The following is a 71,612-nucleotide window of genomic DNA, read 5'->3' on the forward strand; positions in this document are numbered from 1 at the left end:
GAGAGGGACTCTTTATCAGGGCACGTGGTGACAGGACAAGGAAGTAATGGTTCTTAAACAGGAGGGCAGAGTTACATTAGGTATTATGAAGAAATCATTAACTGTGAGGGCGGTGAGGCCGTGGCACAGGCTGCCCAGAGAAGCTGTGGCTGCCCCCTCCCTGGCAGTGTTCAAGGCCACGTTGGAAGGGACTTCGGGCAGCCTAGAGAGTAGTGGAGAATGTCCCTGCCCATGGCAGGGGGTTGGGGCTAGATGGGCTTTGAGGTCCCATCCAACCCAAACCAGTCTGCGATTCTGCGATTCCACCTTCTATTCCAAAGCAGTGAGGCACTGAATCTATATTTAAATTCATATAATAAAGCAGCTGTGAATTTTTATTTTCCATACATGGACAGACCCTGTCTTTTATTAGATATCCTTGATAGACGCTACAGCTGCAAATCTTGCCTGCACTCGCAAAATTTTGCTCCCTGCTCATTCTGCCTCAGACTTTCCTTCCCTTTGCTGCTTGGAACTTTTTATATCAATTCTCTCCCATCCAACTGACACAACAAAACCTGAGTATTTTCCTTCTGCAACAGCTCTGCATTTCTGCAGCTAGCGTCCTTCTTCCTAACCTCCTTACCAACTTCTCTGTTTCTTCCTCCCCTGCTGATTCATTACTAATTTCAGGACAGCTTACCCACTCTTCCTACCAGCTTTCAGCTGTTCTTGGGTTGGCTTTTCCTCCTCTTTACATAAAGCCAACTTGAGTTGGGTGTATAAAACAAATCTCATTGTTATGGGGGTGTAGGAACTATATATGTATTCGGGGGCATCTCATTTGTAGCATCAGTGAACAGATTGCTTATTATTAAATATAATCAGAATGTGAAGGCATTTTTCCCCCCAAATTGTATTTTCTGGCATCAATTTGTTTGTATACATTTAAAATTTTGTTTCCAGTAAAATTTACCTATGCAACTCAGCAATTTCTCAGAAGATAGCTGTCAGTCTCACTCAAAATTATGGCTGTTCACAGAATAGATGCTTTTTAAGGGGAGTGAATGTGACCGAAGAGAATCAGTATAGTATGTTCTGCCATGCATTTACAACACACTCCATTGTATATAGCTTGGATACTCAGCTACTACAGTTTTTGACATTATTCTTACATTTCCTATAAGTTCTCTAGCAGACTTCTATTTCTGCTGATAGACTTAGATGTCTTATTCCATGCTTCTTTCTAGCTAGGTGCTTGACATATATTTCAGTTACTGTCTAACAGTAAACTGAAATCAGCAAGACGAATCCAGTCCTCCTCAATGAGTTCTACATTGCCATTAACCTAGACATGCTCTAAGTGATGTCCAGAGGATGAATGTCGATGTGAGCACACTTCACTGTTTTGAGGCCTTTGTCCTGCCTAGTTCTGCCTGCAAATGAGTTGTACAAATAAGGAAATGCAGCATTTTGGAAAGATGATATTCTGATTCTTATGTGGCAGTGCAGGAATTGCACGTGGGATTGATGTGCTGCTCGTGCACATTTGTTGGGCTCAACCGTGTTCCTTGGTAACCTAAAAATCAGAGTTAATGTGCCTCTATTCTGAAGGTACACATACAGAAAGATTTTTCAGAATAAAATGCACTGATTACACATTTGGAAAGCCTGATTTTTGTAAATTAGGTCTATGGAGAATTGCACCAACAGCTCTTGCTAACGTAGACAAATGAGGCACACTGGTCTTGTAGGGGAGTTTTGCTCTTTGAGTTCCTGTGCGATGCTTAGATGCAGCCTCTCCTACACTAGGTTAGCAATTAGAAAATGGATTACTATTTGATTTTCTACTTCAGCCAGAATTTCTACCAACAGTGCTTGTGGATCCTGAAACTAAGGCAACACGACAAAGAACGACTGGAAGGGACAAGACCAGGAGTCATAACAGGTGACAGAAGTCACCTTTAAATTGCAGACCCAAACTTCCCATTAAACTAAAGAGGCCAAAAGCCCTTTGCAACCAAAAGACCACCAGCTCTCAGGCATGCTTCTGTTTGTCATGATTCAGGCTTGGGTCTGGCTCACTGGCTTTTCAAAGTAGATTGATTTTTATCTCATCACTGCAACCATGTGTGATGAAGCAGCAGTTATCTGTCACCCTTGTCACTCACTGAGGTGGTTGGCTTCTCCATCAAAACAGTTGGTCCAGGTGGGCATATAGGGGTGCTGGACCCCTTCCTCAAAACATTGGGAAAAGGAGTAAATGAGTCATCTACCCAGGTGTGGGAAGAGGATGATGGATCACAGTCACTGGAAGATCCTGGGGCAGCAGCTACTGGGGAGGAGAGGTGGGTCCCTACATGATGATGGGGCTTCCTAACTTTCGTGGATGCTAAGGTGTTGGTAAAAAAATGTTAATAGTAATAATATTGTTCAGTAGTAATACTTCAGGCCAACCTACCAGATCTCAGTAGTTACAGTTCTTGTCTGAGCAGTTAGCACTAGTTTTTGGTTGAATCAATTCGAGAGTTGATGTTGAACAGCTGTTGCTTTGCCTGTTCAGGCTGGGGTTCTGCTGCTGAATTAACCAGGAACATCCCAGAAAAAAAAGACCTGGGTGTCAACAGCATGGAAGGGAATAGATGTGACGTGAATGCAGAGCCCCCTTTGTCTTTGGGACATCACTGGCTCTGTGCCGCAGCAGGTGCCCCTGCACTGCTCCACCACTCCTCTCTGGTGAGAGCCACAGAGGACAGCCAGCCTGGTTATTTGAGTTAGGCCAGGTAAAAATCGGTTCGGTTGGTGATGGCACGGGACTTCTGTAGCAGTTTGGGAGCACAGGAAGCAAAGAGAGAGACAGCCATTTTATTTTAGGCTTATGCTGTACATTGAGATTCATTATACAATTTTTTTTTCCCTAAATTAATACAAAAATAGTAAAAATAGGTTAAAAAAAGCCCAAACGAAAACCCCTGACATCTTGCAAGCCATTTATTTGACACACAGATTAAGACTTCTTGGAGCTTAAATAACCTAGAATTATTTATGCTGAATTTTTCCTTTTCCCAAACTAAAAAAAGATGACGACTTGCAGAACACCAACAACATCAGACCAATTCAAGCCTGAGAAGCAGCTGCCCCAGGCAGCTGCAAATGATGCTGAGGTTCCCTCTTTCCAGGCAGGAAGCTGTGCTGGGACGATGACGGGGCGAGTGGTGACACATTGGGGCATGCCGCTCTACCCCAACTTGTGTGCCATGGGCAGGAATATGCCTTTGAATCCCCTCCTAGGACCATGCCTTTGCCATGTCTTCCCCCCCCAAAAAAAACAAAAGCCCCAGAAATTTCTCCCTTGTGCTTTCCCGGCAGCAGATATTTCACAAGGGCTCTCTGGGGGCCCAACCCTGCCACAATTTGGAACTCAAACTCTCTGCTTGCTCTCTAATGAGCTTGGGGAGGGGGTGAGGGTGGATTAGGATTTCCCTGTCCCTACCGTGGGCTGGGGCTCCTGGGGGTGCCTTGTGGTGATGGTGTGGTGCCTGACTGCAAGTAGATGCTGCCCACCTTTGGGGAGGGGAAGGGACCTTCTCGCCTCCACGTCCCCTTCCCATCAGAGCTGTATGTACCCCAGGAAGGCTTACTTATTCCAAAATATTTATAAGAAACTAAATGACAAGTAGTTTTAGTGTTAAATGTAGGGGTACAGACATGAGAGAAATACTTTGTCCCTATGCAGCTAATTGTCCAACTTTATTTGCCTAAATATGGGTTTTAACACCTGCGTAGGTAGGGGGAGAACGAGCTCTGGGTAACCCTTCCTCACCGAGGTCTTCCAAAAAGTGGCTTCCCCAAGGCCTCATGCCTTACCCCCTGAGCCCTGCTTCAGCAGACACCAGCAGTGCTGATGTAACGCAGAGCTCACCCCCAGGAGCCACAGCGCAGGGCTGTGGGGCAGGAGCATGGGGAATGACCGCCCCCCCAGCACCTGGTCTGGACCCTGCAGCAGAGAACCCCCTGCTTCTCCTGTGCTCCTGTCCTGCCACCAGCTCCTGGCCACCCTAGAGTAGGTTGGAGGGTCCACTGCAAATCAAGGCTGACTCCTCTCGACTCCGCTTCCCTTTCCCATGCCTCCCTGGACACCCTATGCACTCCCAAAGTTAAGCAAACAGGTGGAGCAGCGGTTTGCCAAGTTTTGAAACCACTGGGTCTCCTTCCACAAAAAAACCCCACTTGCTAAGGAGTTCTTTCTGGCTGATTCAGAGAAGCCACCGTCTTCATTCTGACTCTCTCAAACTCTGCCCAGTCATGGCACCACTCTGTTTTTTACTTTGAATGAACAAGGTGTTGGTTGAGGTGGGATTTGGTGGCTCACAGAAGCCATTTAGCCAAAGTACACCTTTCAATCTACAGTACACGTTTTACCTGAATTCAGTGCTGGCTCAGAAAGCTTCTGAGAGCAGATGTGAATCCTCACGTGGCACAACGTAACCTCAGGCCACTCTGGTACTGTTTTCCCCCCTGGGTCCATGCAGTTGACCATGGTTAAGTGTGTTTCCTTGTCTTTGGAAAAGAAGCTCCTTCTTTTTGCCAGACAGGTTTTTTTTTCCTCAGCTTTCACAGCTCTAATTCTAACTAGAACATTTCACTTAGAGCTTTGGGCAGAAAATTCTGGCCTCATCAATTAATTTTTACAGTGAAGTTATTCCAGCTCTATCTTCCCTTTAATTTTCCTCTGATTGGAGTATGCGTAGATTGAAAATGAACTTGTGTTAAGCCAACAGTAGGAATTATGTTACAGGAAAACCGGAGTGATCTTGATGGTCATACGCACTTAGGTTGGCTCTTTTCCCCCATGCTTTGCCCCATAGTAAAAATATACTGTACACCATACCTTACTGTATGGAAATTTTAATGTCTGTAGAAGATATATGTGCTCAGTGAGCCACAGTCCTATATATTCTCATTAGCCTTAGTTAAAATCTTTGCTGTTAAATTTTAAGTCAGTGCCTGACAGTGTATAATACTCTGTTACTCACTGAATTTATACAAAAATCGGGTCATCTATATTGCAAACAAAACCACAGTGATACCTGGGCTAGAAAGCCACTTGAGAGTATGACAAAAAACTGCTGAAGCCTAGGTAGTCTTCCAAAATGGAGGTTCACCAGTAAGGGTAAAATCTTCTGCACAGTTAGCCACTGGGAGTGCTTTGGACTGAGAACAGAGCACAGCATCCGCACCGGTTAATCAACTGGTGTGGTGAGGACAAGTTGACTTTGGTGAAGATAATTGCTCTGGAGGAAGAAGTCAAAGGGGAGGAAGGCCAAAGTGGGTTAGCATAGTCTGAGACCTTGAGAACTTGCCGCTTCTGGTTCATGTTGAGGTATTCAAGCTACCTGCAGCGAAGGAGTATCGGGTGCATCTCTGACACCTCAGGGTTCAGGCAGAAATCTCAGGGACCTGGGCTGAGGGCGCCTTGGACATTCTCATGCCTTTGTCTCACCAAGTCTAGAAGTGGGGAGAGGAATGGTGGCTTGAGGTGAAACACTGCGAGAAACGTACATTAAGTTACTTTTGGATCTGTTTTGCATTTCTGATGGGGTGGGGAGGCTTCAGAGACTGCCTGAAGCTGGCCTGTGCTGTCCTTCCCCTTGCAGAGAGGGGCTCAGCTCCTCTTCCCCCTCCCAGTCCGACGCAGCTAGCAGGAGTTGTGAGTTACTGGTGGGGTAACTCTACACCAGGGGAAACTGCCAGGGGAGGAATCTGCCCATGAAAAGACTCAGGAATGGGCTGGACAAACACCCTTCAGAAACAATTTAAATGTTGCTGGCTCTGCCTTGGGGGGTGGGGGGGGGTGAGCTGCAGGACTTCTCACCCTGTCTTGTGCGGACACCCAAGCACATCCTGTGGCACTTTGCCATAGGAGTGCCTCTACATCCTTTTTCTGACAGGTCTGGAGATAGAGGAGTAATTTTGTCACTGGTTTTATCACCTTCCTTGAAGATCTCTGAAGGCCGCACATGCCGAGATTTAATGAGATCAGTGAAACTACAAGCTTGTCTTTGGACATCTCTTTAAAGGCGCTCCTACCCATGCATTTCAATTAGACCTGAAGAGGTTTATGGTAACCACCCTTGCGCCTGGTGTCTGCAAGTGACAGCATCAGGGACAGCAGTGGTGTAAAACCAGCCTTCGCTGCGTATCCCTCTCCACAGTGTACAAACCGCCTCTTTCACACATCCCCCATTTCCAGGTGTCCCACAAGCCAGTAGGCCGCTGCTGCCAAAAATGGTCTGCAGTCCTTCTGCAGCTCTCAACTAATTTGCTAATGCCCTCCCAAGTTTAAAAAGCCACTTGCAGCTGCCTGCTGAACCCCCAGGAGATTATTTAAATGACAGAACGACCCTCACAGAAAATCTACAGTGAAAGTGTATTTTAAGGAACAATTTTTAACTGGAAAACCCCAAGCCTGAGTCTAAAGGAAACAGGGGAAACAGATCCTTCCCCTCACCTCACATTCATTTGGCTGTCTTCAAGGTGTCTGCCTGATTTCTGCCAAGGCTGAAGTTGTCGTTACAGATCCCAGCTGCAACCACAGCGAACGTTGTTTGGTCAAGCAAAGAGCCTGTGCGCTCCTGGCCACAGCTTCCTTTCCTTCTGGTCTGAGAAGGGACTGATCCAGGGGAAAGTCAACGTTGCCAGTTGCACTGCTGACTCCTTTTGCTAGTCAGTATGCAACGTTGTCCTCTGGGAAAAAAAATAAATCTGGCTTTTTTTCTGCTAGGGAGGAAGCTTGAGAAGTGCCTCTTTGCTCAAAAAGGAATATTAAGTGGCATTTGTGGGGTTTGCACAAGGCATTTGGGGATCACTGGGATTGGACACTGAAGAGAAGTTCCATGCAACAAAGCATACCCTGGGTTTGTGACCACAGACCTGCTCCTGCCCATCGTATGGGCAGCACAGGCAGCCTCCCAAGCCATGATGCTCCCAGTGGTCCAAGCCCCACGGCTCCTGCAATCTCTCTTTGCCCTCCAGATACTGTCAACCGGAGCAAACACCGCACCAACTGCTGAAAGCTTTTCAGGTACTCTGACTTTCTGGAGGAGGTGTAGAAAGGAGTCCGGTTGCAATACATTCATCTTGTGCCTCAAAGCAACAGTCCATATATTCACGAGACCACCCAACACACCAGCCAGCATCCCACACCTGGGGCCTTTTGCAGGCAACTTACAGTCAGAATGCGCTCAGCAAAACCTCAGAATTGGCTTACCCATCCCCACTGGGGTTCAACAGCATAAAACCTTACAGTAATGAGCCTGTTGCTCTTAAGGGTGGAGGGGGTAGAGGAGGAAAGAGATGCTGCTTTATCGGTATTACTCCACATCACAGATGCTGACAGAATTATCGATTTAGAACTCACGGCTCCAAAAAGACTCGTTAATGTAATCTTTTTAAAGTTTGTGGGTTTTTTTTTTTCTTTTTCTTCCCTCAGATGCAACGTTTTCAATAGGCCCCTTAGACATGGGCTCTTTGGGGACGCTGTTAAACTCGCTGCTGCTAAACCGCTGTCCCAACCTTCGGCTTGTTCTGAACAACTCTCAGGGTCGTGCTGCCTGTCGGAAGAGCCCATAGCTGCAAGGTCTATTGCTTTACAGGTTCTCTAGGAAGATCGAGGGATTAAGTTATACATTACGTAAAACTACCCACTAATCCTCTTAGTGTGCATTACCAGTGAATGGCCTGAAATAGGCTCTCACTAAAAGAGCCCTAACATTCACTTTCTTGATGACAGTTTAGTATTTGAGGTTTGTGTCATGGATTTCGGTGCTGAAATATTCAGTACACCATCTTCTGTCTGCTGCTAGATCCACTCGCACGTGTTAGTAGAGTGCTAACAAAATTACAGTTGGTAAAGCAGATTACGTGTTTAACTAGTAGCGAGACATGTATAAAATAGAATTATATATTTTCTAGAGTGACAGAGTCACTGGGATTTTTTTGTTCTTTTTTTGTTTTTATAAGAAAAAGAAACAGCTATAAAATCATGATTAAAAATGTAACAAGGGATGATTTACATTTTAAAATAATGGCATTTTTTAGGAAAAAAAAAAAAGAGAAGTGATTTATAACATAAAAGTGTTTGGAAAGCGTTTGGTTGCTGTGTACTGCCTTCTTTCCCAGTACAGTTTGCTGTCTGTTATACAGTCTTGCATAAATGTTTAGATTAGGGGAGAAAAGAAAAATTAAATGTGATGGCTAAGACCTATAAGAGCTGACTCACTGACTTGAGTTATTGCTGTGCAGAAAGTTTGTAAAGCCTTTACATCCAGCGAACATTTAGTGCTACTTCAGCCTTGACAGTTGACCTTTCAATGTGATTGGGTTTAGCCACAATAATTGCAGCATCTGCAGCACAGGCGATGCAGACGGCTGCTTAGGAACCCAACTTCTCTCATTAGCTCTTACTTCGTGCGTCTAAAATTCAACCCCTCTCTGCATGTGCGTGCAAATTCTCTCGTAATAGCTGTTACAGGGGCTGAGCAAGGTACAAGTCACCCAGCTCTTTCTTTTTTTTTTTTTAGATTTATTTTTAATTTCTCCCATAACTTTGAATATTCCTAGATTTAGGGTGGGGAGGGAAAACTTCCAAACCCCTTCCTCTCCCCAGACATTTAGCCAGTACTGGTTTCTTTTTTTCTTTTTCTTTTTTTTTTTTCTTTCCCCTCAGTAAGACTTGGTGTAAAAAAGCAACAAACAAACAAGTTAGACTGTTGTAATTTGGTCAACCACTCGGGTGCTATCCATATCCACCATTTCAACACACTCTATTTCCTCACGGTTTTCAGGGTTCTTCTTCTCTTTCCTCTTCTTCTTGGACGGTGGCAGGAAAGTCAGTATCACAGGTAAAATGGCAAAGCAGTGAAAGAAGGTGACTAATGCTATTAAAAACAAGCACCTGAACAGTGTACGGGTCAGATTTGAAGGCACAGCTGCAAGAGGAATCAGACCAACAATATAGCAGAGGTAGCTCTGCAAAATAGCTACCCCATGCACTTCCAGGGCATTTTTCACCCATTTAGTTCTTGTGAACTCTTTGCCCAGGACAAAGGTTGATAACAGTGGAGCACAGTTGTCAATTGTATAATTAATTCCATAAATTAAGCACAACACAGAAATACAATCTAGTTCCACTTTCCACAAGGTCATAAAACCTATTACTCCAAACTCAACCGAGGCAACAGTTAGAGTGAGCCAGACGTTGATCAGAGAGTCTGCCACCAGGAATGCAGAGAAGAAGAGCAGAAATAAAGCACTGATGCAGGAGTTTTGTAAGGGGGCTCCCACTGAAGAGGCATAACGATCCATGTACACAAACGATGGATTGAAAACGATGAATTTCACCTTGGAGGTGAGAGAGAGCTTCCTCAGGGTCTCCAGGAGGTCGTAAAGTTCTTCCCTCTTGGTTTCCATTGTCTTGGCCACCAAGAACATCCTGGAGGCCACGACATCGACTTCATTGTTGTATTTCTTGGAAAAGATGATATCCTCTGAAAAATGGGCAAACTGAGGGGCCTTCAGGAAGGAGTTCCTCAACATATCAGTGAAGTTCTTCTTGGGCAACCCGGTAGATATGTTGAGTTTCCTAAGGTAATTTAAGTAGCTTTCAAACCAAGATATCCTCACAAAGCCCTTGGTATACTCCAGCACATCCTCCTGGACACTGGTGTTCCAGTACTCGATCGACTCATAGATGTAGAACCCAATCACTGGGCTGTAGTTACTGAAATACTTCTGCTGGGCAGTCGTATACTCAATGGTCCGTGTTGCGGTCGCTACGATGTTGCTCAGGTCTGACCCTTCACTGACCTGCAGGTAGCCCATTAAGGCAAAGGAAATATAAACAAGGTAAAAGAGAACTACAAAAGGCTTGACATAAGTGTTTGTTATCCAGTCACAATAATAGCGTTTCAGGAACCACACCAAAAGATGACTCTCGTAAGTGTTCGTTTCCTCTGAGTCCGCTGTGTCCTCGCTGAATTTGGCTGTCAGAAGAAACCTATACCATGCAGGCTTCTCTTGCAATACCTCTGGCTTTGGTACCTTTCTGCAGAAGATACTATGCTGGTAGTTGTTTTCTATGTAGCCAGTAAACACCAGGCTGGAACCATAAAAGGAGAGTACATAGAGGTAGTTGAAGAAAATTGCAATACAGGAATTGCAGCAGAAAATCCTGGCTGCTTCAATGTTAGTGAAGGGACTGGCACCTATCCCAAAAGTGACCAGGTACATGGCAGTGGTGAGAGAAAACGAGAGCATGGAGTCTGCAAATACAGCTGCAGTCCTCTCTTTTACGTGTTGGTCTTCTCTAGTTTTTCTCCAGGAGGACAACATTTCAAAAGTCCCATATAACCCATGACCTACAACAGAGAACAAAGCCAGTGTTTAAAGTACTCGAATCAACATGGGGAAAAACCCTATAGTGGACATGCTAAAAGTCTCAGGGGAGACACTGCCAGCTGCTACCGATGCCTGGCGTAAGCATCCTGCAGAAGAGAGAAATTATTATGGTGGTCTGTGCCCCAGGAGCACATTCGCTCCCCGACTAGCAAACCTTACTGCCAGGGCTTGAGAGTTTCTGCATCACTGGCACAGGCTTGATGGGTTAAAGAAAAAGGATTTATTTTTTCTTTTTTTCTCCTTTTTTCTGGTGGGTTGTTTCGTTTCATTATTTCGGAGAGCCTGTGATGGAAGACGTTTTGAAATTAGTTTTTCCTGGTGATGGGATCTGACCTGTGGTGAAAACAAAGGAATACGACCTTGAAGTGCCGATGCTGGAAGCAGAGCATGAGTTGGCTGCTTTGTAGGAAGTCTGTAAAAAAATGAAACTATCATATCAGCTGAAAATTGTCAATTAAATCAGCCACTGATTTCTCCATTTCCTATACAAATTTTCTGTTGGGAAAAAGAAATCCTAGAAATGGAACAAACAGAAAAAGCACAAGTGAATTTTAGAGACGCAGAATGGTAAAACTGATAGGGAACGCTTAAGTCTTCTTTCTTTAATGCACCTAAGGCCTTGTAAAACCAAATTCAGCTCTGTTTTTCTTGGCAGTTCCTACCTTTAATAACGTATTTAATTGACTCTTAAAATGGATACAGCATTCATGAAGCAGACCTAAAATCCTGTGTTTAACCCCCAAGTGCAGGTACATAGGGAAAACTATATGGTTTTATCTTAATCCCTGGTTGGCCACCTTCCTCTTACGGTTTCTGTTTTGTCTGATAACCAAGGCGCATTTGGAGGACACAGACCTCTGCTCCCTCACAGTGGGCCTGAGCCGGAAAGGCCGCCATCAACCAGCTATGGGGTGAGAGTGGCTGAGGTAAAAGTAGGTTCATGTTTTACATGGAGATGAATAGAAAAAATAAGTCTTTGCATCACACCTAAAATGTAAGACTGTCATATTTTCTCATAATAATTCACTTAATAGATCCTTTCCACCTAATTTCACCCTCTTAACTGCCTTTTAATTACTCTTCCTCTTTATCGTCTTGCTGTTTCTGCTGCCCCCTGTCTACCTCTCTGGTCTGCTCTTGCACTATCTCCAGAAATTCTCAATAAGCCAGTCCATGGTGTTTTGCTCTTTCCCATTCCCTGATAATGTTAGATAAAAAGATCAGTGCGGAGTTGGTTGCTGATGACGCTGAAGTGCAGTCACCGGACTTTTCCAGCTGATGCTCCAGTCAGGCAGGTCAAGGTAAATCACATGACCTCTGTGAGACTTTCAGGCTGTCTGCAGAGTACCCGAATTGCTGTATCGGCCCTGTTCTCTCCACCTGTAGATGGTAATCACTTTTGCCACAAGGGCTATGAATACTGGTCAAGAAACCCCCAAATGAGGTATTCTGAAGAACAAGAAAAACAGAAAATATATGAGGGGGGTTGGAATTAGATGATACTTTAAGGTCCCTTCCAACCCAAACCATTCAATGATTCTATGACCATGTTTATTATTAAATGCTTTATTTGGGCTACGTATTTCATTAACTTGACCAAATAAACCCTTTTGGGGTCAATAACTTTTGCTGTAGGGGCAGCTGTAGCCGATTCACTCCACTGTTCCTGCAAGGAATATTCTACCTATGTTTTCACAGATGGCAGAGTTGATCGCTCTTAATGCTGAAAAAAACAGGTGTGGGAATTCAAAATACAGAGCTCAAAAGCTGAGATAACCGGACAGCTGATGTACCTCCTTATCATGGTCACCTGGCATTTAGAGTACCAAAATCCATATATCGCTTCTCTTACCTACATTGTTATTCAGAGTCACGGCACGGACCGCGACTGTCCAATCGGCAGCAGTATTACGCTCCTGGTTCTGGTATGGCATCTGGCGTTTGTCTTAATTTTCCCAAACAATGTTTCAGAGCCGCTTTCAGAGGCCAGGTCAAGACTGTCAATTTGATAACTAGCCACTGTGCCCCCTCTTAAAGCTAATGGGGAACACTGGAACTCCCCAGACGTAACGAGAAGCAAAAAGCACAATCAGTGACTGGCACCCCGTCGCTAATTATGCTTCAAACAGCTACGTTCTAGGCTCAGTAGGGAAAGCTATCAAGCTCATTTTCAGAGTGCTCTTTGTAAAGACAGACTGACCTTTATTTAAATGTAACTGATCACTTGCCAAAGCAGGGAGGGAGAGGTTTAATCCATTTATGGCTCCCATAAGTCCTGCAGACAGGCTCGTCTGAGAATTTCACATGGCATCATATGCATTAGCTTCAAGTGAGCAAAACAGTATAAAATGAGGTCACTGAATATTACAAATTACTTCCATTGTGAGCTTTAGCTATGGCATGTTTTGGAAAAAATAAAAAAAAAAAATCAGTGTTAATAGGCTCTTGCCTAAAACCACTCAAACAGCTGCATTAATTTGGCAAGTCTTTGGCTTCGCAACGAATAAAAGAATTTAGATCTAATTAAGTATGACGCTGAGCGTGGCTTTTTAACAGGTATAAGTTTTCGGATAATGCCTGATAACACCACTCCTGATACCCTGTATTTTCTTTAAGTAGGAAACACAAAAGCATGATTTGTTCTTACATAATCTTTGAGACTACCCTAAAATGGAATCTGATTTAGAGAACTGCTTGAGTAAATGCATGAAGAGGCGTCACTGCATGCACTCCACAACGCCAACAGAACAAAAAAGCATGTAGATGCTCTTCTATTTTAGGATAAGTTCCTTTTGTTGTTTGCTAAACAACCTGCGTGCTAGGAAATGGTGTTTTCCTTCAACTGCACAATTTGTGATTCCTCTGCCCATTTGTACTACAGCTACAAAATTCTCATTTACCTTGGCAAAGACAAGCCTGGATGACAAAGATGCAGAGTTTTTGCATCAGTGGCACTACTGACCTCATCCAGTATCCTCTGAGACAAAGATTAAACCCAAATTTGTGCACGAATTAGGCACAGTGGTCTGGAGATTAGCTTTATTTAGCTAGAATGGGCTGTACCTAACATCATTTACTACCCTAAATACTGACTGCAAGCACAACTTGGCATGCCAGTCTCCAGTGTTTCCTAACTTGCTGACGCTTGTGTAAATCTAACCCACAGAGATTAGGGCAGACAGCTCCATGGAAGCATTTTGTGGGAGCTTTTTTCACTATCCTGTGATTCCAGAATTTCCATTGTTGGTGTCCCTGATTTGCCCCTATTCCCTCTATTTCTCTTGCTGGTGCTGTGTCTTTCTTATTTAATATTAACGAGAAGGTGGCAATTTTCCCCTTGCAAATAAATTCGGTAACTCTTTTAACTGATTTCCCCTTCTTACTAGACAGAGACCCAGCCACAAATCCATCATGATTTAGAGCAATTTGCTCATTATTCACAGTCATTCAGCAAATAATAAATATGAACTCAAACAGCTAATGGGCTACGGGAGCTCTTTTCCTGTTGACATTTGCTATTATGATTCACTGGTTGTGCCCTACAGACAGGACGTGTAACCATGAGCTAAGAAGGAGTAAATGGAACGACGGGATTTTGTTTTTAAGGAGAAGAAGTTCTGAAAGGGCAAGGAGAAAGGTATCAAAGAAAATGGGGATGGAAATAGTTTTTTCCTTATTCTCTTTTTCTACTACTTTGCACTGTAGGACATGCTTCTACCACGTGTCTTCGATGACCAAAGACAAAAACCTCTGGCTTTTGTAGCCAAAGAAAACGAAGACGACAGTCACTGTTATTCCTGATGAGCCTAAATTTTTTACAGGCTGAGGTGGGCTATCTTATATTTCAGCAATAAAACCCTGTAAATTATATCTAGCTTAAATACAGCACTTTCATGGGTAGCTCAAGAATGCTATAAAAAGTTTCATTTGCCTCCTTCAGGATCAAGTCTTGCAATTACACACGCTCTGCACAATCAATAAGTATCTAAAGTGTAGGAGACAGAGGAAAATGGCCAACTTCTCAGTGGTCTGTGGGGACAGGACGAGGGGCAATGGCCTCAAGTTGGAGCACAGGAAGTTCTGGACCAATATGCAGAAGAAGTTTTTCACAGTGAGGGTGACAGAGCTCCGGCACAGGCTGCCCTGCGGGATGTGAAGTCTCCTTCTCTGTAGATATTCAAGACCTGTCTGGATGCCCCCCTGTGCAACCTGCCCTAGGGAACCTGCTCTGGCAGGAGGCTTGGATCCAATGATCTCTCAAGGTCCCTTCCAGTCCCTATGATTCTGTGATTCTGTGAATGCAGAGCATGCATGCAAGAGAAAGAACACTTGTAAGAATTTGTGAAAACAAATGCAGTATCTTCTGTTGCTTAAAATTATAAAATAATTTACCTCATTTTAAACACTACTGATGTGCAGGCACTTAGGCTGTCCTTTTTAGGACCACTTGAAACCCTCAGAAAAGAAATGTGTCCTTTCTCCCACTAAGTGGTTGCACAAGCAAGGGGGCCTTTACGAATGGGCAGCAGCAGCCTCGGATTAAGGTTGGCTCCAGCTCCTGCCTGGTAAATGGCAGGATGGCAGCACAGCGCAGTGACGGGGTTTAAAGCAGCCCCAGAGCCTGTGGCAGGGCAGTGAAGTGACTTCCCGGTCACTGGAGTCACAGACCAGCTCTCTCTTCACTTGGCTTAATTGCTTTCTTAAGATAAAGGCTGCCGCCTGCTTATATTGTTTAAAGGTTAAGGGATATGCTCAGTTTTCCACTAAAATCATGTGAGGTTTCAATCTTACGTGGTAAGATGAGGTTCGGGTGTTCCAACAGACTTCTTCTGTAAGAGAACGCCAGGGGAACGACTGAGGACAAGGTTTTGCTTCCTCCTGCAGTTTTACCCACCCACGGATGTAGAGAATCGACAGCGCACTGTGGCGCTCGGCTTCCTGTCCTTACCGGTTTGAAGGCCGCACGCGTGTGTGTGTGTTTGATACTCAAGCAGCCTCTCTGAATTAAGTCCCTCTGGCAGGTTGTGAAGCTCCAGCCTTCTGCACAGAAGGTCATGTCTCAGGAGAAGCGAATCTTACTCATCCCATTGTGATACAGCGGCACACAAAACTATAACGATGATTGATGCCCACCTTGGTGAGGTTGAACGCTACAGCAGTATGTGTGTTGCCCGTTAACCGCCACAACTGAAGCACCAAACTGTCTTCCTAAGGGGGCAGACACCTCCAGAAGCAAAGCTGGGATAAGAGGTGTGTTCCCTTTCTCAGGCACTGGCTTCCCCTTCCCTACCAGAGCTTGCTGCTCCCTCACTGCCAATAATTCACCTGTCGCTAGTCTAAATTGGAGTGAAGGAATGGTCTGGATTAGAAACATTGGGCAACCCTTTTTTTTGTTTTTTGAGGGTTGCTGGAATCTTTTCCCGACACTGACAGTACAAAAAACTAGCTGAAATTGGGAATGAGTCACGGTAGGAGCAATGGGAGCCTTGCAAACCGGGTAGGCAAAAAAACCGAAGTGGAAGCGTGCTCTGACAGAGTTACTGAGGTTAAGCCTCAGACTTTGATTTAAGGTTTTTGCCCATATTGCATTGGCTGCATCCCTGTAACGCTATCTGTTCAGCTGGACAAACGCCGTCTCACTTAGGTTGATTTAAGCCTGAAATCATCCCGCTGAATAGGAGCACTTGTCTGCAGGAGGAATTTAGTGTGCCGTGAAAGTGTGTGAATTTACAGAGGACTGGCTGTGTTACACCAGCTTGCTTTGTGGAAATCTGCGGGGCACAGCTTGATTCACATTCAAAGTGGAGTGAAATATCATCCGCAGAGACAAACACTGGATGAACTAACATGAAATAGCTGGGATGCTATAAATTCATATCCCGGCTTGCTGCCAACACAGGCAAGGTCTCAAGAACGGCACCGGTGCAAAATTAGTACATGGGAGATCAGAATTGCCCTTTCCCAAATGATACCTGTAATAACACATGATACAATGAAGGTGCAATGAATTTTCCTAGCTGACAGTATTAAAAATAACAATGTACACCGCTCAACTCTGGGACTGCTTTCCACAGTAATGTCAACAAAGAGGCTGAGATAATTTCCCCCCGCTGACTTATTTTTTCCAGCTAGATGGGTGAGCTCATCGGCTCCCATCTTCTGAAAAGCCAAGTGAAACTGCTAATCCAGGCTCCCTTTGTCACAGGAGTTGCCATCAACCAGTTGGTGACTAAACAACGCGACCTGCCTCACGCGGCCTCTCCCAGCAGGCACATACAGCAGAACATACAGCAGGTTCTAAGTGCTACTGAATACACATGCAGAGCCTGAGAAATCGCATCCAGATGAAGAAACACCTGGCTTCATACTCTGCTCTTACTAATGAAATGCTGCAGCTGACTGAGATCATTCCGTGTGCAGACAGACTTAGAGCTCAAGCCTAACTTACAGACAGTTCTCACCGAGTTTATCACAATTCAGCAGCATGGGTTGAGACGGAGATTTAACTCATTGCTGGCGGGCTGTTAGCTGCTAGTTTGTTAGCTAACAAACCATGTGTGTTACTCTACCCTTGTCCATAAATGGCACTGCCATGCTACAGTGTTGGGGTGTGAATGTCAGACCTCAGAGGGTGCGTAACGTCGGGCATCCCACCGTGTGCAGACTTGTCCGTCCTGGACATTTCTGCTGAGGGAGGAGAACGCATTGCAAATCCTACTTGTTTCTCTTATGCTTCCCTGAGTATTTTTGGGGTGCCAGCTCACAGTGCAAAGTAAAATCCTAGAGGATACTAGCACCCTATATGGTGCTCATCTGATCAGCTGTGTTTTCAGGCAGCAGTGTTCATCTCGGGACAACTGTGGCAAGGGCACCGACAGCTGTAGGTAGATGACTAGCCTTAAATGTGTCCTCATTTGCAAAGCCAATGCAGTCCCAGCCACCCAAGCACAGCCTGACTTCATTTTGTACCTCCAAGCATAGGTTCAAAAGGCAAGCAAGCATGAAGGCTGCGTGCAGGCATGGTAGCTGGATTAAGAAGAATGCATGAAGAGTGATACAGGATGTCTTGGTATCAGTGTAGGCTGCATGTAATGGAATGCATTCTTTATCTCCTGTCATGCAGACCCGACATATCTGTATTGTAATTGGATTACAGGTATCAAAACATACCTCAAAAATATGATGACAGTGCTGTTGGGTTCAGTATACACAGTTATTGCCTTAAAAGACTCAAAATTTCACATGTGTCATAGGTGTACTATGCCTTGCAGATGTTGACATCTGACTTGGGATCTACCCAAAAGAGAAACATTGTGAAACCAGGTATGTCAGTCTGTTAGGCATCTAGGTGTGATACCAGTGGATCAATCTGTGGGATTGCTTTATGCTGAGTGTGAGCCATTTGCTCTCAACTGTCAAGCTGATCTCTCCAGATGCACTTAAAACAGCACCGCCCACCACAGTCAGAAAGGTATGCCCAGGTGTTCCTCAACTTACTATCAGGATCAAAACCACGGGCATCTCAGCCCATTCACACCAGATGAAAATCTGCCTCGGTCTCCGGGAAGCCTTGTGTTTTGTGCTGTATCTACTTGGCAACAAAATAAGAGACACCAAAGTGTTTAATAATACGCTCCTGGTATCTGCTGTGCTTCACAGCTGTGGGCGGCTGTGCCCACAGAAGCACACTGCTGAAGAGAAAGTGTCCCCATACAACACACCGTATTGGTTGGAGCACGCAGAGAAGAAGTCTTCAACTGGTGCTGAGCGCTTCACGCTATGAGACCATGATGTTATTTTTAGTCGTAGATCCTGCAAAAAGGCTGTCCGGGCTCAATCAGCCCACAGGCAGGAAAACAGGGTGCGCCTGGAAATCCAGCACAAGGTCTGGTGTAGCACAGGTTCAAAGAGGGGTAGGGTCCTCATGAGACTCACCCTGATCTGCTGCTGCACTGGAGTCATTTTGGTCCCAGTGTGCTGGCAATGAATGTCTGCCATAATATCCTACCTTGCATATGCTTTTCAGCTTAAGATCTGGAAATGTGGCATAAGATGAGCTCTCTGTTCTCCCGTGAAACAGTCTGCTGTGGTCAGGCGTAGCCCTGCCTGAGTTACACTGAGAAGTACACAACTGCACCAGGAATGCGGTGATAAAAGCACCCTCACGCTATCGGTCTCACCCTAAACAGTCAGTGATGCTCAGGGTACAGATCCATCCCCATTATAAACTCCCAAATACTATCTTTTACTGGGGCAAACAACTGACAACAAAGCAATGTTTTAGAAAGCTGATTTTAAGAGCACGATCTATGCGCTGCTACTGAAATCACAGAATCACAAAGTTGGAAAAGACCTTTAAGATCATCAAGCCCAACCATTCCCATCCTATGCTAAACCATATCCCTAAGTACCTCATCTACCCATCTTTTAAACACACCCAGGGATGGTGACTCAGCCCCCTCCCTGGGCAGCCTCTTCCACATCCTGACAACTCTTGCAGTGAAAATTTTTTTCCTAACATCCAATCTGACCCTGCCCTGGCACAGCTTTGTGCCATTTCCCCTTGTCTTATCTCCTGTCACCTGGCTGAAGAGACCATTGCCCACCTCTCTACAACTTCCCTTCAGGTAGTTGTAGGTGGTGATAAGGTTTCCCCTCAGCCTCCTCTTCTCCAGACTAAACATCCCCAGCTCCCTCAGCCACTCCTCATAGGATTTGCCCTCCAGCCCCTTCACCAGTCTGGTTGCCCTTCTCTGGACTCGTTCAAGGACCTCAATGTCCTTCTCATGGTGAGGAGCCCAGAACTGGACACAGCACTCGAGATGTGGTCTCACCAATGCCGAGTACAGGGGCACAGTCACCTCCCAGACCTACTGGCCACACTGTGTTTGAATACAAGCCAGGATGCCATTGGCATTCCCGGCCACCTGGGCACACTGCTGACTCATAGTCAGTTGGTAAATAAAAATCATCCTGAAGAAACAGACATACACAAGACACATGTAGACATTCCTATAATTTTTCTACCTATATAAGGGGAAAAGAATAAAAAAGAAGCATTTTAAATAAGCAGAATTAAACAATGTCTCAGTATTCATAGTCCTCATCCTCACCACAATCCCTAATCAGCAATGGCAGTAACATGGTTTGCCACTTCTTTTATTTTCAGAGTATGTGTATTTGAAAGCCATTCATTACAAAAAAGCCACCTCACTCAATACTGCATTTCAAAATTGTTTTTTTAAAACCATACCAAATTCAATTCAAATCAATAGCCTCTTATTATAATGTTTATACGAGTAATTCAGCAAGGACGTGGTTAATCTTGAATAGTCCCATTGATTTCAATAGAGGAAAAATTACTGATTTAGGCTTTGGGAAAATGCTGGGTTTTTGCTTGGATCACCCATTTTAGTATTGAACCAATGTAATATTTGAGGTTTTGTTGTTATAGAGATAGCAAGAACGTCGGATAAGCACATTTTAAAAACAGAAACACATCTGAGGGAAAACTTGAGCGGCTCTTTTATTTTGAGGACAGCTAAGCAAAGCCAAGTTCTGGTTCGAAATCTACTTTTATACATAAAGTGAATATTTAATTTCACTTGAGAATCGGTAAAGTCTTGTTTTGGCATTTAAATAGCAGGCTGTCAGCTCCGTTTAAACGTGTGACTTGTTTTCCTCTCTTTTTGTGAAAGACCTGGCAAAAGTTAAAAAGTCCAACTTCATTCAGTGCAACAGAAGGAGCAGAGCATTAGTGAAATCGGGTTTTAGCTGCTGGAATATTTATGTCTGTGTGGTGCTCCCATCTCCTGACTACCCTGGCCTTGTGCAGATCTGAACCAAAAGCAGCTCTGGGGAGAACTGCATCTAACTCCTGCAGGCCTCCAAAAAGGTGTTTGTCCCCGCTTCTTCCATGGCTTTAACATGGAAACGGCAGAAAATTCCTCCCTGCCCTCTCCCCACCCCTCAGGAAGCACAGCGCCCTGCCCAAGCTGTTGTGTGACAAGACAGGGTTCTCCCTGTAGTTCTGCAGCACGGAGGATGACAAGAGGGCAGAGGATGCAGGGCTGCAGCTGCCCTCCACTGATTCAAATCAGCAGACACAAATGCAAATGGATTTTCCCTGCAAAGTGAGTTTTTGATGGATTTTATGCATGCTGTGTAAAAAAAAGAGAAAGATTAGAGGTAAATGAGGAGAGCTACCTGGATTCCCCTGTGCCAGATAAACCTTTACCATGCTACAGAACAGCCAAGTGACAGCATGTGATGGTTCCTGAAGACAGAGTAAGACACAGCAATTATATCTGGGGCAAACCCATTTTTAAATCTGTTTTAAATTTCTAAGCCCAGAAGCCAAAGTCTCAATTGCTTCTAGGAGTGTTTTTCTAGTGAAATACGGGCCAGTGGAATACGGATTAGTTTACCACACTTTAGGTCTCCCTTTTCTGGTTGGAAAGCTCCCACCAAAATACCTCAAGCATGCCCTGTTTAAGCAATGTTTGTCATTACTTTTAATCATAATATATAAACCAACCATATGCTAAACAAAGCATTTAAAAAAGTTGCAAAACTTCAGTTAAAGCACTGCCAAAAAAAGAAAGAAGGAACAAATAAAGAAAAAGCATTGCAAGTTTTGACCTCAGCTTGGGCTTTCCACCAAGTACCCAGACTTAACTTACTCCAATTGAATTTAATCCAGCTCTGCCAGAAGGCAGAGGTCTCATGACCTGAAGCTGGCATCCCCCCTGCCTACAACACGGCTATTGCCAGTTTGGGGGATGTAATTTATCAGATGCACAAAACATGCACCATCTCTCTCACAGCAAGACCTAACATGGAAAGTCACATCAGTTCCAGCTGAGCTTCCCTGGGTCTTCATTGACCCTCTGAGTCCAGTATGCAAAGTATACCACAAGCATATACATATATTTTCCTACATATATATAAATATAATAAAAGCTTTATTTTCTCTAACCTGTAAAATTTCAATACACTTCCATCTATGTGGAATTTTCTCTTGAGGCACTTCACTACTTGAAGAAAATCAGGATGTCTGAGCCAAAGTCCTGGTACCTTTGACTGTTTGGGACTTCTCCTGACGAGCCCTTCCATTAAGCCATCGCACACACTGACTTCTCTGCAGTTAGAAGAATGCAGACAGTAAAAGTATAACGTTTGCATAAATGGATGCTCATTAAATGCACTGCATCACTTGTAACACACTTTTCATACGAAATAAGTGCATACTGGAGCACCACCAGTCAAGAGGCAATGTCTGATCTCAGTGATTGTACAGTACTTGCTTTCAATACTAAAACTGTTCTCTGGACTGACTTCCTCTTTTCCAAAAAGCATTACATTTACTGAGTCATCGACACTTTTCTGAAGCCAAGATGCAAGTATGCATACAAGATTTCACTGGGGTTTGTGGTGGTGAGGGGGGAACAGACACATACTGCCCAGGTCACTGTCACATAGGGCCAACTGCTTGCTCTACCAGCCACTTCTGCAGTTCATGGGAAAGGGATGGTAGAAATATCTAAAATGCTCTGCCACCTTTAGTATTTTGGGCCTATTTCCTTCCCATGCATTAGTGGCTTCTTGGTGTCCAGGTTCTTCAAGCGGCTTGGGACAGCATCCTTCAGGAGAAGAACTGGAGAGAGGGAGGCCAGCAGCTGGAGGAGGTGGTTAACCACCTAGCCTTTGAGTGGAAAACACTGACTGGTGAGAGGACTCCCTGCTACATTGAGAGAGAAAGGGGCTACTACTACTGTTCTTCCCTCTGAGGAACAGAAATGCTGGGCGATGCCTGAGGGACTGCAGAATCACAGAATCTCAGAATGACTAGGTTGGAAAAGACCTTTAAGATCATTGAGTCCAACAGCAACTGTCCTATGCTAAACCATATCCCTAAGTACCTCATCCACCCGTCTTTTAAACACATCCAGGGATGGTGACTCAACCCCCTCACTGGGCAGCCTGTTCCACATCCTGACAACTCTTTCAGTGAAGAACTTTTTCCTAACATCTGATCTGACCCTGCCCTGGTGCAGCTTTGTGCCATTCCCCCTTGTCCTATCACCTGTCACCTGGCTGCAGGGACCATCACCCACCTCTTTACAACCTCCCTTCACATAGGTGTGGGTGGTGATAAGGTCTCCCCTCAGCCTCCTCTTCTCCAGGCTAAGCAACCTCAGCTCCCTCAGCTGCTCCTCATAAGATTTGCCCTCCAGCCCCTTCACCAGCCTGGTTGCAGGGCTGCTTACAGAGCTCATGAAGAGACTGGGTGACTGAGGAGAGAAAAAGAAGAAAACAGAATGACTAGGAAAATGGTATGTTCAGGGTAAATAAAACCAGATAACTATTTATTTCTCATAAGGGGAGTGAAAGGAACAAACCACAAAATGTTTTAGGAGTATAACTGAGCTGCACAGGGTGGAACTGGGAAAGCTGAGCAGATGGAGTGACAAAATAACCAAGTGTACTTCCAGGGCACTCTTGGAGTCCTTTGGCAGTGTGAAAAAAGGAAAGGATGAATGGTGGAAATCACTGGGAAATCTGAAGCAGCTGAGATGTGACTGCAGGGTATGGAAGGGACCTGTCTGGGAGCCAAGGAAGTTACTCAAGAATACAGGGAAAGGCATAGGAGCAATGGGCCCAGCTGTGGTTGAGGAGCAGGGAGGGTGGGTGAGGAAAGAAATTAAAAAAAACAATAAAAAGGCAGCGGGGGCATGCTGGCAGGAGCAGGGAAAACAGGAGAAAAGGTGAAGGAAGCTCAGGGAAACCAAAAGGAGATGCTGCAGCCTGGAGCTGATGGACAGGTGAGACCTACTGAAGGAGGCTGCCCAAGACTTGCCAAGGAGACGGATGAGATGGGAGAAAGGTGCAGCAGGGCAGTAGGCTGGGGCAGCCAGCTGAGGGAGGACATGCTTCTTCCCAGCACGACAAGGTGGCAGAGGAGCAGCCTGACAGGGAGAGTGAGAAAGCTCAGCTTGGAGAATAAAAGCAAGAAAGACTTGGTAAGCTTCACACTGTTATTAACTGACCATAGGATAACTGGTGGAAAAATACAAGACAAACATCCATGTGTGTGTGTTACCTTTATGTGTGGTCTGAAGGACACCACACCGGGGAGGCCTGTGCAGGGGCTGTCTCTCTCTCTTTGAAACTCTCTCTCTATAACCAGTGTTGACATGTTGCGTTTATTGAATACAGCAAACACTTGGGTGCTTGATAGGGAGGATAATGAATGATTGTAGGGTGTACAAATTTGGCATATGTTGCAATTCCCCATCAGCATGTTCTTCCAGAAATGTGAAGAAGGAGCCAAGACGGGTACCTTATTGGCACGGAGGTGCTGCTGCAGCGAGCCAAATGTGCTGGCAGGTGCTGCCCGAGTGCCCTCATCCTCTCAGGGTCTTCACACCGGCTGTAGCTGCCCTGTTTAGTTTAGCTACCTATTGCCTTCACGGTCCCTGACCGTCAGTAATCTTCTCATTGCTCTCCCACGTTTTTCACTCCCACCATCAGTAACTGTGACCTCCTCTCTTCTTTTTCCTACCATTTTCCTTCTGACCACTTTTCCCAACCGTCTATGACTTCAGGTCCCACCCTTGTCACACTCTGTATCCATCAAGCCCCTGTGCCGATGCCTCAGATCGCTGCTCCAGCAGCACGGCTCTCCCCCAGGCAAGCCACGTGGAAGGTGTGCATCCTTCCACACGTGTCTCTGAGGGGCCGTCGGCACACTGCTCTCTCCATTTGAGAGCTGCTCCTCAGAGCCCTGGTACCTCCCAAAGAGTTCTGCACCTCTCCTGCTCCCTCTCACCAGACGCAGTCCTGTGCGGTCTCTCCCCATGACATTCCCAACCATGACTGAACCTCAGTGAGACCCTACCTATTCCTTCCCAGTTGTCCCTCCCCGGACCTGCTCCGTTGATCATTTTCCCCTTCTTTCTTCCCAGAAAGGGCACACTGACGAGGTGGGACACAACGGCAGGATGGAGGGAGGCGGTAAGAAGAGGTGTGTGCATTTGCCCCTGTTTTGCTGAGTTTCACGCGAGGCGGGCTATTGTTTCCTTTTACAGCAAAGCTGCAAGCTCGGGTCGCTCTCCTCACTGCTAACCGGTTTTCCCCTGCCAGCATCCCAGGCTAAATATAAGCCCGTGGAGCCGTCCCCGCGTCCCTGCCCGTATCTGGCAGCGCCTGGCATTCCACCGCGACTTCACAGAGCCGATGCTTTTCACGAACTTGGCAGCCGAAGAGGGCCGCCTCTCCCCGAATAAGCTGTAGGAGTTTCCAGAGGAACAGGGAAACAGACTGCTAGTTTTCTCTTCAGTGCAAAGGGCAGCATCGCAATTTTCCCCTTGAATCTCCGAGTTAAACGCTGCGCTCCACCTCTGGGAGGTAGAACAAGCTCAGGCCAAAAAACTCGTTTCAGCCCACTTGCCGTCCAACGGTTTGTTTGGTAACACTGCGGGGTATCTTTGAGGAAACTGGTATTTTTAAAGGATTGGCAGTTATTAAACAGCGTTTAATGTGTAAGGGAAACTTATGATGAATACATTAGCATCTGTGCCAGACCAAACATCTGTAGTTTTTAGTGGAGCAGGCAATAGGAAATCCGAATTTTAATTCTGCTTTCCAGCTGACACTATAAATCAGCTATTTTAAATTCAGCCAAATTGAAGAATTTCAGGTTTTGGTTCTTAGGGTCAAAAATGAATAGCCTTAAATCACCCAAGGATTTCACATGAACTGGGCATGTGAGTAAACTTGTCCTTAAATTACTTGTTTACACACTGATAAATGCAGATGATGGTTTTAAGAAACCAGGGAGGCATATGCTAATTCAAAACATGCCCAGATGAGTGGTGGGAGCCTGCCAAGTTTCACAGGTTTTAGGCTTCACTCTCCACATTAGAAGTACCTGCATAAGCCCAGAGCTGAAGAAGAAAAGTTCCCAGTCTGACTTGACAGGCTGTCCCTAGAGACGAGAGCGGCTGCAGCCAGCTGGCCCCCAGTGCAGTGCAGCCCCTCTGCGGGGGCTTGGACCAGTTTTAGGTCTCACTCACACAGTCAGAGCCTAAGAGCACTTCACAGAGTCACAAGGTTGGAAAAGACCTTTAAGATCATCAAGTCCAACCGTTCCCATCCTAAATTAAACTATATCCCTAAGTACCTGATCTACCCTTGTTTTAAACACATCCAGGGATGGTGACTCAATCCCCTCCCTGGGCAGCCTGTTCCAGACCCTGACAACTCTTTCAGTACAAATTGTTTTCCTAACATCTAATCTGAAACCTGAACATGGTAAGCCATGGTGATTTAGTAACTTAACCTTGTCCTGCCAATGCACGAGCTGAGGACTCAACACCTACAGAGGCTGGTATCCTTCACCACAGCTTGTTTGCTCTTGGCAATGGCTGATGCTGAGGGGATGTTATAGAAAAAAGGATGAATGGAGTCTAATAGTAAAGTATACATTGAACAGAGCATTTTTCAGACTTGGTAGAACGGGCTTCTGACTGGACAAAGTATTTAAACCACTCAGAAAATAATTCTTGAAAATAGGAAAAGGCAGAGTATTGCAACACACTGCTGGCCACCTTCAGTTAAGGCATCTTGGAAAGGCAGCGATGGCATCAAGGTGAACTTAACGAACTGGAGAAACGGCATGAGATAAACAAGCTGTAATTCGGCAAGGACAAGGGTAACCTTCTGCGAGTTGGCTGGAATAAGTGATTGTGCAAACAGTGTAGCAAGTGACACGAAGGATCTGTGAGTTACCATGTGCCACCAACCAAATGCCTACCACTGCATGCTGCTGAGAGAAAAAGAGTAATGTCGTACGGGGATGTATGAACAGGAGTGCCATATGCAAGATGTGAGAAATCATCCTCCTACTCTACTTGCTGCTGAAAGCCTCAGCCCGGATTCTGGGCCCAGATTTAGGGAGTGCACTCCAAAGATGATGAGGAGCAGCCAAAAGCAAGAAGATTGCTGGGAGTCTGGTAAGCATCGTCTGAGGAAACCTGGAATGAAAGGGAAGAGGACTGGGCAAGTGAGAGTGGTCTCAAACATGCAAAGGAAAAGAAAGTAATTTGTTTTCCAGATGCAGGGGATACCTATGGAGGGCAGCTGAGCTACCAAAGGGGAATTCTGGTTAGATGTGATGCAAACACCGCAGTGATAGTTCAGTGAAACACAGCAGGAAGTGGCCCAATGAGGAGACAAAGTTCAAGGCAAGAAGTATCTCTCAGGAAAGATGCAATCTTGTCCAGTGGCAGAGGAACGATGATGTCTGGAGAGCATCTCACCTCTGCCCAGCTCAGCTTAAAAATCCTCAGCTGCTATAAGCCAGGGAAACTTCATTAATGATTTATACTAGCGAAGGGGCCTTGCCGGAAACATGTCCAGTGTAATAATTTTTTTCTAACTAATTTTTGCTTTTAGCCATGAGATTATGAGTAATAGCTATGAGGCTACACTGTTCGCCAGAAATCCTTTAGCTTTCTAAAGGTCAGTTAATCTATGATCTAATCTGATGGTGCCTGAAATTAAGCAGAAGCAGTTCAGCAGGCTATAAGGGAGGGTGGTTTGTGACTCCAGCCCTAAGTTACCTTGAGTTAAACCTTTATAAGCAAAATAATATATAGGTGTGAAATAAATTCTGAAACTTGTGCTGAATCTTTCTGTTGTACTGTAGGGGGAGAAATAAAGAAGAAGGAAACCCTGCTTTTCCAGCTATCTGCTAGTTTTTTTGAGTTCTCATTAAAAACTCCAGACCATTTTTATTCTCCAGACTGACCTTCTGCATTCTTCTGAATACCTGTTGATGTTCCTGTCCCTTGGGAGATTTTATGCAGCTTGGGAAGCCTGCAAGATTCACGTGATTTTGGCTCTTCTGCCTTGACTTGTTCACACTAAGAGCTGAGCTGTGTATTTGAAGCTGAACTCCTTTGGAGAGTGGAATACTTCAACTAAGCAAGACTGGGAGAAATTAAAAAAGAAAGGACAAGAAAAGCAGAGTTGTCTATACAGCTCGGCAGTTAAAGGAGGACTAAAATAGAACTTTTCATAGCTATCTGCAAGTCTTCAAGGATTTCAAGTCTCAGCATAGTCACTATTAGTGAATTAAAGATCTGAAAGGTTGTCCCAGCGAGCAGATGCTTTGATCCAATCCCCAAACAGAGCTAATCTTTCACATTCTTGAGTCACTTTCCCCAGGTACTTTGATTTTATATGGCTGGACTTCAGACTGCTTTTCTACTACTCTTGAAACACATCCAGAAATCCCCTCCTATGTAATATTACATGCAATATACATTACTTAAGTTTGAGGAGTTGAATTTATAATACCCTCCTTATGCTCACTCAGCCAACACAGCGGCTTCAGAAGAAAATGCAACCCAGAACCCCCGAAAGAAAGCAAAGACTTGGGTCAGAAAGCAAGACCCTTTTGCCTCTGACTCCCTCGTGCTGCGCTTCCTCTAGGTTATGATACAGCTGAATTTTCATGGATGTCATCCGAAAACGAGAGCCGACGTGATGTAGCCGAATTCTCTTTGTCACTGCATATATCCTGCACGTTAACTGGTAGCACGATGCACTGAAGCATAGTCTTTAATTAAAGTGCAACAATACCACAGCTACAGTACGGGCATGGCATAGGAGCCTGGCGCTGGATATGTAAATAGCTGTGCTGAAACGTGTCATACCACGACACGATGTGACTAAGTCAGCGGAGACATTCTTACACTTGAAACCTGAAGTATTACTGAGCACTGATTTTCAGCTGGGGAAGCTGTGATCAAATCAATGCATGCATTATTCTCCACAAATGAATAACGGTGCGAACAAGGACATATTAAACACCTACAGCGCACAAAGCTTTTCACACTGGTTATGAACCAAACACAAACAAAGAGGCTGTGAGCTCTCCAGAGCTCTCGTTTTGTCTCCCGTGAAGTCTTCCCGCCTGTCTGGAAACGATGCGCGGCACCCCCACCAACACCCTGGTGCCAACAGGAGAGGGCACTGATTTCGGGTTGGGAACAAGCTGACTGCCCTTCTACTCTCCTCTTTCCCTCTCTCGAGGAAAACAAAACGAATGAACGCACTGCATACCCCACAATGAGCGAAGGTGATACAAAGCCCGTGGAAGATGATGACACCTCTGCTGGCACCGAAGCCAGGGAGTGGTCAATGCTACTTTCTCTGTATCCCTGCCACTGTGGGATGCACTGGTGCCAACCAGACGGGTCCATCCCTGACCAGGAGAAGCAAAACTTTCCTTCCCAGGGCTGTGCAACCCTCCTTGTGCTCACTCAGCCAACACAGCGGCTTCATCAGAAGAAAATGCAACCCAGAACCGACCACTGCCCTTACCCCACGGAGAAGAACCAGAATTGAACGCCAGCAGAAAAGCTGCGGCCAGGCTTCCCCCTTACACGAGGCACAGCATTCACACATTCTCGCTCCTTGCTACTGCATGGGCACTGCATCCTACGGCAGGCAGGGTGCGACACCACACCAGAACCCCACATGATTTTAACGTCCCGGCGCAGTACAAACAGCTTAGGTGAAGAGGTTGTGTGGATTCGGCATGGGGCAGCGTTGCAGGGTGGAGGCACCGGGAGCCATGCAGTGACGCTTCTCTGCTTGCTGGGAAATGCGTCAGGGAGGCACAAACACACAAAAGAGAGAGGAGATAGGAGATAGTTACCTAACATGACGAAGGGGATTCCCAGGAAGGTGGAATTGTATTTCCCACCAGTGAGATTGATGATCCCAGCTGCAGTCAGGGTGGCAAGGGTCACGGTCAGCAATCCCAGCAGGCCAAGCCAGGGTTTGCTGCGGACACAATCCTGCATGGAGCAGCAGAGAATGGCCAGGGTGACCACAAGGACCAAGCTCGTGATCAGGTAGCGTTCTGACACCCTGCTTGTCTTCTGGAAATCCTCCTTCAGCGAAGAAGAAGTGAAAGGATACATTTTCACTTTCCTGTTGGATTTCTGGAAAAGTTCAACAGTGTCACAAAAAATGGATTCCCACTTCTCTGCCACCATGTCATTCAAGGAGTTGATTGCCTGCAAGTAGTAGGTGAGCTGAATGGCTTCTGCCGACTTCACCCGGTCTTTGCTGTGCACAGTAACCCCACCAAGCTGATGCCCGTTATACACTTCCCTGCCATCCTTTAAGTGAGTAATCGGATAAGTGATTGCAAAATTAGTTCGATTAGAAGAACGAGCAGCCTTTAATTCCTCCAGTACATGCACTATGTCGTCCACTATGCATGTCTTGTCATTGTTCAGGATACATATATGGGCAAACGTGTAATTGAAACCAGGTCTTTGAACTTGGATCCTGGTCACAGCAGAGTGCAACTACAAGGGAAAGAGAAATCACACACGTTATTCATCAGTTCATCTCGCATAGTAGCAGCCAGAACAACAGTGGCTCCTCGCCTCCGTCCCTTTCCTATTCGATCTAAGCAGCAACAACAAAAGTTCTGGTGACTGCGGTATTAATAGCAAGCTCATTGCAAAAAAAAACCCCAAACCAACAACAAAAAAAAACCCCACATGCATTAAAATAGTGGTATTATTCCCCTATGACCTTTGCTGGTAACTCAGGTGTGTTGTGACTCGCGCCTCTGTCATGTGCATCTGCAGAAATAGGCCCGGGCCTCCATTTTCTACTGATCTCTGCAAACACAAAAGGGACAGCTACAGCCCGACCGTGCCTGGGGACCCTACTGTGTCTGGCATTGCCAAATTACTCTCTTCTCACCAGACAAACTTCAGGGACAGAAGTGCAGCGTGAGCGGGGGTGCCCCCAGTACGGGGCAGGTCGACAGCCAGCAGTGGCTGCAGACTAGCACTCTCTCAGAGTAAAGGACAGGTCACAGCCGCACGTCCCAAGCGCAGAGATTGTCAGCAGGGCAGGAGTAAGGTAGCTGGCTTTCATTCAATTGCCCTCCTTTCCCCATCAAATCCTCAGCAAGCCTGACTGCGGGGAGAAGTGACAGAGACTGACACTGGTTTCCTCTTTCCCTCCAAGAGGTTTGGTTAATCAGGGAAGCTCCTAATTTTAGGGCCTGAAGGTTATTACGCCGTATCCTTTGGTCTAGCAGTTTTCAGGGCAGGCTCCTTTTAGAGTCCTTCTGCACCGTTCCAAAATTTGCCGTGCCCGAGCTCTGACCCAAAGTGCATTCAGTTATTTTTGAGCATCGGAACGGCAGAAAAATTACCCTCTCTTCTTGAAAAAAATGTGGAAAACTCTTGCAACCTTTTATGAATCTGTTTTAGTCAACTCAGCAGAAGCAAGAAATCGAGAAGACGGTAAGGAAATAGCCCCAGAAGGCTGAGGTTACAGTATTTTTCTGAAGTAGAATAGAGTTTGCTAATGTTTGGAGCCTTAGTGAAGTGCAAGATGTTTTTTCGGACATTTTCCTTGCAAAATGGGAAGGCCTCACCCACTACCATCACCATTTAACTCCTTCTGTACTGCTTCAGCTGTGCACAGAGTGCCCAGACTTTCCATAAGGATGCTGCTGAAGCCAAGGCATCGCTACCCACCTCCAGAAGCCTGAGCAGACTTGTCCCGTGGCCGTATTATCCTTCACCATGGGCAGCCACAAAGCTCAGGAAGGGGCTCCCTCTGCTCTTTCCCAGCTGGCATGCTGGGTACCCGACATCCCAAATACCAGGGGCCCCGACACACTGCTGTGAATCCCTGGATTTGCTTGGAGGAACTGCATGCATTATCATTTGGTCCCTTTCATGCAGCAGGCAATGGTCATAGGAGCATTGCAAAGGTGTGGTGACGCTGATACAAGAGGAGGAGAAGCCCAGCTCTCCCCTTCACCTGCAAAGCAGGGAGACCACATATCCTCCAGGGAGCAGAAGAGTCAAATTAAAAAGGACTTTAATTTCTTTTCCTTAAAGGGGGTCTAGTTCCTTTCTGCCTTCAGATTTTGAGCAGAACAATGAAAACTGGCTATGGGGGGGACAATTCCTTTTTATTCTACTTGCATATGCTGTTTTCCACTACGATCTGAAGAGGGCAGGAAGTTCATATGCCCAATAAAGAGGCTGGGATTAGGTAAATACTTAATGGAACTGGCTCCTTCTGAGGACAAACACTGATTAAAAAAAAAAAAGATTGGGTACATGAGAGCAGTAGAGCTTATACACTTGTCTGGTGGCAATGGACGACATGTCTAACAATCATGGCTTAAATCCTGGGTTTGGGGAAGCTTTGTGTGATATTTCAGACCTATTTGCACTGAAAAAAACCCCTGTATGATACTAAGAATCTGATTGTTTTCTGAATACATTCCATAATCTCTGATGGGTATAAATTTAGTGAGTTTGCCTGTGTCTTCAAGATTACACGACATCATATAAGTAACAAAAATTCCTATATTCTCAACTTGTTTCTCTAGCAGCTTGGGAGAGCATTTTTCCAAATTTGAGTAGTTTTTATTTCCTGCAAAAAAACCAGTTCAATATTGACATTAGAAAGATAGGTTTGAGGAATAAACTGAACTAACAAACCTTTCCATGGTACTAGGAGAACACAACACCTGGCCATGGTGAAATGCCAAAATTCTCCATCGTGCTAAGAGAACACCTCTGTCTGTGCAACAGATTAGGGGTTTCTGCACAACTTTCTTCTACAGTGAAATAAGTTAAAGGATTTGCAGGAACATGCCAAAGAAATGAGCCTGAATGGGGAATCCTTCCTGTCTTTCCAGTTTGTTTCTGCAAAGACCTGCTTTGCAAGAGCTGTTTTGGGGTACTAATTCAAACGTGTATCATCACGGTTTGGGGAAAATGCCCTGATTTACCAAATCAAAGACAGATATCTGATTTTACATTTTTTATTATGGCAGCTACTATATGGTTTTCATGGACAACAGCTGTAAAATCAGATACTTCTAAAGAAGCGCGGCTGAGGACAACTAGGAGGAACAGAAGGAATTTCCTGCGTGTATTAGATTCACAATACGACTCCTCCATTGAGCGACAGAATGCAGAAGGAACTAAACCATCTTGACACTTTTATCACACAATGTGTGTTGCTATTTACCTACCTTCCCTTAATGCTGCATTTGCTCCCTTCTACATCTGAAGCACTTTCTTTGAATATTTAGGTTATAAAATAACCTCATCTGTCTCAGCTGCTACTTCATCCTTAGCAAAAGGCTAGAAGCTAAATGTTGTATCTAAAAATACTTATTTCTTCTGGGAAATCATCATTTGAGACTCGGGAGCCTGTTCTGTGGCAGTGGTCTGGTGCTTCCTCCAAGGCCGTGCTGGGCTGGACCAGACACAGTGCTGGGGGGACATGCCCATCACACAACCCAGCAGCAGGGCTTCAGGGAGGAGAAGGGAGCAGGCAGCCAGCTCTGCTTCCTGGCACATCCCAGCAGCAGAGCAGCCCCCAGAGCCTGCTGCAAGCTCACGCAGCATCGAGCAGCTCTGAGATGTGCTCTGAGCTTTGCCAGTGGCCACACCATTTGGCCTCAGAGTGGAGGAAAACAGCCAAAGAGGAAGAGAACCAGCCATTCCCTACATCCCTTGGAAGCACGCTGAGCACTGCCCCAGCACGCTCAAGGATTCGACTCCGAGAAGCCTGGCTCAGGCTTTCATCCTTGGGTCAAACACAGCGCTTGACTCACGCTTTGCTTTTTCAAACCAGAGCCTAGAAAACAAAACTCTGCCCCCTCAATGCCGGGCAGGGGCGTGCTGCGGCATGGCTGCAGGCCGCCCCTCTTTCTGCTTGTCCGTGGCAGCCCCGGCGCCACAGAGATGCTGCCTCTTCCCCGCATCCCTGTGCCTCTCCCCACTCTGCTGCCTTGGTGGGGGCTCAACTGCAGCCAGGTGGCATTCTCCACTGGTGCCCACAGCCCATGCCTGGGGTGCCAGGTGACTGGCTTCCACAGACACCAGAAGGCCCAAGAGGCCACACGGGCACGTCCCTATGAGTTCAAGGGCTTACACAGACCGTGACCTGGCTTACCTGTGGTACACCAGGAGGTCCCCCAGGAAACTTCGGGTTGTTAACAGGAGGTGGTAGAGATCTCTGTGCAATGGGGACCACATTAGCAATATGCTAATGCATAATGCATATTGCACTCCTCAGTGCAGCAGGCTTTAATAGCAAGTAACCACATTCTGAATAAACCTGGCACCTAGCACTGGGACAAACGACTGCCCACCAGATTCTCATTTATCCAGCTGTTTTCTTATCCTCACTGATCCTATTAGGAGAAAGGGAGATTTAAAGGAAGAGCAAAAGCTGAAGGAATGTTGGGTTTTTTCTTGAAGGGAGACATGCACTGCTTGCTTGCTGCTCACAGCTTTTTCAGCTAGCTAACAGTGCAAGGAACCAAAAAGCAGTTTACTGCTGAGATGCTAGAGCACTGCAGCAGGAGAGAGCTGCATGGCACCGCCTCAGCTCCCTTGCCATGGTGGCGCGCTGTCCCTGAAAGTGCTCAGGCACGAAATGGTAACTTCCACCTCCCCCATTCACCATTGTTTAAACTGCGACCATCACTTGCAATTCCCCTCTCTTTTCCAAAAATTGTGTGTGTCCCATACCACACCAGAGGGTTCTAGGGCAGTGTTTCCCCTCCCTTCAGCCTTTAGTCATTTGCATGAGGTAACATCTTGCCTTGGTCTTTGCCTACCCTAAGTCCCGTGCTCACTCAGTTACTTATTTTAGAGAGGAAAGATGGCTTCAACCAGGGGACAAATCCCTTTCTGAAACAACTCCAGGCGGAGGGCTGTGCCAGCCTCGCGCTCCCACACCACGCCATGTTCCCGGCTGTGCCACCACTGACGGATGAGAGCTGGTGAAATTGCGCTGCTTTGCCAGCTGGTTTTGCCCACAGGCCAAAAAGGGGATGCCAGGAAGCCAACTCTACTATCCCTTCACTTATCCTGGGCTAAACCATTTGCTCTGGGGCCTCAGAGTGCCGCAGCTGCAAAGATTTTGTCAAGTGTTTTTTTTTGGCTGACGGTCCTCCTACCCCTGTCATGGGTGCAGGAGGGCAGGCCTGGGGAGCCAAAGTCCCCCCCCCCGGTAGGCTCAGTTTGGCTGCCCTGGCATAGCCAAGCCCCAGATCGGGCTTTGCAAGACAGCACCTTCTCGTACAGAGCTTTGCACAACTTTCAGCAGTGGCAGCAAAGCTGCACCTGAAGACAAAGGAGTTGTACTTAGAGATGTATATTCAGAGATGTACTTAAGAGATATATATACTCAGGGAAGAAAGGAAAGCTTGATTTTATTCTTACATCCATGCAAAGAATGCAGGAAGCCACAAGAAGGGGTATGGAAAACACCCAGCCCCTTTGCTCTGCTGAAAATTCCTTTAGTTGAGAAGTGAGCAGGTATTACCAGAATTTTGCCAATTTAATCAGGTAACAAAAAAGTCTGCAGCCTCCCTACGAAGCAAACAGATCCCATCCCAGCAGGGAGGGGTTAGAAACTGCTGATTCATTTGCAAAATGGTCCAATCCCAGAAATACTTTAAGCCCAAGTTATACAATCTGCCACCCTGATCAAAACCATGGGCAAAGGGGGTGACGAGGCATGAGGACCCAGCGACAGGCACCTTGTGTCCCACACTGGTCTTGCCTTGCTGGCAGCACAGCCTTGCTCCTAGGGAAACTGCAGCAAGGGAAACGCATGCAACGGGACACCTGAGCCTTGCCAAGCCCCTGTTCCCAGCCCATGGAGCGAGTGTGTCCCGACTCCCGCGGGGGCTGCATCGCAGTCGCACACACCATTTTTAGTATTAAAAAAATGTGTACAGCTACCTTCTGTTTATCATATAGATGGCAAAAATGTGTTTGGTTTCACTGCTGAGCGGTGATGTGCAGTGCTTTATAGGGGACATTATTCACTGTAAGGACCTGACGATGCTTTGCTATTTGACGTACAGCCGATGAATGGCCAACGAGGCCAAACTAGCTACACGTATGGATGCCCTCCTGTGCTGCAAGTGATTCTGGCACACAGAGAAACATGTTTTACTAACAGGAGTGAGATCTTTGCAATGCCCTGTTACTTTTTTGTTGTTGCTGCTGTTGCTATTACTTGACTCTATCTTGTCTTTCGGTCTACATCTGGTGGTTCAAACTAAAAATGAGTTTCATTCTAGTCAGTGCTGCCAACTCTCAAATCTTTTTTACTGTTGTTTTCACCATGTCTGTTTTTATTCTGAGCCCTGAAGCATGAAGTATTGTCATTTAAAAAAAAGATAAAAATCTCAGTTTTCACTTAAAAAAATAATATGTCTGATCTCATTGTTATGGAGGAAAGCCTGAGAAGGGTCAAAAATAAAGTGAAGAATGAACTCATTATCTATTACTGCTTAAAATCACATCACTGCTTTGGGCTCAAGCCTGAAAAACTGGACAACAGGATGAAGACAATGATTCTAAGTCCAGGCTTTACTCTTTGGTTTACTCTTTTGGTAATTCTTACAGGTAATTTGCGCCAAGGAAAATGAAGAGGAGAAAAAGGCTTTAATGGATTGCTATAAATTTCTCCACTTTTTCTATGATCTCAGTAATCTCTGGCATTTTCTATCTTTGCAGAGTGCTTTTTTATTCACTTCAAGAGATGGCCTCAATCAAAACGTAAAAGCGTTATGAGAGAGAAAAGGCTTGCACAGCTCCCAGCTTAGTTCATGAAAGAAAACACTGTGGGCTCTGCAGACATGGATAGAATTAAACTATTAAGAGAGCATTTTCATCAGCAGAAGTTGCAGAGAGGGAAGGCAAGGGAGCCCCCAAATAGAGGCCCAGGGCTGAGGTAGCTGGTGGGCAGCAGCCTTCTGACCGAGCCATTCCGGCTGATGGAGAACACGTGGAGGACACCAACAGATCCTAATGGCTCAGGAAAAAACATTGGAAGTTGCAGCTGGAGAGTGCACGGCAACAAATGCTATGGGTGCCTGGGCTCTTTTTTCTAGCAGTCCTACAGTCGGGTTTCCTGGAGAGACACTGAGATACCAGTTATGCAAGCTATGTAGTTTTTGGAACTGTTTTGTTTTGGTTTTTTTTTCCAGCTGTCCAAAATGTGGTGAATTATATTTTCTCTGAACAATTTTCATGTAAACAAAATCTAAAAATTGTTCAAACTACAAGTCATCAACTGAAGGGCAACCATCAGTGTTCAGCGTGGCAGATGTGCGTGCATTTCCATTTCCATCTGCCTTCCTGCTAGCTACAGAAAGTTGCTAGATATGATTTTTTTCTTTTCTGATCTGGAGAAGCTTTTCTAACCCATATGTTCTCTGTTCTGACCATTGCCCTGGCAATTCCGCCTGAGTTTGTCCCATCAAGAGAAACACGCTCCAGTTTTTGGTCCAGGACCCCCCTGTGCAGCTTGGCACACGACTATGACAGAGATTTTTCATGATGTGGGGTCTGGGGGGGGGAAAGACAAAAACTTCGCTCCTGTAGCTCATCTCACATCAGCTCTACGGTGGCTTCCTCCATGCACTCCAGACATCTCCATTCTTATGAGCTCAGTGAGCTGGAGATACAGGCTTTTAGGAGAGGTTCCTCCAGTAGAAGCGTAACCAGAGGTCCCTTCCTCACTGCAGAAAAAAACAATAGCTGCTACAATTAACAGCTTGACTGCTCCTGCTCTCTTCCAGGAGAGATGGGGTTCTCCTGCTCTAGACCCTAACTAAAGACAGGGTCCAGTCACTGCTTTTGGGAAGCCCAGATGTGGTCCCTAGGGAGCCTTGGCAGCTCTCCTCGACCCATGAGGCACTGCCTGGGGCACCAGCGCCCTGACATCCAATGCCTGCCCTGCCTGCTTGCTGAGCTTTCTCGGAGGCTTGCTCGGAGGGGCGACGTCCCCCCTCAGACACATCCAAACATGCACAGAGAAAATCTGTCCTCCGTGTGCTCTGTTAGACATAAGGCAAGACCAGACCTTCAAAAACAGGAAAGGCAAAGCAACACAGAGCCCTGGGTGCCCCCAGCACGGGCTGCCCGGCTGGCAGCAGCGTGGGGTGCAGCACTGCAGGGGAGCACTGCATCACGGGTGCAAGGCAAGATGGAGAGCAGGGGGATCCCATCCCAGCCAGCACGACTGGAGCAGGGCAGGGGGGGGCGGTGGGGACCAGCACGATGCGGTTGTCCTCCCAGGAACGGGCAACTTCAGGACTTCTGCTTCCAGCCCCTGGACGGTGCTGCAGGAGAGATCAAACCCTCTCACCCGCAGGAACCACGCCGAGGAGGAGCTGCTGCTGACACTGGGAGCTCAGGGGGGTTTCTGCACGTGCTTTCACGCTGTCCTTGCAGGGTGCTATTTATCTACCCTCTTCCCCGGCTGTGCCCAGATCTTACCTGCGTATCTTAATTCTCATCTGTTTTCGCATAAGATACATTTTAGCCCTGCAGCATTGTGCTGCTATGACAACAGGCTTGCACTTCTGCTGCTTTCACACCCTTGTTTTTCTTGTATTAGGACTCTTCCCCTCATCTTACAGCCTTGCTCTAAAAGCAGGACTTCATCCGTTATTTTTTTTAAAAGCAGAATTCACTATTTGTTCTGTTAACTGCTTCCCTACGAGTGGTTTTAGTGCTGGAGCTACCACGAGAAGGTGGAGACCTACTATACCCATGGCTAGATGCACAGTTGACTGCCTGTGCCCAGGCACTCGGAAGTAGCCCGGGTTACAAAATAAAGGGCACCTTGTGCTAGCCAGGATCATGACAGACACAGCTTCTGGCTCTCCTGACCTGCCCAGACCCCACTTCCACCAACTCTGAACATAATGGCTTAAGCGTGCCGTGTTCGTACACCAAAGCGCCTGGAAATACCAACACACGGGAACATAAATACGGTTCTTTCCTCACCGAGTTGCCTCATACGTAGAAGAGAAGTGAAGAAATCCGGGAAGACTGCGGACAAGAGCGTGCAGGCACACATGTCAACAGGGACATAACAACTAAGGAGCAAAGAGAAGAAGTAAAACCCCCCGACAAGTACGAGGGCTGCAAAATTTGGAAGTTAAACTGTTCCTTTCTGCAGCGACCAGAAGTCACGCTGTTCTTAAATAAAAGTGTCCTTGAACAGAAATACCCAATTTTACTATTGGCTTGCAGGTTCAAATAGGTATTTAATCAGGTCTCTAGAGCTACTGATGGCCGGCTTACAAGAGAGGGGTGATGTATACGCACCCTCTGAAAATATGTAGTTAGGTTTCTTTCAGAAAAACCCAAACCCCCTCACCCACACATTTTCACAGAGACAAACTGCAAAAGCAGTGCCTCTCAGTAGGGCACGCTACGTTTCGCTCCCTTTTCACCTCTGCGTCTTGCCACCTGAAGTAGAGGCTCTGCCAAAAAGCCATGAGCACTGTGTTATTGTTACAGCCACAATAACCTAAGTGGAAGAGAGGATATCCTTCTGGGAAAAAAAAAAAAAAAAGGGAAACCTTTCATTTAAACAAAACTAAACCAAAAAAGTCTTTTGTAGTATGATGCAGTTAACTTGCTGAGAGTACAGAGGAATGAAAAGGCTCAAAAGGATGGGAGTCTCAAATTCCAGCCGGATCAGAAGGTATTTTCTGGGGTTCAGCTATCTGCCTAGGGCTGTATTTCCAACGAGCCTGTATGCCTTCAACTTCACAACTTTGCACCTGCAAGTGGAAATACCGCTATGCAATGGCAGGGGGCTGCTCTAACACAGGACAGGATGCTAGGCTTAGCTGACTTGTACAGACTTTAAATAATCATCCAAACTTCTGCAGGATGGTCTGCACCACACATCCCAAATATTTTTTTGTTTCTCCAAGCACTGCTTGGAAATTTCAGGGGTAAACGCACACTTTCTTCAGTTAGGTGGGTTTTACTTCCTTCCTCTCTTTTGAGAGAGTGGAATCTTGAGGAAGATAGGTCCTGCACGCTGACAGCATGGGATGCCAATGCCCTGTGCTCAGCTACAGAGCAGGTAGAGCAGCGAGTAAAATTTTCTTATTGCACTCCCATGGTTATCTCAGTCTAAGGATGCATCTCTCGGGTATCCCAGACTCTACTGAGGTTTCTTTTGTTGGATCTATTCAAAGCCAGAGATTCGGGATGTGTTTGGATTTCTCCCTTTCTTCAGATTACGCTAGCTGGAGACACCACATTGGGATGGCAGGTCCAGAACAGCATAAGCATTTATGGGGAGTTATGAGAACTACGGACCGAGATTTGTATAAAAATAATAATTAAAAAAATAAAGATGCTTGGCATCGTCTCCAAGTCAAACCTATTATATAAGGCAGGCACACACCTCCCTGCTACTGAGCAGGACAGACCTTGTGCAGAGCAGCTAGTACATTCAGGAAGACCTGCCACCGCCACGTGAGCAGCTGGCATCGCGCTGGCAGATGCATGCTGTCAGCAGGGAGTCCTAGGGCAGCTCCTGCTCCGGGAGTGCCGCTGGGGATCTGGGACAGTTGCAGGTGTGAGGCTGAGCCATCTCCCTAAATCTCTTCCCAGGCAGCCAACAGGGTGTCGTGCTGTAGGTGGTGACAGTGAGTTTTTCGGGTTGATAATGTGCCCACAAGGAGCTGCACTGTGAAGTGGAATATTTTAGAGATGCCACCAAAGAAGTTACTTCATTAACAAGTAATTGAGTAGGATGTTAGAGTGGTTAACTTTAGACAATACCAACTAGGTTTCAATTGATCAGACCTCAAAACTTTGTATCCCTTTACTAAGGGGACATCTTCTCCGTCCCTTGCCATGTGACTAGGGTAAGCAGTTCAAGGTTCATTCCCTTGCCTCCTTGGCTGGTGAGATGGGATACGGCAGGTAAGGCAACCCAGAAGAGGTGCTGTGAGAGCAGCTGACACCTGCCTGGGACAAACACCTGCCTAGGTCTCCCATCTTCCTGCTAGTAGGTGGAGGTGCAGCATCAACCACACAGGAGGAGCCAGAGTCGAACCCGATGCCTCTTCTAAAGCAAAACCTCTCCCTCAGGGAGGTCATCCTTCTCCTGAAAAGGGAAGATAAGCAAACGCTGCTGTATAGGTACTCTGTCCTGGCCGTGCCCGCAGAGCAGCATTTTCAGGAATGCAGGCGGGACTAGCCCAGGGTTTCACCCAGGACGCTTATTTACAAGCACAGCACTTGGAGTTCATTGTCTCTGCACTGGGGTGGGGGGCCTCACTTCAGGTGCCTTTGGTCCCCTCTCCCTCTATGCAATTGGATCTACACAGGAAAACCCTGATGGTCACCTTTCCCTTTCCCCTTCCCGCGGTGACTCCGGCTGACACAAAGCGATGTAGCCCTGCATCACCACGGATGCTCCGGTATTGGGAGCAGAGAGCCCTCCCTCCTGTTTTGCTGTGCTTTGACCCACAGGTCTGTCCAGAGGGTTGGATAGGCAGCTGCCTGAGCCTGCCTCTGCCCACAAACAGAAGAATAATTAGGACAAAGGACGCAATCTATTCTGCACAAGAGATACTGGAATTAATTAGATAAGTAAAGAGTTGGAAATAATGCATCAAATACGCCTGATGATGTCAGGTTAACAGTAAGAGTAAACAGTCAAATGGCAATGGTGTTCATTATCCCAGCAAATGAAAAATAATCATTTTGTTGGCAAATTCTGTCTATTACAAATGAGGCAGCATTAAATACTGACAGAACTTTCTAAGTTATAGCTCTTTCGCTGATGTGATAAATCTTACGCAGAAGTTTGCTAGCTGAAAGATTCCGAGTACCATTTATTTGCGTGTCACTATGCTATTGATAAAACTACAGATCTCTGGAGAAAGCAGTACAGAGAAGAAATCCATTATCATTATTATCCTATGACTGAGTAAATGTGCACATACTGGATGCGAATGCAATTCATGGCACAAGAAAATGAAGGAATAGAAGCAGTTTTTCTGGAGTTTTCGCATTCACCAGTAACATTCCTGATACTGTACTTGGTGAGTCGATGCTCCTTACATCTGTTTGCTGATTACCATTGTCAAAAGCAAAAAAAAAAAAAGAAAAAGAAAGAAAACAAAACCTAAGATACTGAGTGGCTCTGTGCTCTAGTTCTGTACGTGGTTACAGTGGAAATAAAATGCAAATAAATCCACTGTAACAGTTATTTCTTTGTTAAGAGTGAGGTCTCCCCAAATACAATAGGTATTTGCATCTGTCTTCTCATTTTACTAGAGAGGCTCCCTGAAGCTACTAAAAGGAATTAACATTGGCTTTTGTATGGGCTGGCAGTTTGACATTCAAGTGGGGGGAAAAGAAAGGGGGGAAAAAAAAGACAAAAAGCACTACTGAGTCTCGGGGGTTTCCGTAAGGCAACAGCAAAAACGTGCGGGGCTGAGCTCGCCACACCTCTGCCATTCCCAAATGTTCCTTTCCTTTTCCTTGGGTGAACTTGACCCTCTCAAACACCCGCTCCTTCGCATCTGTTTTCCCCTCCAAGACTGTTGGAAACTACCGGCGTGTAAATCAAGCCTGCCGGCTCCAAGAAACGCAGATTTCCGACATGTTATGACATATATCCAGCACGGTGAGATGTCCTGTTGGGTTGTGTGACTGGCACGCTCTCCGCGCCGCTCAAGTGACAGGGAAGGATGCTGTCCGCTCTAACTTGAGCCGGCGGCACAGGCTGCACCATGCCTGCAACCTACAGCCCAGCTGCTGCTGGCTTTTGCTTCCCCTGCGAAACCGGCATTTTTTTCTGTGATGGTGCGTTGGGAGTGGAGGGATTAAAATAAATAAATAAATGGAATAAATAAAATACTACCCGCTAAAAATAATCGCCTGAGTTATGTCATTTGCCTTCACGAGCAGTGAGAAGGAGGTTTTGTGCCACCCCTCTCCAGGCAGAGCGAGTCCAGGCACAGCAGCAGCCTCTCCCCCCCCCCCCCCCCCCCACACCCCCCTAAAGCATCCTCGGCAGCTTGGTACCCAACTGTTTTTGAAGTTTTGAGTTTATCAAACCCCGAGCCGCCTTAACTCAGGAGCACGACCGCGAGGCGGGTTCGGAGGCACCGGAAAATGACTGAAGCGAGCAGCCTGCCCTTCTCGCTCACCCAAAGCGAATCAAACCCAAACAGGGGATAGAGGAGAAGGAAGGGGGGAGAAAAAAAAAGAAGAAAAGAAAAAAAAAGGGCCGAGGTGTGGAGCCAGCAAGGCGGCGGATCCCGCCAGGGCTGGCAGGAGCGCGGTGCCGGCTCCCCGCGGCGGGCAGGCATCCCAACTGTTGCAGGGAGGTGACCGGGTAGCTGCGGTGGCAGCGCCGGTGGCGGGCTGAGGCCGGCAGGCACGGGTGGGTCCGTGCGTGCGGCCAGGTGCGGGCACCGGGCTCGGGGCTGGCGGGGAGCGGGGCGGGATTGCGGGGCGCCGGGCCAGGCAGGGTGGCGGTGCCCGGGGCCGGGGACCCGCCGCAGTTACCTTGAGGATGAGATCGGTGTGGTGCTGGTCCAGCATGTTGGCCTTGCGGAAGGAGGTGATGATCACCCTGCCGTACCTCCCCGGCGTCTGCAGGTCGGAGTAGAGCCGGTGCTTGGAGCGGTTCACCGGGAAGAGGCTGTCCACCAGGTTCCTCTCGATCTTAGCCAGGCTGTGCGTGGGGGCTAGGAGGTGCTCCACGCTCTCCTCCACCTGGTAGCGGCTGAAGCTGGCGCCCAGCAGGATGGAGATGAGCACGGGCGCCGAGGCGAAGAACACCGGGTGGCTGGCGACGAAGTGGCCGAGCCGGGAGAAGGACGTCCCCAGCCCCCTGTGCAAGACCTGCCGCAACATCCTAGTGCGGAGGGCGCGCAGGAGGGCGAGCGCCGCGCCGGGGCCCCCGCAGCTCCCCCACGGCCCCCGCAAGACCATGGGGCAGCCCCCGCCGGGCGCCGCCTCCCCGCCGGCCGCGGCTGCGGGGGGCCGGGGGCCGCCGCTGCCGCCGCCACGCGTGTGTGTGTGTGCGTGTGTGTGCGGTGTGTGTGTGTGCGCCTGCTCGCCTGTGTGCGTGCGCGGGGCGGCTCGGGCGCTCGTCCTCCTGCAACGCCGCCGTGCCCGAGAGGAGTTTCCCAGCGCCTCGTTGCCTGACTTGCCAACCCGCCGCCCCTCGCCGCGGCCGCGGAGCGGCGGCGCGGACCGCCGGGGGGGGGGGGAACCCCGCCGCCGCGGCCCCGCCGCCCCTCGCCGCGGAAAGGGGAAGGGGCAGGCGCCGCTCGCCGCTCCCCGCCCCCTCCGCGGAGTTTGCGCGGGAGCGGGGCTGCCCGCAGACTGCTGACTAATCCCCCGGCCGCGGCAGGCGGGGCGGGCGCGGAAAGCCCTCCGCCGCGCCCCCGGCGCCCTCCGCCCAGGGGCGCGGGGCCACGCCGGGCGGCGCCTAACACGGGGCGGCGGGGCGCAGCGCGGCGCCTCCCGCCGGGGCCGCCCCGCGGGCCGCGCTCGGGACGCCGCGGCGCGCCCCGCCCCGCCCGGCAGCCGGCCGGCTCCGCCTGCCGCCGCCGGCACCACCGCGCCGCCACATCCCCGCCCCTCCCGGGCCACCGCCCCTGGGGGCGGCCGCGTAGCGCAGGTCTGCCCGCGACCCCGACGGGCGAGCGGCCGCCTCGCGTCCCCCCGCGGAAGGGAAGTTGGGTGTGTTTCGGGGGCCGGGGGGGGGGGGATGCTTTGGCTCGGGGACCCGCCGCCAGAAACGCCTGCGCGCTTCCCCTGCCGCCGGGGGTGTCCCGCGTCCCGGGGTGCCCGACGGCGGGCCCCGCGCTCCCGCCGCGCAGCCTACCGCGGCGGCGCCGCCAGCGCGGCACAGCCCGCCGGCCCCGCGCGGCCCGAGTGGGCATGTGCGAGCGCCGCACATGCCCGTTAGGGAAGCCGGGAGCCGGCGGCGAGGCTGCCCCTGCTCGCTTCGCGGTCCCCGGACGCCCGGTGTCCTCCCCGGAGCCGCACCGGGCTGCCCCGGCACCGCCCCGCACGGGGAGCAGCGCCCGCCCGCCACTGCTGGCGGGACCGGGCCGGGGGGAGCGCGCCGCCGCTTCCTCAACCACAGGGCCGGCAGCGTGTCTCCGGCAGCGTGCGGCTGGGTGCGCAGCATCCCCCTGCGTGGGTACACCCCGTCCCCGCGGGGCACAGTCGGGGCACGGCCGCGCTTTTAAACACAGATGGCAAATAACAGGAATGCGCGGGATTGCTCGCCCTGGTCCCATCAACTCTGTCTGTTGGCGTATTCAGGAGGCACACCAATTCCTACCGCTGTCAGCTGGCCCTGCCCGTTGTTTCTCTAGCCAAAGGTGCGGGCATTAGGAGCCCCATTAGTAGCCAGGCCGGTGGTTTTAAAAATCGGGGAGGAGGAAGTTTCTGTTTGCCAGCTGTTACACCTGTTGCTGCCTGGACCGGCAGCGGCTCCCTGTTCAGGTTACTGACGGACTGATGGTTGTCCTTCCTTTCGCATTTCGGTAGTGTCTGACCTAAGCTAATGTTTTGTCACGGGCGCTTCATGCACAACCCCTCCTTGACATCATTCCTGTCTCCTCTCGCTCACAGCTAGCTCTCACAGCTTGAATGATAAACTCTTTTCCACGTTCTAACCCGGCGAGTGAGCGAATGGCTCAACTGAGCAGTGTCGAACTACGGCCCTTGGCTCTTCTGGGGCTTGTGCCCCAGTGCTGGACGTGCTCCTGGCAGAAGCCTGCCCGCAGGGCCAGCGAGGCTGCACCTGGAGTACCCAACCCAGGGGTGCTGCGTTTGTAACGCAGCCGTGCCCCTGCTTGGTTCCGCTCCCACGGACGTGGGGCTGCGCTGCTTGTATCAATGCTATGTCAGTTTAAGGAAAATAAAATAACTTGGAAAACCAAACCAAACCAAAAAACCTCAAAGGTGGCAATACAAGCAGGCATGGGAAAGAACTGGGCCCAAGTCTGGGTGAAGTTTGGCATCAGGGCAGGCCTTGGAGCCCAGGTCTCCTGTCTGCCAGCCCAGAGCTCTCCTCTGGCTGCCTGATTCCTGACGCACACAGGTCGTGCATGGCACGAGCTTAGTCATGTTACTCTTTAGCAGGGGAAGCATCAGGATGTGCCTGGTGCTGCGTGCCATTAGCAACCAGCATGGAGCATTTGCCATTGCTGCTGACAGGATCCTCTGTGATTGTGTTTTGTTTTTTCTTCTTTTTGGCCTCTGTTAAAAATATTTTATCATTATTAAAAATGAAGGGGGTTATTAATTATCTCAGTAACCATCCAGTGGCTGATTCATAGTCCTCTGGAGTACCTCAGGCCAGCTAGTTTGAGGTCCTGACATCCTGTCCGGTTCTCAACAGGTTCATGTTGGGTGAGCTATGGGGTAACTGCAGGAGGAATGTATCCATTTTGTGGGGCAGAGAGGAAACCCCATGTACCAACAGTTCTGCTGGGTGTTCCTCTGTCTTACCAGACCAGTGTCTGTTTTGTGTCCTAGTGTAACCAGCACTGGACAGCACCGTGGGGAAATGAAGTGTTTCCAAAGGGTGTCATGGGTTTTCATCCCCCAGAATCCTGCCTCCCCTTGGGCGAGGGAACTGCCCTGCCTTTGGCCTTGGGGTTGCGCACAAGGGAGGGACATACAGGAGCAGAATGTGAGGAAGCTTGACACGTGCTTCTGGAAACACAGCTCAGCCATGTGTGCTCCAACCACATTGACTGAGAACCTTACACCACTGTGAGTGTCCTGTGGGCGCTACCAAACCAGAGGAGAAACCTGCTGTGTACCTCTGACTCTACTCCTTACTGTCACTGCCCTGGTGCTCCAAAAATTACCACCAAAATGCGTTCTGTGGTACTACGGTTGTTGGCAGCTTTGCCCAGTGAGGAGCAAAGCATGGCTGAGCTCTGTTGTAGGGGAAAGCTCTGGCAACCAGAGTTCTTGCCGTCAGCACGTGCCGGGCAGCGCAAGTTAACCTGCCAAGGATTAACCTGCTCTGTCTGTCTTCTGGAGGAAATGGAAGGGTAGGATTTCTATCACATATATGTGCTACTCTGCTACAGCTCTGAATGGCGCTTTACAAAATAGATAATGACGTCTCATTGCTCTAGAGAGTTTCCAAACTAAATTAAGAAGAGAAAGATGGGAAGAGATGACCATACAATGAGGTGCAGATACTGGGAAGAGGGATAATGAGGGGGAGGACAATATGATTATGTCCTTTCAAAGCAAGCGCCTCAGGGCAGCTACTTTTGGGGACAGAGTGTAAAAGGGAGATGGGGAAGACGTGACTCATAAAGACGGCTTCTGCACAGAGTTCGAGTCAGCTCCCAAGAGCGGACCTGTCCGCGGTGAAACAGGTGGTTGTCTCTCACACCTCTGCAGAGAGACTGCCTTGACAACCAACAGCTCAAGAGCTGTTGAAGCTGAATGGGGCCGGTGGCTTAGCAGGAGGCCACGCTGTTGTTCCCGGGGTCTGCAAGGCCTGGATGGGTCAGGCACCCCACAGGCCAGGCCGCGGGGCTTTAGCTCTTTGCAGGTACAAGCAGGATGCTTTGAATGTCCAGAAATGAGCATCTCCCCGCACGTCTGCTCGAATCTTGTTATGGTGGCAAGTTTTAAAGCTAATGTGAGAGGAAGAAGTGGGCAAGGTTTTGTCTACAATAACCTCTTCCTCCTACCTCCCCAAAGGGGGGTCCAATGAAAGGAAAAGCTGAGAGAAGTGTTGGAGGAAGGGATTCCTGATGAGTAACTTCAGATGAGTGAAGAGGGCCTGGGGGAAAGGAAAGGTGGCAGGAGCAGCTGGGATGGCTGTGGGAGGTATGCAGAGAATCAGGATTTTGTGTTGTTTAGTTAGGCATGAGGAACCAGAGAAGATATTTTAGGAGTGTGTGCAGGGGATTTAATGCTGCAAATGGGGAATGATTTTTGCAACAGAGCACTGAGCAATGTGTGATGCAGGTTCCAGCTGGAGCTTGGAGAGAATGAGGTTACCCACAGTGAGGAGGGCAACAAAGACCTTTTTTTTTCCCCCCCTAAATGGAACTAAAAAAAAATTTCAAGGAGAGTTTAATAATTATGGCTAGATTCAGAAGGGATGCAAAACCTTCTTCACAGAAGTTTTCTGCGTTACGCTCATTTATACCTGCTGAAAGTCTGGCTGGTGACGCGCGAAGACATTGTGCTTTGTGCCAAGGGATCAAAACGACACGTAGCCAGCCAGCCAGGATGGCTGGGGAGAGCAGTAGCTCTCACTGCATCACCCGACCGAGCTCTGCCCGGTATTTCTTGGCCTTAGGTCTGGGACCTGGGCCAATGCCAATTAAATTGGTGAGGGCACAGACAAGGTTAACGATAAAGTTAATCTCCCATTGCTGATTGGCGAAGGAACCTCACAACTTGTAGCTTTTGTCTGCTTGCAGTTAACAGAAGAGTGAAGGAGAAGGAGACCTCCTCCTTATCTCCAGCCTGGGTCCCATCGCTGTAGGAAGATTACCCAGAAGTATCACTCCTTTCACCGATACATGCAGCAGAACTTCTCCCACGACGATGGTGATTTGCTTCTATGGAAAAGGGCTTTCTAGAAGCAGCCGTGGGAAATTGTAATTGTTAATAGTTTATATTTCTTTGATGAAACTGTTGGCTTTTCTCTTTTGGTCACCTCAGTCCCACCTTCTCTCAGGTGGTACCAAGAAGTGCAGCATCATGGGCGTAGACAGCATGATCACAGTTTGAAAACCCTAAAACTAAGGTGGTTTTTAAAAATTCTGCAACCAGAGGAAGCGGAAATGTAATAGAGGATCGGAGCAGAATTTTTAGCACGTGCCATCTCTCTCAGAACAAGTCCTTTGGGGCACGAAGGATGGAGCTATCTGAACAACAGCTGCCTCCTTAACCCAACGTATGAACCACAAAGCAATACTCTGACAAGAGATGGCCACACATTCCGCAGTCTGCAGCCACAGATTTCAGTGCCCAAATCCAAGATGGCTGATTTCTTACCTCCTGAAACAGGCTACAGGCGTTGGAATTTTGTGTTCAGCATGTGTAAGCCCCTAGTGTTCACCAAGCGAATGGGAGAGGGAGGTAAAGAGGAAGGAAAAGCCATGGCTGTGCAAGCTTCTTGGCATTGCGCTCCCCAATGCCCTGACCCATTGCCACCCGTGACGGGACACAGCACATCCCCTAATTGGACTTGCTAATGCGGATCCTGGGAGAAGTCACCGGATCTGGAATATCTTTTTGCATCAGCTAAAAGGCAAGAAATCCTCCCTCCTGCTCCTGCGTGACAGCATCTCCCTTTCGCAGCCTGTCCTGTAAAATGCAAATATGTAAATGCCCCTGGCAGGCCCGTTCTTCCCACTGGGAACAGAGATTTATAAAAAGAACGTAAATCACCAAGAAATACTTTGACAGCTGGCACCTGACTCTTCCCTGAGTGCCCTGATGGTCAACTCCTCGGCAGCTCTTTGCTGATTCATGAGGACTGCCACGAGAAAGCGTGTGTGTGACTTATCTTTTATAGAGTGTAATAAAAAGAGGGAAGTGCCCTGTGTGGCTGGAACTGCAGTTCTGTGGTCTGTCTCCGAGATGCTCCATTAGCCTGCTGCTGGCAGTGATGACACAAAAATTGGAGATCCCCAATTGTACCATTAACATGAACAGATTGAAAAACCAAACTGGAATGTAACAGGGAGCCTGTGATTTTTTGCCTCTTCTTCTCTTTTTTGTCTTCTCTGCTTGTATGAAAACTCAGTAGAGGGGAAGGATGGTTCTGTTGCCTCGCATATTGGCAGGGGCTGCACAAAACCACAGCTCTGCTTTTATTAGGGTTCTCCCATATTATACAATCATATAATGTGTTAGGTTGGAAGGGAGCTTTAGAGGTCATCTAGTCCAACCCCCCTGCAGTAAGCAGGGACATCTTCACTACATCAGGTTGCTCAGAGCCCCATCCAGCCTGACCTTGAATGTCTTCAGGGATGGGGCCTCCACCATGTCTCTGGGCAACCTGTTCCAGTGATCTACCACCCTCATTTTGAAGAACTTTTCTCCAACATCCAATCTCAATCTCCCCTTTTCTAGTTTAAAACCATTACCCCTTGTCCTACTGCTACATGCCTTCATGAGCAGGTCTTCCCCAGCCTTCTTATAGGCACCTTTCAGGTACTGGAAGGCTGCTATAAGGTGCCACCAAAGACTTTTCTTCTCCAAGCTGAAGAAGCCCAACTCTCTCAGCCTGCCTTCACAGGAGAGGTGCTCCAGCCCTTTGACAATTTTTTTTTTTGCCCCCTCTGGACGTGTTCCAACAGGTCCATGTCCTTTTTGTATTGAGGGATCCAAAGCTGGACACAGTACTCCAGGTGAGGTCTCACCAAAGCAGAGTAGGGGGTTGAATCACCTCTCTGGATCTGCTGGCCACACTGCTTTTGATGCAGCCCAGGATGCAGTTGGCCTTCTGGGCTGCAGATGCACATTGGTGGCTCGTGTCCAGCTTCTCATCCACAAGTACTCCCAAGTCCTTTTCTTCAGGGCTGCTTTCAAGCACATCATCTAACCTGTATGGATAGTGGGGATTGTCCCAACACAGATGCAGGACCCTGCGCCTGGCTTTGTTGAACTTGATGAAGTTCACCTGGGCCCACTTCTCCAGCCTGTCCAGGTCCCTCTGGATGGCATCCTGTCCCTCCGGCACATTAACTTCACTACTCAGCTTGGTGTCATCAGCAAATTTTCCGAGGGTACACTCCACCACTGTCAGTATCATTAATAAAGATATCAAACAGCACCGGTCCCAGCACAGACCCTTGAAGAACTCTGCCATCTGGACTTGGAGCCAGTGACCGCTACCCTCTGGCTGTGACCATCCAGCCAATTCCTTATCCACTGAACAGTCCACCCATCAAATCCATATCTCTCCAACTTACAGAAGGGTACTGTGTGGGACAGTGTCAAAGCCCTTGCAGAAATCCAGATAGATGACATCTGTAGCTCTTCTTTTGTCCACTGATGCAGTCACTCCATTGTAGAAAGCCACTGGATTGGTCAGTCAGGACTTGTCCCTAGTAAAGCCATTCTGGCTGTCTCAAATCACCTCCCTGTCCTCTGTGTGCCTCAGCATAGCTTCTAGGAGGATCTATTCCATGATCTTCCTTGGCACAAAGGTCAGGTTGACAGGGAAGTAGTTCCAGGGTCCTCCTTCCTACCCTTTTAAAAAATGTCTTTTAGTCACCAGGGACTGCACCTGACCACCATGACTTTTCAAATATCATGGGGAGTGGCTTGGCAGCTACATCAGCCAATCCCTTCAAGACTCTGGGATGCATCTCATCAGGTCCCATGGACTTGTGTATGTTCAGGTTCCTCAGATGGTCACAAACCTTATTTTCACTTACAGTGGGAGGGACTGTCTCCCCAGTTGCCATCGTGAGGGCCTTTAACTCAAGAGCAGTGAGGAGAGAGGCTCCCAGGGAAGACTGAGGCAAAAAAAAGTGTTGAGAATCTCAGCCTTTTCCTCATCTGTTGTCACCAGTTCTCCATTGTTGCTCACTGAAGGGGTACACTTTCTTTAACCTTCCTTTTCTGGTTCCGCTACCTGCAGAAGCCCTTCTTGTTTTTCTTGCCATCCCTTGCCAAGTTTAGCTCCAAGCATGCCCGAGCCTTCCTGACCTCATCCCTACACAATCAGGCAACATCCCTGTACTTTTGCCAGAATACCTGTCTCAGCTTCCATTGCCTGTGAAGTTCCATCTTGCTTTTTAGTCTGACCAGCAGGTCTCGACTCAGCCATGCCTGTCTCTTGCCTCCCTTGGCTGACTTCTTACACATGGGGATCAAGAGCTCTCGTGCTTTGTTGAAAGTGTCCTTAAATATCTGCCAGCTCCATTCCGCCCCTTTTCCTTGAAGACCCAGGTCCCAGGGTCTTAGGTCCCATGGGGTCCTACTGATGAGCTCCTTGAAGACCTGATGTTGGCTTTCCTGAAATTCAGGGTCCTTACTACCCTTCTTAGTTGGTTCATATACCTAAAGACAGTGAAATGCACCAGTACATGACTCCTGCAGCCCAGGTTGCCTCCAATCTTGACATCCCTGATGAGCTCACTCTCACTGGTGATCATCAGGTCCGATATTGCTTCCCCTGGAGTAGGGCTGTCTATTTACCATCTCAGGAAATTGTCCTCTAGGCACTCCAGGAGTCTCTTGGATTGCCTACGGCTTGCTGTGCTACTTTTCCAACAGATCTCAGGGTGCTTGAAATCCCCCAGCAGGATGAGAGCCTGGGAGCTCGATGCCTCCTGGAGCTGGAGCAAGAAGGCTTCATCAATAGGCTCCCCTTGATCAGGCAGCCTGTAGTAGACCCCAACCACAAGGCTCCCCTTGTTGTCGTGATCCCTAATTCTTACCCATAAGCTTTCAACCTGCTCATGAATGTTAGATCTAAATTTACTTCTTAAGCTGAAGCCTTTGAACTGTTGCTCTCTGGCTGTATTTTTGGATAGGCCATCTGATATTTGTGATTGACCAGGTTATTAATCATGGCCTCTCACCTGTTTATTTTAAAACAGGGACTGCTGACATGTCTGTCAGCCTTAGGGAAGGGTCTTTTATTTGCCATAAACAATAATGGCCTGAAAAAAAGAGTCCTCCCTCGCAGAAAGATGGATTAAGTTCTTATTCTGAAATGCAGTCTAAATGGTTCTGGTGTACTGAAATGTTACAGCTAATATAAGCAGACGAGTCAATTTACAGCTTTCATACTACATTTTAAGATACAAAACAAGCAGACAAGACAGCACAATAAATCTGCCCCCAGTCTGGTTGATGTTAATTGAACACAGTTGTATCAGATAACTGGATGATGCGGCTTCCCCCGGTAAAATAGGAAATGCACAGATTTTGTCCAGATCATGAATTTCTCCAAAGAAGGAGAGGACAGACTTAAACAATATATTCTTTGGGGGAAAAAAAAGTCTGTAAGCCAATGAATAAGCACAGGTGTGTATGTGCTATGCCATGTACACAATATTATAATATTCTTATTAGAATAACCCTGATGATACTAGAAAAGCAATTATGTTAGTCAGGATTCAAGGGACTGAGAGGAAAAAAAAAAGGTATAATTTGTGGATAAATTATTTTAGGAAAACAGGAATTTATAATTGAGCTATCACAGCTCAGTTTATGAAATGGATGGCTTCTTCGCTCGAAGAGTAAGAGCACTGCTTTAAGAGACAAACAAGTTTTTGTATAAAACAAAACATTAACTGGGAGTTTAGCAAATATGTCTGGAGACACTGGGATTTTGGCAGAGTGTAACTCCTAGAATAGTGTGAATGTTTCTTTTCTGTTTATGTGCCTTTGTACAAAGCTGGGCAAAACAAGTAGGTTGCAAGTGAAAGCAGAAGAAAACACATGGAGCTATTGAAATAGGTTAGCATCTGATTCCAGATTTAGGAATAAGTACGTACGTACATACACACAGATATAGACACAAACCTAGCGAATACACACACACACACACACACACACACACACGTGCATGCCATATATGTGGCATATATATTAAATGCTTATTCCTAGATATGTTTGTTTAGATAGGCTTAAAGGAAAGCAAGGGTCATTTTAAGTCTGATAGGGGAACACTTTCTAACAGTAACACCTTTCTATAGTGACGTGGAACACTAGAGTCATCTGGAAAGGGTGTAGGCTGTCCAGTATTGTAAGATTTTAAAAGCAAGCTGGATAAATGTATAAGGTGTGACCTAAGTATTACTAATCCCACCTTGGAGTAGGACAGTAGACTAGGTGTCCCCTGTCAGTCAGCACTATTTCCTGCGAGTCTAGGATATAGCCAAAGGGTACTACACAAAGGTGTTACACATCTACATCTGAGGAAGTATAAGAAAAATAAGCTGTGTTTTGCAGATGCAGAGACGCTACTGCACACAGAGGACAACTCCTCCCTAGCTTACCTACAAGAACAGAAAACATTGGCTTGGTGGTAGTCCCTGGCACGGCAACCAAGCTGCACAGACAAGGCTGATCAGCCTATTTTTCCCCCGCCTTACTGCTTCGCATTCTGACTTATGTCCCCTTTAAAGCCTTTGGCTAGGCTTTGTGTCTCTAAAGCTGTTAGTAAAGACAATTATCTAAATATAAATTACAGATGTACAGCTTTGGGACAGCACACTCTGACTCAGAAGCGTCTTCATACTGCTCTGTCACGTTCTTCCACCTGCATCTAGATTGCATATTGAGTCATATTGACTGTGTGGTTGGCTATAAACTAAGAGACCTTCAGTAAAGGACATTTTAAAAAAAAAAAAATCTCTGTTTTTCTCCAGTCTTTCAGAATGTCTGCATGAACTGGTATCAGATTGACTAGATTTTAGACAATATCACAGAGGTTTTGCATCCTTTACAGGCTGCAGAACAGATGATGGACCAAGACCTGAAAACTGCGGGAATCAGGTTCTACCACTGCTGCATGGTCACAGTCAATTCACTGTTAATCGCCTCTTGCCTCAGTTTCCCCATCTTTAAAACTGGGATGAGAAAGGTTGTCTGCCTCTCACAGGGAATGGAATGAAAATAATCAGTAATTTAACAGCACATAGAAAATACAGTATGTTATACAAAAGTCAAGCTGTATTCAGACCAGACAACCCTTATTTGTAAAATAGTTTTTAATGTTCCTTTTATTATGCTTTACCAGTTGTTATGATGTCATATATATGTCCAAATGAGACAAGTAAAACAACGACAATTAGAGGGGGAGTGAGTTTCCATTACTCTTTCATGAGCGCATTTTCAGCTTCCCACAAAAATTTGGATCCCATACGGCCATTGTTGCAGCCCTGCCCCAGTGCCTTCTCAACAGATACCAGGCAATTGTACCAGGTAGGTACCTGAGAAGAGCTTGGATGGACCTCCATGCTGTTTGTCTGCTGTGCCCTGAGCTGCCGCTGTCCCTTCTGCCTGTCACAAACATGCCTTTCCCCTGCATTGCTGCGAGTACCCATGAATGAAATCAGGGACAAGCTACAATCAGGAGAAAATAGCAGAAGAGGACCAATTAAGACTTTTAAGTAGCAAACCAACCAAAGAGAACAGCCACATTACTGTAAAGCAAGGGACTGGCCATTCATACATCCCTCACGGTACATGTGATCACTGGGAACGTACGTGCCACAGGCGTATTTCAATAGCGCTTAAAAATGTCCCGTTACTTGCTCACCCCTTGTTGCCACATAAGGAGTACGCAGGGCAGTGGCTGAGGGTTTCTTTGAGGTCTGTTTAGGGTAAGACAACAGTCTGCCTGGTTTAACAGCTGAAAACCTCCCGTGACGAAGCACGGAAGGCAGAGTGCTGGGAGCAACCCGCTGCAGTAAGTCACAGGTGTACGTTTTACGAGCAGGTGAAAGGCGTGCAGCATTTGATAGAGAGCTCTTATCCTCAAGGCAAACGTTTCCAGCTCGTGAAGGGTTAGGTAGTTAAGCAGGTGTGTATTCCAAGTAAGAAAACGTCGGGTTCCCTTTCCCTCCTACATGCTTCTCATAGGAGAGGCTTGATGTTCTGATTGTTCCCCATGTTCCCGAGACAAAAACCAGGCGTGGGGAATTATCCTACCGTACGATGGAGGTTTGATCTTTATAGGGGTTTTGGGTTTGCTTTCTATGAAAGCTGCATTCCAAACAGCGCCTTCCTGCTCATGAATATGGAATTATTACTGTAAATGTAACATGTTACTTTACATTTTAATTGAGGAGCTGGTGCTCTATCCGGGTAAGTGCCCATCAGCATTAGATGACACACAATTAAAGCCGAGTGTCAAAACCTAATTTTCTAAGGCAAATGTTTAAAATGGCATATGTGCCTATTTTTGGATCAAAACCCCTTATCAAGCCATACAGTGGCTTTCCTAGCAAATACGAACGTGCAGACCATGGCAGTATGAATCATCAGCTTGCCTCTGATCAGAATTCCGGGTGTATTCTGGTTTGTGTATAATACTAATTGAGTTTGGCTTTGCACCTGAAAGCACACACTTTATTTTGACTGCATGGGAATATCATATGAGGAAAGACTGGGTTTTATTTCACTGAAATTTACCATATATTTGAGGAAATCATTAAGAGTATTTTTTTTCTCCTCAAGGCTGCTGCAAGCTTACATTTTGGTTCATGGGAGAGTAATGTTATTCCTATGACTGAAAACAGTATTTAATTATTCTGTAATATTTATGTCACAGTAGTACTTGGAGCCTCCTCTTGCTGTTCCTGTAAAATTCTTCCCAAATTCACTAAACCATAATAATCTCAAAAGTCACTATTTGCACATGCTTAGCAGATGGTTCCTAGGAGATGGCTGCTTAAACCGCACAGTTTTAGCATGCTCAGTTTGGGGCTTTGCAGTTGCTTTTTTTGGAAGCCAGGGGCTGCTCTGGTCCCTGGCAATTCTGCTAAGTTCTGGGAGATTGTTTTCCTGTTGGGTTTTTGATTTTTTTTTTCTTTTTAATGCATCCTCTCTGCTATCATGGAAGGTGAATTAGTCAGACTGAAATGGAGAGGAACAGAGGTGCATGGAGATACAGAAATTTTAAGAAGCTGATGGGGAATAATGGTGCAGAGGGGAACTGGGACCAGTGGGTGGGATACAGAAGTGAGAAAGTGAATCCCAGGCTTGGAGAACACATTACTTACAGGAGTAGGAAATGAACAGGGAGACATAACAGGGTGTCTGTAACCACCACCACACATCCCCCTCTTGGTATTCCTGGGTGTCTTTTGTTGCCAGAGAAGAGTACCAACAAGCACAGTAAAGGGAAGGTTTCATTCTCTGTTGGAAAGTTTCCCTCTGGGGTTGTGAGGTCAAAGTCTGTATGTTACGAGTTCAGGTCTGCCCATGGGTCCTCTGTGAATACTGTATGCAGGAATCCATGTGGGGAAGGGGAAGCAATTTGCTTGAAAATCAAAACATCATTCCATTCCAGAATTTATATACTATATATAAAAATAGATATATATTGAAAGAACATTCAGGTTGCAGAGTCAAACACTAAAATATTCAGAAACACCTAATTTGAGATGCCAATACCACCTTAATTTGGCATCAGTGTGCACACACATTTTACTTACATTGTAACACATTAGCATTTTTTTAGGACTAAGCCCTTCCTTTTTAGGTGTCCAGGATCAATTAGGGAAGGAGTTGGAGTTGCATATAAAATGAGTCTGTTCCCTGGAGGCCAGGCTCTGCATCATTTGCTCTAGGTCCTGCAAGGAAGCTGTGACTGAAACAAAGAGGAAAAGAGGAAAGATTCATGAGTTATGTAGCTGTATGCCCTCTTGCAAATCAGATTTTGTCCTTGCTTCTCACTGCTATGTCTGACTGCCTGGGGACTCCAAAACTTGAGAGCTGAGAAGCACAATTTTGTCTGGGTAAAAGAATGGGAGGAAGAGGCTTGAGTGGGGAAGAGCTGCAGTAAGGTGAGTGTACTTGGCCTTGGCTTCTGAAATCGGTTATCTGCCTTCTTGTCAGGCCCAGGAAATCCTCTGAGTGAAAGAAAAAAATCAAGTCAAGTGACAGTAATTCTTGGGTCACTGATCTGTAGCCAGAGGACCAGGTGGCTTGGAATGTGCCAGACAGAGGTGAAACTGGCTGCAGTTCGAGAGAGAAGGAAAGGGAGCAGGACTTGAGGAACGGCCAGGCTTTGGCACAATCAAGCTCACAGATGTGAGAAAAAAGGTAACGAGAAAGGGAAACCTTCAGTGAGGTGGAGTCCGGGGTCAAGATTGCTAAGCCTCCCTGTCTCTTGGTCAAGGTTCATCATTTCTTCCCACGTACCATTGCTGAGACTCAGCTGCTTTTAGCAGTCACTGGGGATCCCACCAAGCCTGCCCATGCATCGGCTGCCACAGGCTGTAAACACAGAGGATTACCTGGGGGAAAAAAAAAAAAGTGAATGAAAAAAGTCGATTAGCTCTTGTAAAGAGACCAGTGCCTTCCATTTACACTGGCTGGGATACCGTGGATTCCCCTCACCTCCGGCTCGTGGGAGGAGCCCACGAAGGAGCTGCTGGCTCCCTGGTGATGTGCTGGGCCGAATCCTGTCCCTGCGGGCAGGCAACACCCCTGCTGCTGCCGGGCTGCTGCACAAGGCGTCCTCGCACCCTGCTTCCAGTGCTCTGCTCCTGCTTGGTTTCCCGCTCCTCCTCCCCTCAGACATCCTCTGAGCTCCTCCTGCCCCTCCGCACAGGCTGTGCCCGCCTTCCGCACGGGCAGCGATGCCTCCCGAGCCCGTCTCCCTGCAAGGGAAAGGCACAAATGCGGTGGCGGGGACTGAAGGCACCGGTGGCTCTCGCCCCGCCCGCCGACGAGCGGCGGAGGGCGGCCGGGCGGCGGTGGCCACGGGGCGGCGGTGTTGCGCAGCGCTCCCGCGGGTCTAGCGGGGCCGAGCGGGGGCCGGGGCCGGCCGGGGTCGGGGCCCTGGACGGTGGCGGTGTTGTCTTGGCGCAGGGCCCGGGCCCTCGGACCCTGCCTGCCCGCCTTGCCCCGCCGGTGGGTGGCACCGTGGGGCTGCCGGCACCTGGAGGCCTCACGGGGCCAAGGAGCCATTTCGTGGCCGCAGGGGCGGGTGGTGCCTCCCGCGGTATCCTGGGCCCGCGGCTCTGACCAAGCCGGGAGGCTGGGGCCAGCCGGGAGCACCTTCACCCCGGCTCTCGCTCCCCGCTTTGCGTTCACGGGCATTTAAGTTAGTCCCGACGCAGCCGGCGCAGAGGGGCTGCGGCTGCAGGGCCGAGCCTTCGGCGGGGGACCCAGCGAGGTGGCAGGCTGCGGCGTGAGCGCGGCTGCCGGGCTTGTTGCGGCGTTTTGGGAAAAAACAAGCCAACATCTCTGGGCTGGGCGCCTCAGGTCCTTAGCTGAGAAAGCAGCTGGTGTTGCTGGTGTGAGGCTGCTCTGAGTGCGTGGGTGTTAGCCAGCCAGCATATCAAACACGAAGCAGTACAAGGTTTCTACCCAAAAGAAATGATCAGGCTCTATTCTTAGGTTTCTTTTTCCACGTTCCAGATGCAGGTGGCTACTGCTGCAGAGAAGACAGACAAATCCAGTGCCATGGAAAGGCAAGACCCAAGGCGTAACCAGCCGGGGACGGCTTTGGGATGGCACTGAAGTGGAGGAAGTCGAAGCATTTCAGAGCAGCAGCAGCAGCAGAGTGTCTCCGAGCAAGTGTCAGAGTGTCTTGGCAACAGTACAAGATGTCTGCAACTTTCCTTCACTTATGCAGAAAACACGTCATGTAGGCAGTGCAGTGGTGCGTGAACACAGCAGTGTAGACTTGGTTTTGAAATATTTGCATCGAGAGCAAAGACTTGTTTGGGCAGCGTAGGGAGAGTGAAAATTTTGTGACTGAGGCTATGGCATTTCTCTCTCTGGCCATTAATTGGTTGTTACAAATCTGCAGTGCAGGCATGGTGGTGTGTGTGGGGTTTTTTTTTTTTTCTTCCCCTTCCACTCCTTTCCTCTCCTTCAAATTATTTATTCTAATAGTAATATTAGTTTTAAGTGGTGTAGAACATGAACTAGTTTCTTTGGTAACCAAGTCGGTTACACACCCACACAAAGTTAGAATCTGCTATGTGCAGACATTTTCCCTTTTAGAAAAGATGTGGGCTTTGAAAACCACAGCAGTAGGGCAGCAGTATATGTTGTCAGGGAGTCATTCCAGAAAAAGTTCTGTATAGCATATGCAGATTTAAATCTAAGTCCTGATCTTTTGTTTATACACACGTATGGAACTTGAATATATTACCTGTATATTTATTTCTCCGGTGACTTCAGGATTATATACTGTTTTCTCATCCCAGTATTTCATCCTTCCCACTTTCCCCCCTCACTCCTCCCCATTTGTAGAGAATAGGTGGCTGTGAAAGAGCGCAGTAGAAATACAGTACAGGTGAATAAACTTGCAAATACATGCTGCATTGCTTCTTGCTTTATTTAGTGTAAGTAAAAATCTGCACTGTTCCTTAATCTGCTCCCTGAAATTACGGAGATGAACTGCAGTGGCTTCTGTAGATAACTTCCCTTTAGGGATTTAAGTATAAAAGTGGCCTTTGTGTTCTTGGTATTTTTTCCGAAAGCAGACAGACACATGCAAGATTAATATTAATTTGTGAATATGAATTGTAACAATCACTATGACTAATAATCCCTGTCATGTCTTGATCACCATCAGCAGTTTCATCTATAGCAGAAGCAGAAGCTTGGAGACTTCTACTGCACTTTCTCCAGTGACACACACATCAGATCCCCACAGAAGTGAAGCGTGTACATTTGTAATCATACTTCCTTTGTGCCTGTACATGAGGCAGGTCGGCACTGGTACCTGAGAACTGAAAGGCAGCCGTGAGCAGAGGCCGAGCCCGACAACGCCGTTCAATTGTCTGAACAAAGAGTTAAAAAGGAAAAGAACAATAAATGGGGAAGAGTGAGTTAGAAGGTTTTACCTTCTTTCCTCTCCTGTTCTGAATCATCAGTCATAAATCAGAGTAGTAGGCATATTTTTAGTTAAATACGTTTTTTTTTATGCTAATGCAATGCCTTCTAACTGCAGCTCTTCCAGAGCGGGAAAAGCCTGACACAAATACAGAGAGCACCTGAAAGTACTCTTCTGCAGCACTTGGTATTTCGTAACACCCCTTCCTGTGCTGCAACAAAGTACATAACACCCTGCGCAGCCTGGCACTAATAAGCTGGAGAGGTTGTGTTCCCCACTTTACAGGAGCCTGATGAAGATTGAGCTGGGTGATGTGCAGCGAGCACTTCTGATAGTACAGCATCGTTAAAATTTAATCCATTATAAATAAAAGGTAATGAACACATTAGCTGGAAGAAAAGCCTGCCTTGAAGAAAGCAGACACGCATTGCTCTCCTCCGCTGGGTCACTTATGTCATCCTACTGCCACATCACTTGCTTAAGCCTGCAGGGAGCATTTCCCTCCAGGCTTCTGCACATTCTGCTGTCTCCTCCTGGTGCCAGACACAGTCTTTTCTGCAGCATCCTTCTCAGGCGCTTCCTGCCTCTCATTGCCATAGAGACAGCGTGTGCCTGCTAGAGACACTGCAGAGATGTGCTTGCTGGAACCCTGGGGGTGGCTGGGGAAGGCAGACCACGAGCACACCTGTAGGCTTAAGGTGCCCCAGAGAAGATTTTGTGGCCAGGTCCTGATCAGTATAGAAAGTCCTTCAGTATAGAACGGCCGCAGGACTCAGAAATCCTCAGCAGGTGAAGTGAGCTCATGGGGTGCGGCCAAAAGGCTTAAGGAACTCATTCCTAATGCCCTGGGTTATCTGAACCATAGCCTGACACCGTTTCTGTTACAGATGATGCACAGCATTAGTTCATATTCTCAGTAAGAGCCAAAATGCTGCGTAGAGCAGGAAGGTTGGGCTTGTAATACAAGAGCTAAGCAAGGACTTCAAGTCAGCCTTAACTCCCACCTCTGGCCCAGTGTTTCCCTGTGGCCCTGACCAAGTTATCTGCCCCAGTTTCTTCAGAATATGGGTGTTATTTTCTTTCTCCCCCTTTGTGGGGTAAGTGGGAGCCTATGGCCATCATCCAACCTGATCTGCATGCACGTACACACTGCCCAGTTGCTTTCACATTTGCTCCAGAACAGGCCTCTTGCAGCCCCTGAGCAGCTCAGCAGCTTCAGCACCTTTGGGTGTGTGGAGTCCCCTGTATCAGGTTTGGAGAGGCAGTGTTCCAGGCAAGGTGCCTCAAAGCACCGTCCATGACCAGGTACCCCAAGTCCTGCTTGTAGTAAGTAATGTTGCCACTTGGGGTCTAAACTGCAGCTGGAGCCACAGGAGTGTGGCTGCAGAGCACACAGCGACAGCATTTACTAGGTGTAAGCCTACACATCGTCTCAAACTTGAAGTAGCACCACTATTGTAACGGAGGGTTTATACTGGCTGTTATGGTGAGCAGCAGCTTTAGGGCAGAAAGTTGTTTCTCCTGAGCTGTTGAGTCCCATCTCCCCTGCCTGCAGGCAAGAGTAGTGGGGAGAAAATGGGGAGCAGCGTGAATCATGCCTTCCCCCTGCTTCCCCCAGCTGGCCACCGCACTGGGGGAACTGGGGCAGCACACTGGGTCAGGGACAGACCCAGAACACGCAGCATGCCTATGTGCAGGTGCTTGGTGCAGAGACCCTTGGTCTTGTACTGGCCCAGCGGTGTCCCATGATGGTAAGGCAAGGTTAACAAGCATGCACTCAGGCTAATAAAGCTTGACTCTTAATGGGTTTAATTAGCTTCTCTACAGCAACACGGCAAAATGAGTGGCAGCTCTGCAGCTGAATCACTGGGCACGGTCCCATGCAGAGCTGCTCTCCTCTCCTTGTCTGCTTCAGGAGAATTGCCTTCTACCTGTGCAGCAGTGGTAAAGGCACAAGGACAAGGGATGCAGCTGCCAGTAAGGAGTGGAGGTACAAAGGTGGTATCCATCATTGCTGTTGTTTCTGTAATGATAGCTAAAAATAGCAAAGGCCATCATTTACAGACAGAGTTTCATACTGATATTCTGATACTTTTAGCCCTGGCTAGCCCCATTTTCCTGCTCTTTCTTCTGTTCTCTCTCTCTTCACAAAACACATCTTAGTCCACAGCAGTCCTTAAAAACATGTAAGAATATGTTAGCGTGTGGGCTGCAGTAAGCACTGCTGCAGTGAACACTACTGACTGGGAAGAGAAACTGCCTCGTGAGAAAACTTGGTGTTAGCTGTACACAGAAGATCAAGAGGACCTGTGCCTACAAGGTGAAGAACCAGTATGCAAGTTGCTGAGAAGTTTCTGGGGAGGGAGTAAGTTGCCCAAAAATGGAGGAGATGGGGCGATGTTTTCCCAGTTTTTATGCTCCCAGCCTTTTATTATGAATTAGCAACTAAAACTCATCATAAGGCCCTCCTTTAGAAAAGCTTCAGTGTGAGCATTTATTACTTTTGGGTTTGTGTGCACATGCTTACTACCATTGCTTGTTTACTCAAGCTGCAGTTGTTGTCCCATACTTACATGGAAGGGATGATATCTACAGCATGTGGAAGTCCTTCTGCATATCTGGTCCCTGGGTCAGGCCTGGGTTTCCTCCTGTCTGGAGTCTCTCAGTGTTCACATTATCAAACAGCACCAACTCGGAAGTAGAAGGGCCTTGCAAAGGCCTTCTAAGAGCTTTACTGCATCAAAACTTGGATTAAGCTCATAATAAATGGCCTTCATGTGCTGCAAATAAATTAACACGCTTCTCTGAGACAGAGCCTGCTTCCATTATGCTGGTTCCTGAGGCACACAGGAAATATTGCTTACCAGACAAGTGTTAAGTGAAATGTCGCCAGGGGATTATCACCTCCTTTTCCTGCATGGTTTTGCTAAACTGAGGTGGAGAAAAAGCTCCCACCACCCTGCAAGGAAGCCTTGAGGGAGAACCCTGGTTTATGCTTTGTTCTAGATTTTTTTTTCCCTTAAGGAGTAAGGAACATTGTTTCACTGTATTTTTTCTGGTATGAAGACCTGCCCTTCCACAGCTCATTCCCAGTACTTCTGGTTGCCTGTGTGGAAACCATGGCACGGGACAGGAGGATTCACTTAATAGGAGGCTCTCCTTCTCCCCATTTCCCCACATGCTCCAAACATGCCTCTGACCAGGTTTTACTGTCCTTACATTGCTTAGGAGAACCACTTTTAAGTTTAGTCACTTTTGAGTCCGTTGCGTTGCCTGTCTGACAGCCTTTGCTGCTTGCCACAAGCAAAGTTTTTCTGACCTCAGTGTCTCTTCCTTACCCTGGTCACTCTCATCTTCTGTAAGCTTAATGTGCTATACTGTGAAGTCTGGTGATTATTCACTGTGATTATTGCCTAATTGTGATTTATGCAAACTGGTGTCACCTCAGACAAGGTGTACGTACTCCCTAGCTTGTGTGCACACGTGGTTGATGGCAAGATGAAAAATGCTTTGACATGTTGATATTTTATGATGCTAGATAGGTACATCCTGGAACGTATTTCAGTTGTGTAATGCCGTAGTAGCAGGTGATTGTGAGACATTTTCTACAGCAAATGTAATGCCTGGGACAGAGAGACATGGATTTAGGCAGTGATAGATTAAAAACTAATTGTGGTGCAATGCTGATGCCAGCTTAAAAGGTTAAACATTGAAAACAGCATTTGAGCTTTTCAAGCTTCTGTCATAGCAGTCCTGTTTTGGCCAAGCAGAAGGGCTGTCCTTCTCTTTATTTTGCATATGCTCCCAACCACACAAGGCACACGATGTACAGAAGGAAAGGTGTAGTCCCTGGCTGGGGAGAGCCCTGGGTGGGGTGCTGGGCAGCCTGGTCCAAGGATTAACAACCCTTTTGGTAACGAAATGTTTCCGAATGTCCAATCTAAACCTTCCCTGGGACAACTTGAGGCCATTTCCTCTTGTCCTATTGCTCCTTAGTTGAGAGAAGAGACCAACCCCCACCTGGCTACAACCTCCTTTCAGGGAGCTGTAGAGAGCTAAACAACTCCAGTTCCTTCTGCTACTTCTCCTTAAGACCTGTCCTCTAGACTCTTCACCAGCTTTCCTGCTCTTTTGACACACTGCAGCACCTCAAAGCCCTTCTTGTAGTGGGGAACCCAAAACTGAACACAAGTTTGGACTTTGCAGGGTGGTGGAAATCACCTGCTTGTTGAGTTGCAGAACCAACACCTAGAAAACTTTGGCTTCTTGTAAGGCCTCCTGTGAGACACTTTATTTTTCTGTGACTCAGCTTCCATAACTGCTAAACAGAACAGCAGTGTATTTGTCAATGTCATGGGAGTACTGGAAAATTGCTCCGAGGTCTTTGGGTGGACAGCACCATGAAAAGCACTTTAGTCAAAGAATCGTTGTAAAAACCCTTAGCCAGATATCTTACCATTTATGTTTTAAAACAGATATTCTTAATACCATGTTCCACAGAATGAGCTAGTGGTGTTGTTAGTATTAAAGTGACTTGTAGTGTCTGTTGTGGTTTTGTGATTTAAAAAATGTCTGCTTTGTTTTGCTTGCTGGCTCCTATTAAAAAAAAAAAAAAGGAATAATTCTTATTTTGTTTTCTTTTTTTTCATGTCTGGGAGAAGTAAGATGAGAGGTGGATGAAAATTGGAGGATTTTTTTCCCAACATTAACTTTTATCCAGCCAAGAAAAACCACTGAATTAACAAAATTCTAAAAAAATGAAATGGGTGTATAAAACAGTTTCTGAATTGCAGTTTTTCTAAGTTTTGTGGACTGTTGAAAATGTTACTGTCATTATTTTGCCCCAGTCAGAGCCACGTGCAGGTCTTGCAAGTGTTGGGAGAAGGCTGGTTTGTAGCCGGGGAGATGAGTCTGCTCAGAGAGACTGGCCCAAGCAGCGGTGGGGCACAGACGGATAACTCACAGCTGGGAAACATACCATTACAGGGAAACCCAGCCAAACTGCTTCAAAATGTAAGTATTTTGTGTCAGACTGAAATCTCCACATCTGAATGGATGGGCTACCTAAACCAACGTATGTTAGAAAGTTTTTGTGGATAGCAAACCCAAAAAGCAATGTCAGACGTCCCCCTCCCCACCGCAGTTCTTTTATGTGGGGTATGCATGATTTGCTGAAAAATCTTTCCAATATAAAGTTTCTAGTCCAATTCTATGTAGGATGAATCCAAAATACAGTGGGGTAGTGACCGTCTCTTAACCCCTCACATGCTTTAATGTGTCTGTTACAAGTTGCTACTGCGATGAAGCGTGATCTAAAATGTTAGGTGTCAGATAACAGGGAAGGATGATGTTATGAGAAGCATGTTGCAAAATTAGTAACTTTGTATTTTAGTGAGAAGTATTTTGATATGTTGCCTTATTCTTTCTGTAATTTGTTGAAATTAAACTGGATTTAATGTTGTCCGGCATGATACAACTGTCCAAGTTAGGCATATACAGCAAGATGTGAGAGTTCAGATATATATGTTTGTGATATGCTCCTATATTTGAGAGAATTCTGTTAAATTTAAGACCCAGATTTTAGCCACCTGATATGACAGAATATACTACCCCCCCAAAAAAAAAAAAACCCACCCTGAATTCTAATTCTATCTGCATGTCGTTGCTGAAAAACCAGAAGGAAAAAGTGGCATGACACCTAAAGTACACCTACAATGATTTCATTTGCTGTGGAGCCATCCATCAGCAAAAGGTAACTAGCCAGCCCTTTTGTCAACAGAGCACTATCAAATTTATCATTTAAGTTGGTAGGTAAACACAGGAGTTAATGAACCAGGGACAAGTTAGTCACGATGGACAAGAAATACAGGGATTCTTTATTGCCATCTCCCTTGTTCCTTCTGTCATACCTGGGCTATTTTGATTTGGCACCAATTTTACTCCCGTTTTACACCTGTCTTGCACTGTGGTAAATAATTACACAAAGATAAAGACAATTGCAAATCAGGCTTGACGTGTTTCATGGAGAAAATCGCAGCAACGTCAGTTAGGACTCCTTAGGTGCTTGCCCTGGTTTTGCAAATCGCTTGCTATGTGACCTTGGACAATTAACCTTTCTGTGTTTCTGTTTATCCAACTGTACTACCTCCCAGGGTGTTATTAGGCTTAATTCATCAATCACTCAATATGATGTTATAAAATGTTTTGAAATCTCTGCTGAGAGAGACCAGGTAAGCACAGAGTAGTATTATGAAGGATAATTCACCTATTAAACTTGATTTGTAGTGACTTCAATTTACTAGGCTTTGTCAGCAGAATTTGGTCTGAAATCTTTAGCAGGCAGAGATGGAAAAAGAACAGGAGGGTTATCAAGATCATGGCTATTTAAAAAGATGAAAAATTTCAAGAAGTGGTTAATGGGTCTCTTTAGGCATGAGATGACACTGAGTTTTTCAAACAAGCTTTAATTAATACTTGCATGAATATGCATTACTCGGCAAAGTATTCTCAATGTATTTAGTTTGCAGGCCAACCACCAAAAAAGCAGGACAATTTTATAAAAAGTTCTGTAAATAAAGCTAATCAGAAAAGATAATTTATAGTTTTTCTTCTTATCTTTGAAATGAAAGTTTCAGTAACCTCAGAGAGAAGCCAAATTTGCAAGGAACTTGCCTGAGCTCATGCATCTCAGGGACCATAAGGTATCAGATTGCAAGTCTGCACTTGAAGGAGTCAGAAAAGCTTCCCCCACCCTGAATTTCTTTTTTGATGCAGGAAATCATCTTTATAGAATTGAATTTTCTAATGAACATGAATATTTTGGGTCAGAAAAAAAATCCTGTCTGGACTACTCTGTAAAAAATAATAAACTGTCTGAAGTTTCATCCCCTGGGCACTCTCCCTTGTTCTCCTCACACCAGTGCAAACCTGGAGGGTTTCGCAATGTTTGCTTCATGGTTTACACCAGAGGAAGTGAGAGCAGCTGGAAAACCAGTCCCAAACTCATAGGTGCCAAAGGAAAGCACAGCAGAAACAAGAGCCGTGCCCAACGTTTGAAGCGTGATGCGCGAGTAAAGGCCAGTTTTTCTGTTTCCAGGCAGGATACCTCACCATTATTGGGGAGGAAGAGAGCAGAACACTTTGGAGATAGTCTGTTGGACACATTATGTTGTAAGCAGATAAGGAGAAGGAGAAATGGATATGCAGCTGTTGGGGCAGGTAGCTGAAAAAGTTGAAAGAACTAATATTTTATAATGAAAAACGGTTTGGAGATGTGTGTATTGTATATAAAATGACTCAAGACATGATGTTAAGACTGCATATTGTTTCATTTAGAAATTGATCCTGCATGCTAAATAGCTGTGGTAACATAATTTCTTTCCTGATTAACAGGGCATTTTTCCCTCTTCCAAAGGCACAGCGCTGGGGAAAAGAAATCCCCTATTTTGCTTATTTCAATTGTATTTATTTCTAGGAGTTCTCCTTCTCTTTATCCTTATAATTATAATTTAGTATTCCAATTTATTATTATTACTATTATCCTCATCATCCTCCTTATTTCTAGGATTGTGAGAACTTGCTTCTCCTCCTAGGGAGAGTACCCAGGAGCCCAGCTCGATGCCAGGCTCAGGCTGCTGACTTAGCTTTTCTTTGGTGAGCGCTGCAGCCCTCCTGCCTCCTACTCCCATCCCGAGATGCAAACTAATAAAGCTTTCTCTCCTGCTGGCTGCAAAGAAAGCAAGCAATCGAAAGGGTGTTGTTCCTAGGCTGAAGTACTTGGGAATGGCTGGCATATTATGGGATAGGAGAGTCGTAACAGTGCACAGATATCCAAAGGTAATTAAATTTACGTGAGAATAATTTTTGCAGTTTGGGCATTGCAAAGCACATCTTTATCTTCACATCTATTCTGGGATCACTGCGGTTTATTTGTCTTTAGCAGGAGCTTAAATTTCTCTGATTTCAAGTAAATGTTTTCAAGCCCAGAAGATGAAGTGACACAACAGGTCTGATTCTCCACCACCTCCATTCAAGTATACAGAAACTTGAATTCAAATTTGCAGAAAGCACCCCTCTTGTGCTGCCAAATCTGAGCCCGTCATTCACATCTGTGGCAGCATTTCTGTCTGGAGTACTGGCACCATGTTGACTTTCATTCTGCAAGGCAGAGGAGGCTCAGACCAGGGGACAGGAGTCACAGTTACATTGCTGCTCTGTCCTCAGTATGGCGTGTCTTTGTGTTTTAATTTTTATTTCACAGAATCATAGGGGTTGGAAGGGACCTCCAGAGATCATTGGGTCCAAACCCCCCTGCCAAAGCAGGTTGCCTAGGACAGGTCGCACAGGGAGGCATCCAGATGGGTCTTGAATATCTCCAGAGAAGGAGACTCCACAGCTCCCTTGGGCAGCCTGTGCCAGGGCTCTGTCATCCTCACTGTGAAGAAGTTTTCTGCATGTTGGTGCGGAACTTCCTGTGCTCCAACTTGCAGCCATTGCCCCTTGTCCTGTCTCCATAGATAGAACAAGCTTTTTTAATTTTAATCAGTCAAGAAGTTGTAGGAAGCAAAACCCCATGAAAACAAAAAAATTATTCATCAGTAGTTTATACGTCAGTGTATGTTGAATAAATTATTTGTGAGCATTGCTGCACTGTGGGGAAGAGTTATGAGTCCCTGGCTTTGCTTACTAAGTCCTGGCCGAGCTTTCCTTAGTTGTTTTGACTCTCTCTGGCATTTCCTTTTTCCATTGCTTTATTCATAAGGTGGTGATTTTTATCGCTCTCTGCTCAGTAATAACGTGGTTCCTATCCTTCCTGCAAGAAGAAATTTCTTATTCTTTTTATTACGTATAATCATTCTTTCCTTAATTTATAGCATGTCATGTATTATTCAGTGACATCTCTTGGCTCTGATTACAGGTTCTATATAATCTTACACACTTCAAAAATGATTGTTTAAATTACAATAAAATAATATCCAGCTCATTTATCTGCTGAATTTGTCTTTCATTTGCAGTTATTGGGGCCAATGTTTTATACAAAAGAACTTTCTTCAGGAGCCTTGCAGAGAGGTGGAGCTAATGTGACAGGATTCCTCGAGGAAGAGAAAGGAACAGCCCTGGGGAGCACTGCCTGCCTTGGGGGAAAGATGTTGAGGTTTGGAGAGAAATGACACAGAATTTGTTAATCATGGAGACCTGAACCAGAGTGCATTGAAGACACAGGGAGCAGTGTCAGCTGACGGCAAATTGTGGTCTCAGCGGGTTTTTTAATTCTTCTGAAGGTAGAAAATGGAATAAATCTTTCTTGTCCTCCTTGCCACCTACAGACAGACTCGCAGCTCATCCTAAGGGATGCGTGAATGTTGGGACCCTTGCACCTCCATCCCTCTGCTCTCCTCTTGGTGGCCTGAGCCAGCATGAGCCAAGCGTGGTGTAGGAAGAAGACCTCTACAGGAGGTAGTATCAGTGGAGGGGACCTTTTTGGGAAGTGAAGAAATGAGGAGAGACTTGAAAAGCTGCTCTTCCTTAACCCTGGTAAAATTAATTTTCACACTATTTCTTGAGATCAAGGTTGGAAATTGGTCTTCTGTTGTTTTTAGCAGTGGACATACACAGAGGACAGCATACCTGCTCCTTTTAACTGCCCAGTTCAGCCAAAACTTGCTGGTCCTTCTATCTACCCTTTTCTTACATATTTAGAATATCTTTGGTCCGCTCCTGGATCCCAGCTAGCTGCTTTCTGTCTGAGAGAGAGAGAGAGAATTTCCTGCTGTGCTGTTGGACAAACAAGAAGCGTCAGTTCAATTGCGCCTGAGCTAAACCATGGAATAAAGCTACTAGAAGTATCCAGGCTTTTCCCTTGCTTTGTGAAGACCCACTGACTCAGGGGAGGAGACATCTGAGTGGGTTTTCAGAGTTCTGATAGGACTGAGTGCAGTTGATGGATTCTGTGGATCTAATCTGGCCACCCCCTCAGCTCCCGGGTCCTTATGAAATAGTGCAAGATGTCCATGTGAACTCAACTTATTTCCCAGAGAGATCTGATTTTTTTCTTGCTCCTCCCCCTCAGAAGGGGCTGCTGGATGCTCCTGTAACTGGTGCACCTCTTCTGACCACCTTTCTGTTTAGCAGGAGCCATTTCATAGGGAAATTACTCCTTCATGCCTCAGCCCTCCCCCCAACCAGCTCCCAGTCCGGATGCCTTGAAGGGGGCACAAATTCTGCCGAGGAATTAATTTATTTTGTCCAACTTCGCCTTCCCAGGCTAGTGATACATCTAGGTCCTGACCCATTGGGCAGGCCAAGTCGATACCAAGGTTTTGTATCTTGGGCCCATTTCTAAAGTCGGATACTGAGGAGTGAGCATGTCTCCTCCAGGGTTACTTCAGCCTGCTACAGTGACACTACTGCTGTGTGATTGCTTGCCCAGATGTCCAGATTTCAGCTTTCTCACTTTTGAGGGAAAGGGAAGGTACTGGGTATCTGTGCGTAGTCCGAGCCCCCTGGCTTGCCCTGTTGGCACTTGCTTGGGCTGGGTGTGGGGTCAGCTGCAGCAGGTGCCTCCTTCCCAGCTAGCCCTCCCAGGATGGCACAGAAACCACTTCTAATGTGAAATCAGTTCCTGTTAGCAAAGCTGCCCGCTGGAAGCTTTCACTTACACTCCTGATGTTGGGAAAAACAACACGTCCCTCACCCTCCTCGCACAGAGAGTTCTTACAAGCTCTTTTATCAAATAAAAGCATGGGAAGCTTTTTTGTTGTTGCTTTTTGTTGGAGATTCCTGACTGAAAGCCTGCAGTACCCACTCTTCTCTCTGGTTAGGATCCAGCACTGCAGAAACTCATTTTCACTACAGTTCAGCTGAAAACTTTAAAGACTGCGGACAGGAGTTGGAGCAGTCTCTGGGTGCTGATTCTTGTCAGGTTTATAGATGTATTCCTAGGCAAGTCATTTCTGTTCTCTGCAGGATGTTGCTTCTATCTCTAAGGGCTGGGTTATGTAAAAATAATGGCAGGAGCCTGCTTTAACTGGCAGAAACCGGGGATCCTCATTGTTCGATGAAACGCTGCCTTTTCAATCAAACCTCCTCCTTAATTAGCGATGCACGGTGGAGCTGCTCTTTTAATAATAATGAAAAAAGGAAAAAAAAAACAAACCCCAAACCAACAGCAATTTCGTTGGTGATTGATGGGAGAAAACCTGAATACACTGTTAGAAGTACCGATCAGCTGTGTCTGGAGGGGGTTTAATAAAAACCTTATTTGACAAAAGTTGCAAGAGAGCGATTTTTCAGTGTGAATCACTTGAGTGGCTCCCCCATGTAGGCACTATATCTAATATAGCCTGGTATGGGGTGGGGGGTGGGGTGGGGAGAGAGGGGCTGCCCCCACCAGCTTTACTTTACGTACTAGCAAAAGTTACTGTGGACCTCAGCAAGCATTACTGAGAAAAAAGTGCATTTCATGGGGGTAATGTGAGCGTGCAGAAGAACAGGGTGGCCAACTCAGCCATGAGGTGGTTTTACAACACCAGGAATGATGACAAAGTGGAGCTGGTAAAGGTATCATTGATGCACCTGGGTACAAAGGCTGACTGTGAGTAGTAATTGCCTTTTGGTCTGACACTGCTCTCTTTTTTTTCCAGCAGTGCCATTCTGAGCATTGATACAAGTCTGAAACAGTAGGCCTAAAATGTGATACCAGCTCGATGCAGGAGTATTTCTTTGGGTTA

The 71,612-nt window shown here is 47.0% G+C and overlaps 1 protein-coding gene across 1 annotated transcript; it reads right to left on the bottom strand.

The window, feature by feature from the left end:
* Positions 1-8,425: 8,425 nt before the first annotated feature.
* Positions 8,426-43,250, bottom strand: PTCHD1 (patched domain containing 1). Its single transcript, XM_084267266.1, has 3 exons — positions 42,885-43,250; positions 29,168-29,828; positions 8,426-10,397 (listed from the first exon to the last, which is right to left on the bottom strand). The coding sequence occupies exons 1-3, from the start codon at positions 43,233-43,235 to the stop codon at positions 8,743-8,745; spliced, it is 2,667 nt and encodes an 888-aa protein (XP_084123392.1). The 5' UTR covers positions 43,236-43,250; the 3' UTR covers positions 8,426-8,742.
* Positions 43,251-71,612: the final 28,362 nt, after the last annotated feature.

Source organism: Gallinula chloropus (genome assembly GCF_964237585.1).
Source record: "Gallinula chloropus genome assembly, chromosome: 1".
NCBI classification, from domain to species: domain Eukaryota; kingdom Metazoa; phylum Chordata; class Aves; order Gruiformes; family Rallidae; genus Gallinula; species Gallinula chloropus.

Excerpts from the sequence above, each read along its gene's own strand:
- PTCHD1 (XM_084267266.1), bottom strand. The coding sequence starts at position 43,235 with ATGTTGCGGCAGGTCTTGCACAGGGGGCTGGGGACGTCCTTCTCCCGG. Across the intron at positions 29,829-42,884 it reads ACACCGATCTCATCCTCAAG|TTGCACTCTGCTGTGACCAG; the intron begins GTAACTGCGGCG and ends TTTCCCTTGTAG. Across the intron at positions 10,398-29,167 it reads AATCCCCTTCGTCATGTTAG|GTCATGGGTTATATGGGACT; the intron begins GTAACTATCTCC and ends TCTCTGTTGTAG.